At 39.1% G+C, this 72,089-nt stretch overlaps 2 protein-coding genes across 2 annotated transcripts; both read right to left on the reverse strand.

The window, feature by feature from the left end:
* Window positions 1-1,405: 1,405 nt before the first annotated feature.
* On the reverse strand, window positions 1,406-1,933 carry LOC110893526 (uncharacterized mitochondrial protein AtMg00810-like). Its single transcript, XM_022140632.1, has one exon. The coding sequence runs from the start codon at window positions 1,931-1,933 to the stop codon at window positions 1,406-1,408; it is 528 nt and encodes a 175-aa protein (XP_021996324.1).
* A 23,844-nt stretch (window positions 1,934-25,777) lies between these two features.
* LOC110893525 lies at window positions 25,778-27,584 on the reverse strand. The gene is made up of 3 exons (XM_022140631.1): window positions 26,951-27,584; window positions 26,333-26,539; window positions 25,778-26,061 (listed from the first exon to the last, which is right to left on the reverse strand). Exons 1-3 carry the CDS (start codon window positions 27,582-27,584, stop codon window positions 25,778-25,780), a joined length of 1,125 nt encoding a protein of 374 aa, XP_021996323.1.
* Between the last annotated feature and the right edge of the window lie 44,505 nt (window positions 27,585-72,089).

Here is a 72,089-nt window from a genome sequence, read left to right on the forward strand (position 1 = left end):
GGTTTTACCCGGTTCAGAGGCCGTGGGACAGAAACCTGTGGTATTGACGTTTAATTAGGCAGTGGAAATTTTAACAGGATCGTTTAAACTGAAAACACCCATTTATTTCATTTCAAATTTCGGGACAAACCCCGTAATTTACAATAAAGGAATTTCACTGGGAAATTCCCTGTTTACAAAAACATGTTTATTTATTTACTGAGCCACTTTATCCAAGCTGGTAGTGCTACGCGGCACTTTTCCTTGTTCACAGTAAATCACCTGAAACATGTTTAAAAAGATTTTTTATCAGCGGGAAAATACTGGCGAGTCATTCAATTTGCACAAAATGACACATTTGTTACAATTTACAGCATTAAGGGTTTTTATATTTGCCCCTATCTTATAATTAGCTGGTTCAGCTGTCACTCGACTGAATCTACGACTGTGGACATATCACTAATTAGGCTCGCCCACCTAAAGTGATAAATCGTTAGTAGTAATGTGCACAAAACCCCTACATACTGCCAGTAATTAAAGATTAGCAAAGACTTAATCACTGCAAAATATAACTGGAAAACATTTAGGGTTTTGTAAAACAATTTGATAAAAAGAGAATGACTCACATTGTAAGTTTAGTTGGACAGAGTTAACCTAGTTAAATAACAATGCGCACGAAACTAGATCAGTAACTTAATACAACATTTACGATAAACTAACGAAATCAAAACCCTCACGACGAATGACAAAGTATAGCCCGAATTTGGGCAGCACTTAAACATCCATCGGATCGGTTTCAATCGATCGGACATTGTATCGTAGCAGTGATCGAGTTATTACCGTGTTATCGTAGCGGCGTTTCGACACTTTAAGTGAAAATTCAAACAGAACAAAAGCTGTTTTTGTGAAAGTTTTCGAGCAGAAGGGAATGGCCATGCTACGTACAATTTATAGCTGAAAATTGAGTTTGTCGCAATCCGCGTAAACTCAGAAGGAATTCTACGTGGCCCGCGAGGGCCACCCTAGCTACGGCTAGGGCTACCGTGTCACGTGTAGTCCCGCCACGTGGCTGACACGTGGCCTAAAGCTTATCCAGAGAACCTTCAAGCTGTCGCGCCCCGCGTAAGCTTCCCTTAAGGCTTATGCGGCCGTGACAGACCCATAAATTTTGAATTTCTTGATTTTTTTATAAGGATTAGGGATTTAGGGGTCCGGGTTTCCACTTACGAAGTATTTTGGGACATTTTTGCAGGTCCTTACACAGCTGAATTATCAACATAAATAGGAGTAGTTAGGAATTCAAAACCGTAGTCGCGCATTTGCTGTTGGATCCACAGAACTTGGGAGCAACAACTTGAGGCAGCAATGTACTCAGCTTCACAGGTTGAAGTAGCTACACAAGTCTGCTTTTTACACTGCAACGTGACTAGATGATTCCCCAAAAACTGGCATCCCGCTGATGTTGACTTTGCATCAATCTTGCAGCCGCCATGATCAGAATCACTAAATGTATCAAATCGAAGTTATCATCCTTAGGATACCATAGACCGGTCTCTGGACAACCCTTCAGATAACGAAAAATCCTCTTAACAGCCATCATATGAGAAACCTTCAGATTACACTGGTAACGAGCAAGAAGACATGTTGGATACATAATATCGGGCCTTGAAGCGGTAACATACATGAGAGATCTGATCATAGCACGATAGAGAGAAGGTTCCACATGTTCACCGGTACCGTCAGGAGTAATTCCATGATTCTGAGCTAGAGGAGTTCCCGTAGGCTTCGAGTCTTCCATCTGAAATCGTTTTAAGATATCCCCAACGTACTTTGTCTGATGAATGAAGATCCCTTTCTCAGACTGATGAACCTGCAAACCCAAAAAGAAATTCATTTCTCCCATAGCACTCATCTCGAACTTCTCTTGCATCACCCGCTCGAATTCATTGCACATTTCATCGTTTGTAGACCCAAAAATGATGTCATCCACATATACTTGAACCAACAACAAATCCTCGTTTCTTTCCTTAATGAAGAGAGTACAGTCGATCAACCCACGCCGAAAACCATTTTGCAACAGATAGGTAGACAACGTTTCATACCAAGCCCTCGGAGCTTGATGAAGACCATAAAGTGCCTTGTTTAAAAGCTAAACTCAGTCAGGATGAATAGGATCTTCAAAACCAGGTGGTTGCTCAACATATACTTCTTCTTTGACCACACCATGAAGAAATGCACTTTTCACATCCATCTGATAAACAGTGAACTTCTTGTAGGACGCATAAGCCAAGAAAATCCTTATCGCCTCAAGACGTGCCACTGGTGCATAAACTTCATTATAATGAATGCTTTCTACCTGATTAAAGCCCTTGACAACCAATCTCGCTTTATTTCTCATAACGACACCTCGATCATCCTTCTTGCACTTGTAAACCCATCAAGTACCAATCTTCTTATAGTTCGGGGGCCTGTCAACCAATTTCCACATGCCCAATTTCTGAAACTGCTGAAGTTCTTCATGCATTGCTTCAACACATGAATTGTCTTTCATCGCCTCTTTCCACGATTTTGGCTCAACTTGACAAACATAGCAGGCGAAAGACCAATCATTCTGTTCCCCGGATTCTCTAATTGCCGAATACAACCCAGCATTCTGGTTGTTTCGAAGCTGATTACGTGTCTGCACACCACTTTGGACATCTCCTATAATATTCTGCCAAGGATGAGTATCATGAATTCGAGTTTCTGGAACATCGGGAACTTGAGCATTAATACCCAAGTTATTGAAATTCAAATCAACAACTAAATCAATGCCTGGGGACGCGTTAGATGTGGATGCATTCCCTTCAGCAGTGTCTTGAACTTGCACCTGAGAAGTTGCTTCAGAAACACCTTGAACATGAGTTGTTGTTGCTTCATTAGCATCATGAAACTCCTCATCTTCCGACGAAACATTATAATCAGCTGCATCTTTAAATTCCTCATTTTGAACAACATTATTAACCGAACCAGACTCTTGTCGGTTAACAATAGTTGGTCGTATTAATGATGAATCAACTGCTGCATCACCTTCAAGCAACATTTATGCTGCTGCAGACGCCTCATCAAAAGTTGGCAGATTAAAGGAATCAAAGTCCATCGTAATCAAACATCCAAGGAGCACTCGGAGCTCTCACACATTCAATGTACCTTTGAACCCTAACTTCACCCCATTCCTCAATCTTTTTAGTTTCCAGATTCCACACCTTGAAATTTGGAGTAGCATACCCTAGGAAGAAACCTTCGATAGCCCTTAGACCAAACTTTCCATGTGGGTCAATCATAGTGCATGGAGCGCCAAAAGGTTCTAAGTAAGACACATCCGGTTTCCTTATGTGCAACAATTCGAAACATGTTTTCCCATGCCTTTTAACAGTGAGAACTCTGTTCAAAGTATAACAAGCAGTAGCCATAGCCTCCCCCCAAAACTGAACCGGAAGCTCTGACTCCACTAACATAGTTCTTGCCATCTTGATAAGCGTTCTATTCTTCCTCTCAGCGACACCATTTTGTTGAGGAGTGTAACAAGAACTGTACTCATGAAGAATTCCCTTAGAAGCACAAAACTCGTCCATAACCTGATTCTTGAATTCCGTGCCGTTGTCACTTCTGATGCGCTTTACCCTCAAACTGTACAAATTCTCTAGTAAAGTGAGCAGATTTTTGAGGATTCCTGGAGTCTCACTTTTGTGTGCCATCATCGATACCCATGAGAATCTTGAATAGTCATCAGTAACTACCAAACAATAAGCATCTCCAAATGTAGTCGTGTGCTTCATAGGTCCAAAGAGGTCCATATGAAGACGTCAAGAGGCATGTTGACGGTCTTGACTTTCTTGATTGGATGGGACTTCTTCGTTTGCTTTCCTTTCTTGATTGGATGGGACTTCTTCGTTTGCAAATGAAAACTCTTGACTGAAACACCATTCACAAGATTATTTTTCACCAGATGGTTCATCTTCCTCAAGTGAATGTGACCCATACGTCTGTGCCACGATATAGACTCCTTTTTAGTGGCCTTTGAGACAAAACATGTAACTTGTGCAGACGTGGTAATAGCTTGGCTCATATCAAGAATATACAAATCATTAATTCTTGGAGCCGTCAACAGAATCCACTCTTTGGGAATCTTGAAACCGGGTTTCAGCACATAACAACCGGTATCATCAAAATGTACCGTGAACTTCTTGTCACAGATTTGCGAAACACTAAGAAGATTGTGATCAATTTAATGCACATAATTGATCTTGTCGAAACTAACAACACCATTGGAAATCATTCCTTCTCCAGTAATGTATCAGCCTTTATCTCCAGCAAAGGCAACATAACCTCCCCTAATGCTTTTCACATTATACAGGAGCCTTAAGTCGCCTGTCATGTGCCGGGATGCTCCACTATCAACAATCCAAAGACTATTCACAGTTCCTCCTGGAACACCCTACACAACACACTACACAATCAGTTCGAGATGGGGACCCAAGCCTTAGTGGTCTTGGGTCGACCCTTATCATCAAGAAATGTTATTTCTATTTCTTAATGATTTGGAAATGGTGTGCCTCCCCTTGAAACTGTACAGGTTTTAGGTTTCCAAGATTGTTGTCGTTTACGATATTGATTATTATTTACAGATTTAGACACTTTTGGTTTTGACGTGTTTGATGAACTTGGTCCCTTTTCAACAACATCCGGTTTTAACGCTTTCTCGATTACCTTAACATTTTTACGTCGTTGTTTTGCTTCTTGTTCCTTAACAATTTGTTTGTCTTGTTTAGGTGACACAAAACGACGTTGGTAATCCTTTTCAGGAGGGGCTTTTTCAACAAACTTTGGTTTTGGTAGGTTTGTACAATTTTTGATTATATGCCCAAATTCCCCACATTTAAAACATGTTCTCCTTTCAACAAAATTAGGAGATTCTGATCGATGTCCCGATGTTGAACTTGCGGGCCTTGAGGTACTAGCTTCATTATCACATCCATTTGTATGTTGAGTGTAATTGTTATCACTGTTACGTTTCAAAATTTTAACTTGTTGGACAAAAGCAGTATTAGATTTGTTTTCAAAAGTCTCAATTTTGTTAGTACCGCTTAAGGCCACAAATTTAACATCCCTTCTCTTTTTCTTGTTTCGAGCTCCGTTTTTTTCAAACTTAGGTGTTTGAGCTCGTTTTTCCTGTTGTTTACCTTTAGGGGCGATTGGTTGTAACTCAGTTGGTAATTTTTGATTGCCGTATTGTTTTCTAACTTCAGATTTTGGAATAGGATCACACTGAGTGTGACACTTCGGGTTTTCCCGGATAACCTTTCGATGTAACTTACGTGTATATGTGTTTTTGAATGAAAATTTGATCTATTGTGTTACATGTTATGTGTATGTATTATATATAATTACATAGATAAAGTGTGTGAGAGTATGCATGTGTGTGAGGTGAGCCGAAACCATGACCCAACTCGAGACCCCTTGGTCTCGAGTGAACAGTAAGACATATTAGGGGCCGGTTTGGTTTGGACCATGTGAAAGCCCAAGTCGCAACACCCTAAGCCCACTCGAAATCCTATATAAATCAACCCTCCCCTCCCTTAACCATTTTTACAACACTCTCCCTCACTCACTCCTTCTTCCTCACTAAACCCTAAAACCCTAGCAAAACAAGATCACTTTCTCACCCTCTCATCTCTCTCGGATCCAACGGTAGCATCAAGGCTCTCGGATTCTAGCTCGAGATTATCATTTGAAGCTTGGTTCATCAATCCCTTGTGCTCCTACTTCCAACCGGTTAGCATGAATATCTTCATAGTTGTTTTGCTTGTTTGTCTTGCTATAAAATGCTTGTTTGATGATAAAAGTGGTTGCTTGAAATGATTTTGTGTCTTAATGAAAATGATCCGATTTTGTGTTAAATGGTTTTGTTATTCGGTTAATGCTAGATGCTTGTTTGAATGATTTTGACCGAATGATATGCATGATTTGCTTGATCTCACGAGTTTTGGTTAATGATGAAACATGCTAGACTAGGAACCGAGAATAATGATACCGATTATGCTCAATTATGTTAAAACAGATTATGTTAAATATGTGTTCTTTGATCTTAATATTTCCTTATAAAGAACTTATGGTTTTGTGCTTAAAAGATGAATATTATGATGAACAGTTTGAATGCCATGAAATATTTTGAATATGCTTGTTTTAATCTGTTTTGATTGCAAAATAGACAAGGAAACATGTTAGTGGATATAGTACACCATTTACATGAAAATGCAATCCTATTGGTCAGTACATTGCAGGTTCTAGAAGAGTTTGTTGTGCACGTAATCACGGTTGCGAGTCGTAACCTTTGGTTGCGACTCGAGACCACACCAAGCTTTGTCGAGACCTCCCAGTTGCGAGTCGCAATCAACACGAGTCGAATCCGGTTGCGAGTCGTAACCACTGCTGCTAAGTCGGAACCGCTAGTTGCGAGTCGTAACCTCTGGTCGCGACTCGTAACCAAAACGTGATGAACCGAGACCTCGGTTGCGAGTCGTAACCTCGGTTGCGAGTCGCAACCACCCTTGTCTCGACTGGACTACTTTGGTGTTATTGGGCTTTGGCTGTTGGACTTTCTGTTGACTGGACTACGTGTTGTTGCTGCTGATTGTATGCTTAGGACTGGCCCAATAACCCAACTGTTTGTTGTTACGCATGTTATACGTGTTTGCTGTATGTGTTGCCATACGTGTTCGTTATATGTTTATTTGTACCCAACTTGACCCATACTTGGTAACCATGCTAGGACGTGGTGACCAACTTACTTGACCGGGTAAAATAATCTACCGAGCAACCCAAGGTGAGTTCACAACTTAAAAGCATGCGTCCCGGTGGTTTGGGACACGAGACTAAAACAACCCTATCCCCTTGTAAAGGGGATACCATTTACATTCCTTCCCTAGTTACTGGGAACAAACTTACTTTACCTTCCCTTGTATTGGGAAACCTTTTAGTTAATTACTGTTTATACGGAATGCAACCAAACGGCACTAAACGCAACTCTATCACTCAAGTCCCTACTACATAATACCGATTAGTCGCCGGGGCCAGGCGAACGGGTTATTAGTTGATAGCGCTATTTAGGTTTTACCAACCTCACACCGTGCCATGGTATGGGATCGGTCGTGAACTAATGTACTCAGGCATCCGTCAATGATGATAGAACATTGACATCGGGGCATCCTGCGGAAACGCAAACGGTTACCTAGTGTTCGGTATTGGAAAAACAGTTTAGTCGCTAACTTTTGGGGTAGCTCCCCATGGCATGTATAAACGGATAAATTAACTGGTGAAACAAGTTTTTGGTAATTAAAACTGGACAACTAGTGAACTCACTCAGCATTATTGTTGACTCCTTACTGCATGCTTTGCAGGTGGCCAGTGACTGGAGCAGCTGCTTGGGATGTGTAGTGGTCGTCTGCCCGTGTGTTGGGCATTTATCATGCTTACCTTATGAACATTGTTTAAAACTGTTTATTTATGCTTCCGCTACTTATTACTGTTTAAACTTGAAATCTTAAACTCTGAACTTGATATTTGCTAATCTTATGGTTAGTAAGTATTACTTTTAGTTATCAATTTAATTAGTCAGTATAATTGGTGGCTGGATCCTGGTCAGTCACGCCCTCGAAGCGGGTGTTATCCGCAGGTGGATTTTGGGGGTGTGACAGATTGGTATCAGAGCCATTGGTTATAGTGAACTTGGTTTTAAAAAGGGGAAAAATCTTTTTGAGAAAAACCAGACTATAACCCGTGACTCGTGACGACACTACACTCCAAGTGCAAGGCTCGACTTATCTGACCTCATAGCTCGGACCCATATTTGCTTGCTTGATTGTCTTATGCTTCTGCTTTACTATACGTACTAGTTTGCCTGATTAGATAGATACGCCCTCTCTCTTCTATCTTATTCTCGCTATGTTACGACACCACACTCATACTATGTTTTCTGGTTATGAAGACAATGAGTGGACGCGGACGAGGGAACGTCAACATGACTCAGGCTCAGTTCACTAACCTGCTCAACACGGTGGCTGCAGCTTTCGCAGCTCACCCTATAGGTAAGCTCGTTGTTTTAGGATGTTTAGATCCTACCGCCACATCGTCTTTTCGCCTCTAAACCTATTTCGCTTCACTCCTCACAACAGGTCAGCCTGCGCCTGTGCAACCACGTGTTTGTACCTTCAAGACCTTCATGGATTGCAAGCCTCTTCCGTTCAGTGGCACTAAGGGTGCCATAGGTCTCCTGCACTGGATCGAGAAGGTCGAAGCTGTCTTCGCTGTGTGCGAGTGTCCCCCTGCTAATTGGGTGAAGTTTGCTACTGGTACTCTTGAGGGAAGCGCACTTTCATGGTGGAAGGCGCAAATTCAAATGCTTGGTTTGGAGACTGCAAATGCTACTGCATGGGAAGATTTTAAGGATATGATCAAGGAAGAGTACTATCACAGGGATGACATCCACAAACTCGAGGACGAGTACTATGAACTCAAGATGGTTGGGTCAGAGATTGAGACCTACACCAAGCTGTCCAACGACTATGCTGCTCTTTGTCCAAACATGTCCCGACCCATGTATCGAAGGATCGAATTGTACATCAAGGGTTTAGTCCCGGAAATCAGGAGCCATGTAACCTCGGCCAACCTCACTGCCATACAGCCCGTGGTTCGTCTTGCCCACAAACTCACCAACCAGGCTGTGGAAGAGGGCAGGTTGCCCAAAAGGATCAGTGCAGCGGAAGGAACTTCTAGTAATGGTAAACGAAAGTGGGATGGAAATCAGGGCAAGGATGCCAACTCTACTCAGGCCCCAGCTCAGCAAAGGAAAACTGACAACAACAAGGGCACGCAGCAACAAGGTGGCTACCGGGGAAGCTAACCTAAGTGCAACAAGTGTAACAGGCACCACAATGGGGCATGTAACTGTCACACCCCCAAAATCCACACGCGGAGTATCACCGCTTGGGAGCGTGACTGACCAGGATCAAGCCACCAATCATATTGAACATGTAATTAATATTAAGTAAAATAAATGTAAACCATCCATTCAATACGATAGGTGTTAAAAACATAACCAGTTTCAAAGTGTAGCGGAAGCATAGTAAATAAACCAACAATAGTTAATAGTTTTAAATGTCATAACAGTTCATCGTAGAAACCACGATCCTTGCCCACAACGACCCGCTTCTCCAGTGCAAGCTCCAAGTACCTAACGATCTGCAAGGCATGTAACAGAATGATCAACAAACTAGTTGAGCGAGTTCACAGTAAGTAAATGCGTAACAGTAAATAACGGGTGGCTCTACAGGGCCAATAGTAAGTTATACAGGTGGGGGGCTTCCCATGTTATGTGACCACTAGACTATTCGTATCATCCCTGTTCTTCGTCCGAGAACAGTAGCGCGTATAGGGTGTACGTGGGTTTCACGTACGTATCCTTTGTATCGAGGATAGTAATTGACATATGACCACGTAGGTGTTATCCCAACCTACGGAAGAAGTAAGTAATGCGTACACGTAGGTTTTACGTGCGTGCCTGACATCCGAGGCAGTAATGGCATATGACCACGTAGGTGTTATCCAACCTACGGAACCACGTAGGTGTTATCCCAACCTACGGAACCGTCCTGACATCCGAGGACCATGATAGGTGATAGTCTAGGAAAAGCGTTTGTACGTTATAAGTCAATTGAAACCTTTAACCCATTCCCACGACCCGGGAATCCCATGCCTTAGTAGGAGTGTGAACTCACCTTGGTTTGCTCGGTATGCTAGGTTATGCACTCACAAGTAATTAATCAAGTCCTATTGTATGCACGTATAATAAATCAGTTCATGTTCACAATGATACGCATGCAATTTAATGTTCACATATCAGTCAGTTTGCATATCGGCACAACACGTATTAATTTCACATTAAATCATCAGCTAGTGTGCACGAATACAAATGTTAACGTTCATCACCAAGCATGGCATGCCAAATAAATCAAGCACATGTTCCATCATTCAAAGTATGTTCATAATCCCTAATATCTTTCGATCCAGCTGTTATCTTTCGACACATAGTGATCTTTCGACAAACAGTTATCACAGTTATCATTCGGACCGAATGTTATGTTTCGAACCAATGTCATCTTTCGGTCAATGCTATCCTTCGGTCAACACTACTATGGTTCGGTCAAAGCTATCCTTCGGTCAACACTACTATGGTTCGAAGGACATGTATCTTTCGGTCTCAACTATGTTTCGAATAACTAATATCTTTCGACAAATAACAGTTACGTTTACACAAAGTTTCCAAGTTTATCCGATTATCAATTAACACAATTTCAAGTATTCAGTTACTTCAGAATCGATCAAACAGGGAGTTTCATATTAAATCTCATGAACCCTAATTTAACCACATGAACAATAATAACACAATCGAACCGGCCCTAAATCACTATCATGCGATTCTATTAAAACAACATCAAAACCTCAAGTATAGACAACCAATCATACTAACTGAACCGTTCGGATGCATCACATACATAATCGATTAAACAGGTTAACATCATACAAACAATCCGGCCGATTAAGCAAATCTGATTATATGTCCGGCTGGTCCATCAAACATGTTCGGCCGGCTACATCTAATAGGCTCATGTTCGATTCACACATTCATACTCGATAAATCAAAAACACATAATCACAAATCAATATAGACACTAACCGAAAATCTGGATTACGGAATGAAATCCTTCGAACAAAGAATGGGTCTGCTATGCTGTCACACACACACACAAGGGAACTAGGGTTTTCGAAACTAACCCTCGACTTACATGCATTCACGTATTTAAACGTATCACAGGAATGGGCCAAGCCCATTAGAAAGACTGGGCCGAAAGATGTCGAAGGATAGAGTCCTTGGTCGAAGGATATGTTTCGAGATCCTTCGAACCGAAAGTTGATCCTTCGAATCGAATATGTTTCGAGATCCTTCGAACTGTATGTCATGTTTCGAGATCTAGACTAAGTGTTTTAATAATAATTCTAATATTATTTTCTACCACAGCAAGTAATCACATATAGGCAAAACGACAATACGTTTCATTAAAACACAACGCGTACAATTTCAATTCCACAATCCAAACAACTAAACAGTCAAAGTCAACGCGCATTTAATGCGAAAGTGAAAGTCAGAAACTCGAGTTGTCACATTATCCCCAACTTAAAAGAAATTTCGTCCCGAAATTTGGTACGCACTCACTGAGGAAGCTAGGTAAGTTACATCGTTCACTGGTTTTCCTGGGGTGTCACATCATCCCCCCGTTGATTTGGAATTTCGTCCCGAAATTCAGTAGTAGTAGCTTCAGCCTCAGAAGTGGATGCATTGGTTTCGAATAACTGGGGATACTTTTCTTTCATCTGATCTTCGCGTTCCCAGGTATACTCTGGACCACGCTGGGAGTTCCAACGAACTCAAACAAGAGGGATTCTCTTGTGCTTGAGGACCTTAACATCCCGGTCCGTGATTTCAACTGGTTCCTCGACGAACTGCAACCGCTCGTCGATAGTGAGTTCCTTAAAAGGAACTATAAGGGTCTCATCTGATAGGCATTTCTTCAGATTCGACACGTGAAATACATTGTGAACTGCACCGAGTTCAGCTGGTAGGTTTAATCTGTAGGCTACTTTGCCAATCTTTTCTAAGATTTCGAATGGTCCGACGTACCGCGGATTCAGTTTTCCTCGTTTACCAAATCGAACCACACCCTTCCAGGGTGAAACTTTCAATAAAACCCGGTCCCCGACCTCAAATTCCAATGGCTTTCTACGCTTGTCCGCGTAGGCTTTCTGACGGTCGCGTGCTGCCGCCATGCGTTGTCGTATCTGCGCAATCTTTTCTGTGGCGTCCACTACAATCTCTGGACCCGTAATTTGACTATCCCCCACCTCTGCCCAACAGAGAGGTGACCGGCATTTACGTCCGTACAATGCCTCAAATGGAGCGGCTTGAATGCTGGTATGATAGCTGTTATTGTATGAAAACTCCACTAAAGGGAGGTGTTTTTCCCAGCCGTTGCCGAAATCGATAACGCACGCTCGAAGCATGTCTTCTAGAGTTTGGATCGTGCGCTCAGACTGCCCATCCGTCTGAGGATGATATGCTGTGCTCATGTCTAAACGTGAGCTGAAGGATTTGTGCATCGCTTGCCAAAGCTCTGACGTGAATCGTGCATCGCGATCCGAAATAATAGAAGTGGGCACTCCGTGCCTCGAAACAACTTCTTTCAAGTAGATGTCTGCTAGGGTAGAAAACTTATCCGTTCCTTTGATAGCCAAGAAGTGAGCAGACTTTGTGAGTCGATCAACGATCACCCAAATAGTGTCATTCCCACGCTGGGATCTAGGTAAGCCCGTAACGAAATCCATGGAAATTTCTTCCCATTTCCATTGAGGTATCTTGGGCTGTTGAAGTAGGCCTGATGGTTTCTGATATTCAACCTTGACTCTCGCACAGGTTAAGCATTTTCCAACGTACGTAGCGATGTGAGCCTTCATACTAGGCCACCAATAAGTAGTGCTGATGTCGTGGTACATTTTATCCGACCCTGGATGTACCGAATAGCGAGACTTGTGAGCTTCATCCATTACAAGTTCGCGTAAACCGCCATAAAGTGGGACCCAAATACGCCCCGTTACATAGTAGGCGCCGTCTTCCTTTTGTTCCATGCGTTGCCTTGAGCCGCGTAAGGCTTCAGCTTTGACGTTTTCGGGTTTCAGTGCTTCTAACTGAGCAGCTCGTATCTGTGCAGGAAGACTGGACTGAATAGTAAGCTGTAGCGCTCGCACGCGCTTAGGTAGAGTGTCTTTCCGACTGAGGGCATCAGCCACAACATTGGCCTTGCCTGGATGATACTTGATGGCGCATTCATAGTCGTTTAGAAGTTCAACCCATCTTCGTTGACGCATATTCAAATCCTTTTGCTTAAGAATATGCTCGAGACTCCTGTGATCGGTGTATATCGTGCACTTGGTACCGTACAGGTAGTGTCGCCATATCTTAAGCGCGAAAACAACAGCTCCCAGCTCTAGATCGTGCGTCGTGTAGTTTCGTTCATGAACCTTGAGTTGCCGCGAAGCGTAGGCAATAACTTTATCCCGCTGCATCAATACACAACCAAGCCCCTGTATCGATGCGTCACAATAAACCACGAAGTCATCCGTGCCCTCTGGCAATGAGAGAATAGGTGCGCTGCAAAGCCTATCCTTTAAGTACTGAAAAGCGGTCTCTTGCGTATTACCCCATCTGTAAACGACACCTTTCTGTGTTAGCATAGTAAGTGGTTGCGCTATCTTTGAGAAGTCTTTAATAAATCGCCTGTAGTAACCCGCCAAACCCAAGAATTGGCGTATTTCTGTCGGTGTACGTGGTGCTGGCCAGTTTCTGATCGAATCAACCTTGGACGGATCGACATGAATCCCATCCTTGTTCACCACATGGCCTAAGAAGTGGACTTCACGAAGCCAGAAGTCGCATTTTGAAAACTTTGCATACAGTTGCTCCTTTCGAAGAAGTTCCAAGATAAGGCGTAAGTGCTGCTCGTGCTCCTCCTGACTCTTGGAGTAAATCAAAATGTCGTCGATGAAAACGATAACAAACTTATCAAGATAAGGTTTGCACACCCTGTTCATAAGATCCATGAAGACTGCAGGCGCGTTCGTAAGCCCGAATGGCATGACAAGAAACTCGTAATGACCGTAGCGAGTTCTGAAAGCGGTTTTGGAGACGTCCTCATCCCGGACTCTCAGCTGATGATACCCTGACCTTAAATCAATCTTGGAATAGTAACACGACCCTTGCAACTGGTCGAATAGGTCATCTATGCGCGGAAGAGGATAACGGTTCTTCACCGTCACCTTATTGAGTTCGCGGTAGTCGATGCACATCCTGAACGTACCGTCTTTCTTCTTCACAAATAACACTGGAGCTCCCCAAGGCGAAGAGCTTGGACGAATAAAGCCCTTTTCCAAGAGCTCTTGTAGCTGCTTCGACAGTTCTTCCAGTTCGGTTGGAGCTAAACGATACGGTGCGCGGGCTATTGGTGCTGCTCCAGGAGCTAACTCAATCTGAAACTCGACTTGACGATGAGGAGGTAAACCAGGTAAATCTTCAGGAAACACTTGAGGAAAATCACGCACAACTGGTATATCCTCCAGCTTCTTTTCCTTTGCTGATGCGTCAGTGACAAGTGCCAGAATGGCAGTATGTCCCTTTCGTAAACATTTCTGCGCCTTTAAGAAAGAGATGATGCCAACCACAGCACCACTCTTGTCACCTTGTACTTCGAGAGGTTCTTGACTGGAGCGAGGAATACGAATAACTTTTTCTTTGCATAAGATCTCCGCGTGATGTTGGGATAACCAATCCATACCGATGACGACGTCGAAACTACCCAAAACTATGGGTATGAGATCAATCGAGAAAGTCTGACCCGCTAGAACAATACTACAACCCTTGACTACCTGTGCAGCTTCTACACTTTTACCATTGGCTAGTTCTACGACGTGTTTGGTGTCTAGGGGTGTTGGTGTACGTTTTAATAATTTACTCATTTTCAATGACATATAGCTTGTATCAGCACCCGAATCAAATAAGACAGTAACATAAATATCGTCGAGAAGAAACTTACCCATAACCACATTGGGATCATTCACTGCATCTCCTCGACCCAACACAAAAGCACGACCACGAGCTTCATTGCCGTTGTTGTTGTTGTTTCCCCCGTTATTGTTGTTATTGTTCCCGTTGCCCTGATTATTGATGTTGTTCTGGTTCCTGTTTAGCTGAGGGCAGTGTCTCTTGATGTGACCTTCAGCACCACAATTATAACACCCCTTGTTGCCCTGTTGCCGATTCTGCTGTGCCGGTAGCTGCTGCTGATTCTGATTCGCAGGACGAGGGCTTCTACAGTCTTTGGCTTCATGACCCATCTTGAGGCATCTTTGACAACGAACCTTATTACACTGGCCACTGTGATGTTTGTTGCAGGTGTTACACTTTGGAAGGTTTCCTCGATACCCTCCCTGTCTGTGGCTGCCTGAGGAGTGCTGACTGGGACTCTGGTAACTGTCTGTCTTTCGTTGCTGAGCTTGTGACTGTACTGAAGCTGACCCCTTGCTAGAATCCCCATCCCATTTTCTCTTACTTTCACTGGGAGTAGCAAGTGTAGTAGAAGCAGTAGTGGTAGCAGTAGCACTGATACGCTTAGGCAGTTTATTCTGTTCCACTGCCTGATCGGTGATGCGATGAGCGAGACGCTGGATTTCCTGGATGTTGTTGAGGTTAGCCGAGGTAACGTGGCTCTGTATTTCTGGTGCCAAACCTTTGAGATACAACTCAATACGCTTGTATGGAGGGTCCACCATAGTTGGACATAACACAGCCAACTCATTTGATCTCTTGGTGTAAGCTTCGATTTCCGAACCAACCATTTTCAAGTTATACAACTCGTCCTCCAACTTGTGAATGTCTTCTCTAGTGCAGTATTCCCTCTTGATCAGTTCTTTGAAATCATTCCAGGGTGTGGCGTTAGCAGCTGCCAACCCTAAGATCTGCACTTGTGCGTTCCACCAAGTGAGCGCAATCCCTTCAAGTGTGCCAGTGGCGAACTTCACCCTGCGAGCCTCAGGGCATTCACACATTTCGAAAACCGACTCGAGCTTTTCAAACCAGTGGAGGAGTCCAACTGCTCCCTCCGTGCCACTGAACGAGCTAGGACGACAATCCATGAAATTCTTGAAGGTGCACCCAGGTTGTTGCTGAGCGGGTTGACCTATTGTGTACGAATAGGGCAAAGTTAAGTACGAGAATTAATGTAGGATCTAAAGATCCTAGTGTCTATACTGCAGGGTATACTACCTGCTTGAGCGGCTGCAACTGCCGCAGCAATGAGAGCCTCTAGCTGGGCTTGAGTCATGTTAATTCGTGCGGCCATTGATCTTCACATCAAAGGCAACATAAGTGAGAAAGGTTCGCGAATAGTGCGATGACAGAAGAGTGTAAGCACATAAGTATTCTCATGCAATGACAAGTTGTGAGCAAGGTAATGTAAGCATACTACGAGCAATGTTCTATGCAAATTCTAGCATGTAGGCAATAAACATAAACCTTATTACCTAGGAAGTTGAGTCTTGCACGTGGAGCGAAGCGTCGTTGTGGATCGTTGAGAGCACTGTTCTGGTTATAGTCTGGTTTTAATAAAAACGTTTTTCCATATTAAAACCAAGTTCTCTATAACCAATGGCTCTGATACCAATCTGTCACACCCCCAAAATCCACACGCGGAGTATCACCGCTTGGGAGCGTGACTGACCAGGATCAAGCCACCAATCATATTGAACATGTAATTAATATTAAGTAAAATAAATGTAAACCATCCATTCAATACGATAGGTGTTAAAAACATAACCAGTTTCAAAGTGTAGCGGAAGCATAGTAAATAAACCAACAATAGTTAATAGTTTTAAATGTCATAACAGTTCATCGTAGAAACCACGATCCTTGCCCACAACGACCCGCTTCTCCAGTGCAAGCTCCAAGTACCTAACGATCTGCAAGGCATGTAACAGAATGATCAACAAACTAGTTGAGCGAGTTCACAGTAAGTAAATGCGTAACAGTAAATAACGGGTGGCTCTACAGGGCCAATAGTAAGTTATACAGGTGGGGGGCTTCCCATGTTATGTGACCACTAGACTATTCGTATCATCCCTGTTCTTCGTCCGAGAACAGTAGCGCGTATAGGGTGTACGTGGGTTTCACGTACGTATCCTTTGTATCGAGGATAGTAATTGACATATGACCACGTAGGTGTTATCCCAACCTACGGAAGAAGTAAGTAATGCGTACACGTAGGTTTTACGTGCGTGCCTGACATCCGAGGCAGTAATGGCATATGACCACGTAGGTGTTATCCAACCTACGGAACCACGTAGGTGTTATCCCAACCTACGGAACCGTCCTGACATCCGAGGACCATGATAGGTGATAGTCTAGGAAAAGCGTTTGTACGTTATAAGTCAATTGAAACCTTTAACCCATTCCCACGACCCGGGAATCCCATGCCTTAGTAGGAGTGTGAACTCACCTTGGTTTGCTCGGTATGCTAGGTTATGCACTCACAAGTAATTAATCAAGTCCTATTGTATGCACGTATAATAAATCAGTTCATGTTCACAATGATACGCATGCAATTTAATGTTCACATATCAGTCAGTTTGCATATCGGCACAACACGTATTAATTTCACATTAAATCATCAGCTAGTGTGCACGAATACAAATGTTAACGTTCATCACCAAGCATGGCATGCCAAATAAATCAAGCACATGTTCCATCATTCAAAGTATGTTCATAATCCCTAATATCTTTCGATCCAGCTGTTATCTTTCGACACATAGTGATCTTTCGACAAACAGTTATCACAGTTATCATTCGGACCGAATGTTATGTTTCGAACCAATGTCATCTTTCGGTCAATGCTATCCTTCGGTCAACACTACTATGGTTCGGTCAAAGCTATCCTTCGGTCAACACTACTATGGTTCGAAGGACATGTATCTTTCGGTCTCAACTATGTTTCGAATAACTAATATCTTTCGACAAATAACAGTTACGTTTACACAAAGTTTCCAAGTTTATCCGATTATCAATTAACACAATTTCAAGTATTCAGTTACTTCAGAATCGATCAAACAGGGAGTTTCATATTAAATCTCATGAACCCTAATTTAACCACATGAACAATAATAACACAATCGAACCGGCCCTAAATCACTATCATGCGATTCTATTAAAACAACATCAAAACCTCAAGTATAGACAACCAATCATACTAACTGAACCGTTCGGATGCATCACATACATAATCGATTAAACAGGTTAACATCATACAAACAATCCGGCCGATTAAGCAAATCTGATTATATGTCCGGCTGGTCCATCAAACATGTTCGGCCGGCTACATCTAATAGGCTCATGTTCGATTCACACATTCATACTCGATAAATCAAAAACACATAATCACAAATCAATATAGACACTAACCGAAAATCTGGATTACGGAATGAAATCCTTCGAACAAAGAATGGGTCTGCTATGCCGTCACACACACACACAAGGGAACTAGGGTTTTCGAAACTAACCCTCGACTTACATGCATTCACGTATTTAAACGTATCACAGGAATGGGCCAAGCCCATTAGAAAGACTGGGCCGAAAGATGTCGAAGGATAGAGTCCTTGGTCGAAGGATATGTTTCGAGATCCTTCGAACCGAAAGTTGATCCTTCGAATCGAATATGTTTCGAGATCCTTCGAACTGTATGTCATGTTTCGAGATCTAGACTAAGTGTTTTAATAATAATTCTAATATTATTTTCTACCGCAGCAAGTAATCACATATAGGCAAAACGACAATACGTTTCATTAAAACACAACGCGTACAATTTCAATTCCACAATCCAAACAACTAAACAGTCAAAGTCAACGCGCATTTAATGCGAAAGTGAAAGTCAGAAACTCGAGTTGTCACAGTAACAAGGGCCAGTGTCAGCGATGCCACAAGATGAGGCATGAAGCCAAGGATTGTAGGAGTCAGTTCCCAGCAAGGCAGAATCAGCAACAACCCCAACAGCAACAGCAGTAGGGAAACAACCGGGCATGTTTTAAATGTGGGGCAACAGGGCACATGCGAAAGGATTGCCCTGAGCTGAATCAGAATCGCAACAACAATCAGGGAGCTGGGAACAATGAGCAAAACAACAATGCTGGGAATGCAAGGGGAAGAGCTTTCGTGATTGGAGCTGGAGAAGCGAGGAACGACCCCAACGTCGTGGCGGGTAAGTTCCTACTTGATGATCGTTATGTTTCTGTGTTATTTGATTCCGGTGCCGATGCCAGTTATGTATCCCTTCGCATTAGTAAGAAACTTAAGCACTCGCCCGCATTATTAAGTTTTAAGCACATCGTCGAGATAGCTAATGGTAAGAACATCGAGGCCACGCACATGATCCACGACTGCACACTAGAATTGTCTGGCCACACGTTTAGTATCGATCTTTTCCCTGTTAAACTTGGAAGCTTCGACGTCGTCATTGGTATGGACTGGTTATCCAAACATCGCGCTGAGATCCTCTGTCAAGAGAAAGCAGTTCGTATACCTCGCCGTTCTGGCCAACCCCTCATCGTCAAAGGCAACAAAGGTGGAGAAGTCACAGGCATTATCTCGCTTTTAAAAGCCCAGAAGTGTTTACAAAAAGGGCACACCGCTATCCTCGCTCTCGTCACCGACACCCACGATAAGGAAAAGAGGATTGAAGATTTTCCTGTAGTACGAGATTATCCCGAGGTATTTCCTGAGGAACTACCTGGACTCCCTCCCCACCGTCAGGTCGAATTCCAAATCGAGCTAGCTCCCGGAGCAGCACCCATAGCTCGTGCACCGTACCGTTTAGCCCCTGCAGAACTGAAGGAACTCTCTACGCAACTACAGGAACTATTGGATAAAGGATTTATCCGTCCTAGTTCGTCACCCTGGGGAGCCCCAGTACTCTTTGTCAAGAAGAAGGATGGCACATTCCGAATGTGCATCGACTATCGTGAGTTGAACAAGGTTACCATCAAGAATCGTTACCCTCTCCCGCGCATCGACGACCTATTCGATCAGCTGCAAGGATCGAGCTACTATTCTAAGATCGACCTACGGTCAGGTTATCATCAGTTAAGAGTACGTGACGAAGATATCTCCAAGACTGCGTTTAGGACCCGTTATGGCACTATGAATTTCTCGTTATGCCTTTCGGAATGACCAACGCGCCTGCAGTGTTCATGGATCTTATGAACCGCGTATGTAAGCCTTACCTCGACAAATTCGTGATTGTGTTTATCGACGACATCCTGATCTACTCGAAAAGTCAAGAAGAGCATGAACGACACCTACGCCTTATTCTGGAACTCCTTCGCAACGAGCAGTTGTACGCCAAATTCTCTAAATGTGACTTCTGGCTTCGAGAGGTCCATTTCCTCGGCCATGTAGTTAACAAGGACGGAATTCACGTCGACCCCGCTAAGATCGACTCGATAAAGAACTGGCCTACGCCTAAGACTCCCACTGAAGTTCGCCAATTCTTGGGTTTGGCAGGCTACTACCGCAGATTCATTCAGGGATTCTCAAAGATTGCACAACCCCTCACCATACTCACTCAGAAAGGCATCGCCTACAAGTGGAATGAAGCACAGGAATCTGCTTTTCAGAGGCTTAAGGATAACCTCTGTAGCGCTCCTATTCTCTCGTTGCCTGAAGGCACTGATGACTTCGTAGTTTACTGCGATGCATCTATTCATGGGCTCGGTTGCGTGTTAATGCAACGCGAGAAAGTTATTGCCTACGCCTCACGACAACTCAAGACACACGAAAGGAACTACACAACACATGACTTGGAACTGGGGGCAGTGGTTTTTGCTCTTAAGATATGGAGACATTACCTGTACGGTACCAAGTGCACTATTTACACCGATCACAGGAGTCTCGAGCATATCTTTAGGCAAAAGGAATTGAACATGCGACAGCGTCGATGGGTCGAACTCTTGAATGACTACGAATGCGCCATCAAGTATCATCCGGGCAAGGCCAATGTCGTGGCAGACGCCCTCAGTCGAAAGGACACTATACCAAAGCGCGTGCGAGCATTGCAACTTACCATCCAGTCTAACCTCCCTACCCAGATCCGAAATGCTCAAGTTGAAGCATTGAAACCGGAAAACATCAGGGCTGAGTCTCTGCGAGGGTCGAGGCAGCGACTAGAACAGAAGGAAGATGGCGCTTACTATGTAACAGGGCGCATTTGGGTCCCTCTCTATGGAGATTTACGTGAACTTGTGATGGATGAAGCCCACAAATCCCGCTACTCCATACATCCTGGTTCGGATAAGATGTACCACGACTTGAGGACTACGTATTGGTGGCCTGGTATGAAGGCCCACATAGCAGCATATGTCAGCAAATGTTTGACTTGCGCAAGAGTCAAGACAGAATACCAGAAGCCGGCAGGTCTACTCCAACAACCAGAAATCCCGAAATGGAAATGGGAGCAAATTTCCATGGATTTTGTTACAGGGCTACCTAGGTCTCAACGCGGAAATGACACTATTTGGGTAATAGTAGATCGATTGACCAAGTCCGCACACTTTCTGGCTATTAAGGAAACAGACAAGTTTTCTACCTTGGCGGAGATTTACTTAAAGGAAGTAGTTTCGAGGCACGGAGTGCCAACCTCAATTATTTCCGACCGAGACGCTCGTTTTACTTCGGAATTGTGGCAAGCTATGCACAAATCCTTTGGCTCACGTTTGGACATGAGCACTGCTTATCACCCGCAAACGGATGAACAGTCCGAACGCACCATCCAAACCCTAGAAGACATGCTTAGAGCGTGTGTGATCGATTTTGGCAAGAACTGGGAGAAGCATCTACCGCTAGTAGAGTTCTCCTACAACAACAGCTACCACACTAGTATTCAGGCAGCACCTTTTGAGGCATTGTACGGTCGTAAATGCCGGTCACCTCTCTGCTGGGCGGAAATCGGTGATAGTCAAATCACGGGCCCAGAGATGGTGGTAGATACAACGGAAAAGATTGCCCAGATCAGACAACGCATGGCGGCAGCTCGTGACCGTCAGAAGAGTTACGCTGATAAGCGTAGGAAACCATTGGAATTCCAGGTCGGTGACCGGGTTCTACTCAAAGTCTCACCCTGGAAGGGTGTGGTGCGCTTTGGAAAACGGGGCAAGCTTAACCCACGATACATCGGACCATTCGAAATTACCGAGAAAATCGGTAAGGTTGCTTATAGATTGAACCTGCCTGAAGAACTGAGTGCGGTACACAACGTTTTCCACATATCCAATTTGAAGAAGTGTCTGTCAGATGAAACGCTCGTAATTCCTTTCAAGGAACTAACCATTGACGAACAGCTACACTTTACTGAGGAACCGATTGAGATCACGGATCGAGAGATCAAAATCCTCAAACGTAGCCAGATACCTCTTGTACGAGTCCGTTGGAACTCGCGACGTGGCCCAGAGTATACCTGGGAGCGGGAAGACCAGATGAAGCACAAGTATCCCCAGTTGTTCCCAAACGAAAACCCCAGCACTGAAGCTACAACCGAATTTTGGGACGAAATTCCAAACTAACGGGGGGATGATGTGACACCCCGTTGAAACGCTTTCACTTACGCTAGCTTGACAGTGGCTGCCTTAACTTTCGGGACGAAAGTTCCTAAAACTTGGGGATAATGTCACACTTCGGGTTTTCCCGGATAACCTTTCGATGTAACTTACGTGTATATGTGTTTTTGAATGAAAATTTGATCTATTGTGTTACATGTTATGTGTATGTATTATATATAATTACATAGATAAAGTGTGTGAGAGTATGCATGTGTGTGAGGTGAGCCGAAACCATGACCCAACTCGAGACCCCTTGGTCTCGAGTGAACAGTAAGACATATTAGGGGCCGGTTTGGTTTGGACCATGTGAAAGCCCAAGTCGCAACACCCTAAGCCCACTCGAAATCCTATATAAATCAACCCTCCCCTCCCTTAACCATTTTTACAACACTCTCCCTCACTCACTCCTTCTTCCTCACTAAACCCTAAAACCCTAGCAAAACAAGATCACTTTCTCACCCTCTCATCTCTCTCGGATCCAACGGTAGCATCAAGGCTCTCGGATTCTAGCTCGAGATTATCATTTGAAGCTTGGTTCATCAATCCCTTGTGCTCCTACTTCCAACCGGTTAGCATGAATATCTTCATAGTTGTTTTGCTTGTTTGTCTTGCTATAAAATGCTTGTTTGATGATAAAAGTGGTTGCTTGAAATGATTTTGTGTCTTAATGAAAATGATCCGATTTTGTGTTAAATGTTTTTGTTATTCGGTTAATGCTAGATGCTTGTTTGAATGATTTTGACCGAATGATATGCATAATTTGCTTGATCTCACGAGTTTTGGTTAATGATGAAACATGCTAGACTAGGAACCGAGAATAATGATACCGATTATGCTCAATTATGTTAAAACAGATTGTGTTAAATATGTGTTCTTTGATCTTAATATTTCCTTATAAAGAACTTATGGTTTTGTGCTTAAAAGATGAATATTATGATGAACAGTTTGAATGCCATGAAATATTTTGAATATGCTTGTTTTAATCTGTTTTGATTGCAAAATAGACAAGGAAACATGTTAGTGGATATAGTACACCATTTACATGAAAATGCAATCCTATTGGTCAGTACATTGCAGGTTCTAGAAGAGTTTGTTGTGCACGTAATCACGGTTGCGAGTCGTAACCTTTGGTTGCGACTCGAGACCACACCAAGCTTTGTCGAGACCTCCCAGTTGCGAGTCGCAATCAACACGAGTCGAATCCGGTTGCGAGTCGTAACCACTGCTGCTAAGTCGGAACCGCTAGTTGCGAGTCGTAACCTCTGGTCGCGACTCGTAACCAAAACGTGATGAACCGAGACCTCGGTTGCGAGTCGTAACCTCGGTTGCGAGTCGCAACCACCCTTGTCTCGACTGGACTACTTTGGTGTTATTGGGCTTTGGCTGTTGGACTTTCTGTTGACTGGACTACGTGTTGTTGCTGCTGATTGTATGCTTAGGACTGGCCCAATAACCCAACTGTTTGTTGTTACGCATGTTATACGTGTTTGCTGTATGTGTTGCCATACGTGTTCGTTATATGTTTATTTGTACCCAACTTGACCCATACTTGGTAACCATGCTAGGACGTGGTGACCAACTTACTTGACCGGGTAAAATAATCTACCGAGCAACCCAAGGTGAGTTCACAACTTAAAAGCATGCGTCCCGGTGGTTTGGGACACGAGACTAAAACAACCCTATCCTCTTGTAAAGGGGATACCATTTACATTCCTTCCCTAGTTACTGGGAACAAACTTACTTTACCTTCCCTTGTATTGGGAAACCTTTTAGTTAATTACTGTTTATACGGAATGCAACCAAACGGCACTAAACGCAACTCTATCACTCAAGTCCCTACTACATAATACCGATTAGTCGCCGGGGCCAGGCGAACGGGTTATTAGTTGATAGCGCTATTTAGGTTTTACCAACCTCACACCGTGCCATGGTATGGGATCGGTCGTGAACTAATGTACTCAGGCATCCGTCAATGATGATAGAACATTGACATCGGGGCATCCTGCGGAAACGCAAACGGTTACCTAGTGTTCGGTATTGGAAAAACAGTTTAGTCGCTAACTTTTGGGGTAGCTCCCCATGGCATGTATAAACGGATAAATTAACTGGTGAAACAAGTTTTTGGTAATTAAAACTGGACAACTAGTGAACTCACTCAGCATTATTGTTGACTCCTTACTGCATGCTTTGCAGGTGGCCAGTGACTGGAGCAGCTGCTTGGGATGTGTAGTGGTCGTCTGCCCGTGTGTTGGGCATTTATCATGCTTACCTTATGAACATTGTTTAAAACTGTTTATTTATGCTTCCGCTACTTATTACTGTTTAAACTTGAAATCTTAAACTCTGAACTTGATATTTGCTAATCTTATGGTTAGTAAGTATTACTTTTCGTTATCAATTTAATTAGTCAGTATAATTGGTGGCTGGATCCTGGTCAGTCACGCCCTCGAAGCGGGTGTTATCCGCAGGTGGATTTTGGGGGTGTGACCCTGAGTTACTTTAACTCTCGGGATCGCCTTACCCAAAAACTTACTGGTATAATCTTCCAAAACTCTTTCAATCATTGATGGATTCACATTTTTAATTGGGAAATCCTTGTTTGAGTAAATTTTATCATCACCAACCAAAGTATACAACACATTATCGCCCTCAAACGTAGACACAGATTTCTCCACAGACTTGATTGAATCAATCTCTTGTTTTGCAATTGATTGCACAACGGGTGCAACTGGAGTAGGAGGATCACACAAGATATGATTCTCAGCTGGAATTTCTACTCCTTTCTTCTTATCAAGAGATTAATCTCATAACTCGAATCTGATTCATTCGATAAATCATCTGATTCATCATCTGATGAAACATAATCCTCAATTATTGGAGGACTTTGTTCCACAGCACAAGACACATTTTCTGTCTTTTCAGATTCCTTTGATGAATCATCCAGTTTGAACCCTAAACCTGCTGCAAACTCTTCGGGATTAAGAGGTACAGATGGTTCAAACCGTGGCATTTCTTTCTCATCAGGAAACTTGGTATAACTGTGTCTCAACGGAGGTGGACACGATTTATACCCAATGCACTTAGCATCCCCTTTCAGCTTCTGAACCTCGATGATATGATCAAGCACATGTCGGGAGTTAGAATAACTCTCTAACTTGAGCTTGATCGCATCATGCTCGCATTTGGCAATGGCTAACTCTTTTTTTAATTCCTCAATGATATTAATATAATTATTAATGCCCGTTTGCTTGTTCAAAACTGTTTTTGTTAATTCAGACACACTTTTCTTAAGCGTTTCAATAACATATTTGAAATCTTTTTCATTGTGAGTTAAAGCCATGTTTGCCTCCTCGCATTTCGAAAGGTCAACTACCAATCCCTGATTGTGACTAGTAACAACTTCTAGCTTACGTTTCAATTCCACACAATCATTGCATACACTAGGAGTTTCAGTGCGTACCTAACTAGTCGAGGCTGCAACATTTGCCATAAAGGCAGTTTGATAAGAAGAAAATCCATCCTTGGTGAAGAACTCCTCCATTTCCTTTGATGCAACTTCAACTTTCTTTATCAGCACAGATTTCTGGTTTTTCAACTCCTCGGCTTCTTTCAATTCCTCAGCTTCCTTCAGCAGACAATCAACCTTAGCATCGAGATTTTCCTTTACTTCCGTAACTGAACCATAACCACCCGCATTGGAGCTTTCCTTATTCGAGCTATCGTTGTAACCAGAACTATCATCATCTTCAAAGAACTACTCACTGTGAACATGCTTGATATACTTGATGATCTTAGCATAACAAGCAGTTCCTCCATTGCCTTCCGTTCCCTGATTTCCCAGTTGAACTGACCAGTCACATCCTTCATCTGCATGAACTACTAAGGCCTTGTTTGAATTGGAAGGCCCCGAGTGGTTTGAGTTACCCGGATTGTTAATTGCTACAATGCCCCTTTCATTGCTCACTTGACTGGTTTCTAAAAGGATTTTGATTTCCTTGTCTGCTCGGTCGAGTACATTCCCGTTTGAAATGGCCCTTCTCCCCACAATTGAAGCACGTAACTGCATCCTTATCAAAACAGTACTTAGTATCCCTCTTGCTTTCCAAACTTGTTCTACCCGTTCTCCTCATGTAGTCCTTAGCTCTTCTCACTGCACTTGCAAACGCCCACTTAATATCCATCAATTCTATTTCCTCCCTGTCTATTTGCTGATAGTCTTCACCTGTCAAATTAATGTTCCCAATTTGACCAGTGACTAATCCATAATAGGCACTCACCATTGTGTTTAAAAGCTCTATATGTTCCCGAGCACCTTCCACACTTACTTTGGTGAAGTTTGAGGTATCGAAACTGACAGTGTTGGGGTTTGAAGATTGAGTGTTGTTGTTCCCATAAAAGGCTTGTTGAGGAGATGGTTGACAAGGTAGTTGTAGGGTAGATTGTGTGAATGGAGAGGGTTGTTGTTGAGGAGGTGGTTGACAGGGTAGTTGTAAGGTAGATTGTGTGAATGAAGAGGGTTGTTGTTGAGGAGATGGTTGACAAGGTAGTTGTAGACCATAAGGATTTGTATTTGATACAAATGCGGTTTAAAGCTTCGGTTGTAGTTGACCGGTACTAACCCCCATATTAATACCTCCATAGTATATCTCGGGATTTTGTGGAACTGGAAGTTGTTTAGCCTTTCGAATTTCTTCTTCATCCTTGTTCTCGAGCTTTTGGACGAATTCATAAATGCTAACCGTATCCAAAACACCAGTATGTTTCAACAAGTCGATGAACTGACTCCACTTAGGTGGCAAAGCCTCAGCAAAACGCATAACCATTTCTTGTTGTGTAGCCTGAACCTTGTATGAGTGCATCTCACTAATTAAGTGATAATTCCGAGCAGCCATCTGGTAGAGTGTTTCATTTTCCATGAACCGAAATGCTTCGAACCCCTTCTTCAATAAATCATGATGAATCTTTCTCGTTGTAGCATTTCCTTTTCCTCTCGCTTCCAAGACGTCCCACAAGTTCTTTGTACTTGTACAATGTGCAAATTGATGATAGATATCCTTATGAAGTGCTTGCGTAAGGATAGCAAATGCTTTCTTCTCGAGATCGTAAGCCTTCTTATCATTCTTGCTCAATGCCGCCAAAGCTTGTGCATTGGAACCTGCTTCTTCGAGAGCTTCATTGTACGGTGTGATAAAGCATGTCCACAATTCGGTGTTTTGCCCTAGAACATATGTATGAAAACGATTTTTCCATGATGGATAATCATTCATGTGATTCAATTTTGGTGGACGATTGTTGCTTCCCGTTTCACTCTCGCTTAAGAGAAGATTTTGAATGCTACTGTTTTGATTCGCGACACATGCCCATTGATGTTCGATGATTTCCTTTTTCGGGATCAATCCTTTCACCCATTATGAAGGATCTTGTGGTGTACTTGGGTTTTCACTCCAACTCCAAGGATTTGAGCTCATTCTGAAGTTTTTTTTTTTTTTTAATTTAAGTTATTAGATAAACTTATATGTTTTGACAAAATAAAACACCTTTCTGTGAATTCTGCCCACGAAGACTAGTGTGTTGGACTTAAACAAAAACTTGGGCCAAAAGAAGACTTGTGATGGCCTAACTTGGGCCAAACGAAGACTGACTGAGAGTTAATATGTCCACGAACAGTATTGTTTGTCTACGAAGACTTGGTTTATAAAATGAAATTATTATGAAGACAATTATCACTTTGAGACAAAATGCACTACAAAGACTTGGTCAAAGGTGGATGGATAATGCACAGATGTTTCCACGAAGACTATGAAGTTTTTTTTTTGAACAGCAAACACACTTTATATATATATATAAAGAGCCAGCAAGGGACTGGAAAACAAACAGAACCGAAACAAACACAAAACAAATTACACGAAGACTATGAAGTTGAAATGTAGTCCACTAAAAATCTCAAACGTCCCACTAAAAATTTGAAATGTTAAAAGTCAACGAACAGTTGGGTCTTCAAAGAATTAAGGTATTCAAACCAATGAAGACTAGTGACCAATAAAAAAATTTGTGACTGGGCCCAATAAAAAAAGCTTGTTCAGGAAGACTTGGAGATTGTTGGGCCAATAGAATTTTGGGCCACGAAGACTTGTCGACGAAGACTGATAAAGTCACGAAGACTTAAAGTGTTTCTACGAACAGTGACTTCCAACGAAGCCTTATGTGCCACGAACCCTTGTCCACCACGAACTGTTATGAATTTTTTAAGTCTTTTGCACTTTTGCTAAGGTGCCTACGAAGACTTTGAATGACAAGTCCCACGAACACTCAAATCTTCTCGGTAACACTCTTCGTGAACATAGCGGTTGGTGAGATTCCACTTGTTTTCTTACTTTATCTGGTTTTATAAAAGATGAATGCCGAATATCCCAGTATAGTTAAAAACAAACATTCGAAGATCTTATCTTTTCAGCAAATCTTTTTCAAACTTATCTCTACCAAACACAATCCGGTCACTTTTCCGGTTAACTGATTCACCGGAAAATTTGACGAACACAAATTTTGAAAGAAATTTTTAAGAAAAACCAAATCCTAACATGTCTCCATGTGTTTTAACTTGGTTTTTGTAAAAATTTTCTCCAAACAACGACTTTTCACCAAGTTTTAAACACCTTTTTACAGAAAAACTTGAACATTTAGTTTTTCAAAACTCAAAAACAAACTTGCAGGAACTTCACAACTTGCTCAAACACAAGGTTTTGCTTGGTTTTAAAAAAGGAAGAGAGCCAAAGCTCTGATACCACTTGTAGGTCCACTTAGAGAATCAAGATTAAACCTACTTCCTTGTTTGTTAACACACTAACGAGTGCGGAATCCACGTAACTATGCAAACCAAAGCAAAAAGGAACAAGCACAAAGTAACCAAAGATTCACAACTTTGATTAAGTGAAGAGAATCAATAACACATACACACAGTGTTTACAATTTTCACACAGAAACTCTTTAGACTCTCTTGACTCTCCTAAAACAAAAGAGAAACAAATATATGTTTATATAGGCCTAATACCTAGTAACACTACGAAGAGTGTTACTGGGCCACGAACAGTGTCCAACCCACGAAGACTAGAGGTCTTTATGGACATCATCAACGAACCCTTGAAAGCTTCTTGGTGAACCCTCTAAAGTCCACGAACCTTGAGGGTTCGTCATGAACACTCCAAAGAAAGGCTTCGTCACATGGCAATCAAGTCTTCCTCTAAATTCATAAAAGTCTTCGTAGACTTCTTTCGTAAACAAATAAATTCCAAGCAAAGACAAGTGACATCATCATGACATCATCATGGTGATGTCAAGGTTATGACTGTTCACGGCGCTTCGTGCTTCGCGTATCGAACTCTGGGGCGCACGACGGAGGAATGTCGTGACATCGGGCTTGAACCCAACTGAACCGAGTCAAATCGAACCGAGTCAAACCAAACCAAGTCGCATCCACAAAGTGCATCAACACCGTTGTAGTTTTCGTAGGATGGTAATAAATAAATATATATACATATATATATATATAGTGTGAGGTTCATTGGGGAACACTAAAAAAGTGGGAAAACGGTGAGAACGATTCTCAGCCACAATATTTTAGTGGTTTGTGGCTGAGATTGATGAGGTGGCATTTTTGTAAATAATAGGGGTCTTGGAACTACCAGGAGGGGTAAAGTAGGAAGATCCAAACAAAGGTTCACATGATAATCACATGCCATTTCCCCCATCATATTTAAACGACAATAACTTTTTTATACGTGATTATTTTTCGAAAAAAATTACACCATAAAAATCAGCGTCTTTTTATCGTTCCAATGAGTATACTATTGATATACTTTTCGAAAAAAAAATTAACTGGGTTTTATGGCGTTTTCTGAACTGGGTGTTTTATGGCGTTTTAGACTAGGTATTTTCATGGCGTTTTTCTGAACTAGATGTTTTTATGGCGTTTTAACTAGTTATTTTGTTTACACTTGTTCACACTATAAGGGGCTGTTTGGTTGTTGCTGAATGGAACCATTCAGAGGTTCACCTCTGATTCGGTCAGATGATAAGGTGTTTGGTTCACTAATCGCTCACCTCTGAATGGAATCATTCAGTCTGAATGGTTCAGATAAATATGAAGTCTGAATGGAACTTTGGACAAGCATACCCTCTTGTGCCCTGACCAAACCACGACATCCACAGCAGCTCCATCAAACATATGTGCTCCATCCAAACCTCCAAACACTCGCCGCCCTACCCCTCAATCGGAGCTCCACAGCCGGCGTCCTCTTCCTCATCCGCGACCTCTGCAGCGCCGCCATCTTCCTTCACACCTCCCCACGGTTCCCTCTCCACCATCGCTCTTCTCTCTCTCCTCGACACAGTCACCGGAGAACTCACAACCGTAAGAAGCTTCCGGCGGCCTCCACCACAGGACTGGAAGAAGCTCCAGCGGCGGCAGATCGTTGGCCGGTGGAGATGATGATGATGATGATGGCGGTGGCGGTGTTAAAGTTTGGTGGTGGAGATGATGATGATGATGGCGGTGGCGGTGTTGCAGGTAGGCAGAGAAAGGGGAAGAGGGGGGGGGTGATGACTAATACTGATGAATGATGATGATGATATTGGGTTTTATAGAAAAAATCTATAACCGGTTTATTTTGTGGGGAGGGGTAAAAATGTCATTTTACACTGTCATTCAGATATGGAACCAAACAGCACTTTACTGGTTCAGCACTTACCCATTCAGACCCTCTTACCCATTCAGACCTCTTATTCATTCAGCACTTATTGATTCAGATATTGGCAAACAGCCCCTAAGTTACACTTTGGACACTGAAAATATAGTTTTTTTTGTTGTGGCGTTTTAACTAGGAGCTGGCTTGAAACTAATTAAATACTTGTGTTCACACTTGTTTACATTTGTTCACACTATAAGTTAAACTTTGGACCCTGAAAATATAGCTTTTTTTTGTTATGGCGTTTTAACTAAGAGCTGGCTTGAAACTAATTAAATAATTGTGTTCACACTTGTTCACACTATAAGTTACACTTTGGACTCTAAATTTTAGCTTTTTTTGTTATGGTGTTTTAACTAGAAGCTGGCTAAAAAAACTAATTAAATACTTGTGTTCACACTTGTTTACATTTGTTCACACTATAAGTTACACTTTGGACCTTGAAAATATAGCTTTTTTTTGTTATGGCGTTTCTGCTAAAAAAAACTAATTAAATACTTGTGTTCACACTTGTTTACACTTGTTCACACTATAAGTTACATTTTGGACCCTGAAAATATATATTTTTTTTTTGTTATGGCGTTTTAACTAGGAGCTGGCTCAAAAACATGGGGTTTTTGAGCTGTTGTAATTTATAGCTAAAAAATAGCTTTTTTTATGCCGTTCAAAAAAATGGTTTTTTTTTGAGCTGTTGTAAATTATAGCTCAAAAAATAGCTGTTGAGTGTTTTATGGCGTTCAAAAAAATGGTTTTTTTGAGCTGTTATAAATTATAGCTTAAAAAAATAGCTTTTGAGTGTTTGGCGTTTTTCTGAATTGGGTGTTTTTATTGTGTTTTATTTTGAACACCTAGTTCATGTGAATGAGTTTTTTTTGACAATATTACCACTTAGTGTAATTTAACATCAATGCCACATGTCATCACCAAAATCGTTCTCACCGTTCTTACACTTTTCACCTTTCTCTTTACCCTATATATATATATATATATATATATATATATATATATATATATATAGGGGAAGGTTCATTTGATAAGAAATTTAACATGAGAAGAAAAAGAAGAAAGAACATATTAGTAAATAGTATTTCATTTATAACTCATATCATTAATTGTTTCTCTCTTTAATTAATTAGTCAACTAATCATTAATTATTCTACATACAATCTACAAAACCTATACATATTAAAATTTTTCTACATATACCCTACACATTATAGAATTTTATCCTACACATCCGAAATTTATCCTACACACCTCGAAATATATCCTACACAACTCGTAATTTATCCTACATAACTAGTAATTTATTCTACGCTTTAAATTAAGTTGTTTTTTTTTTACTTTGGAAAAAGTATATATTTTGAAAAGGAGTTACAAATTTAATTTAGTTAGTTATTAAAGGTGAAGAATACAAATTAATGATTTATGTAAGTTTACCAATATACCCTTATATTAAAATTAAATGCAAATATTAAATGAAGTAAAATAAAGCATTCTTATTGGTTGAAACTTCTTCTTTTTTATTCTTACAAAAAAATCTTCTCATTTGAACCCTCCACTATATATATATATATAGAGTAGGGTTCCTACGGAAAGTGTGTTTTTCCTAGAAAGTCTAGGAAGCGATCTTGTCCATCCGATTGGTGTTTTTAAGGGTTGAGATTAAATCAATGGCAATCTTGTAATAATTAACTATATTTAATAGATTGTTTTAAATGAGTAGGGGCAATTTCGTCCTTATGTGTGTTTTAAACCAATCAATAATAACCGCCAGAGATATCACATCTCCTTAATTCACGCCAATTTCCCTCTCTCTCTTTCTCTCTCTAAGCCCAAATTCGGAAACCCCCAAAATCATACCAAAAATACCTAAAATCATGGATGAAGATAAGAGATTTTCCTTGTTCCATATACGTATGATCAAGCTTTCATTGTACTGCGTGTTTTACAAAGCGATTACGGGTGATTCTTGTTTGTAATTGACGGTATTTTGTTGGTTGCAGGGAAGAGATTCAGAAAGCAGGAAACTTTGGAAAGGATAGATAGCAGCGGACCAGTTACCGGAAGCCGATCTGAAGCTGGGGAGAAATCTACTGATGTAAAACACATTTGTATGAATCTGCTTGCTGTTAAAACACAGCTGTATGAATCTGAATTGCTGTTAAAACACAGCTGTATGAATCTGCTTGCTGTTAAAACACAGCTGTATGAATCTGAATGATAAAACACATTTGTATGAATCTGCTTGCTGTTAAAACACAGCTGTACGAATCTGAATGCTAAAACACATTTGTATGAATCTGCTTGCTGTTAAAACACAGCTGTATGAATCTGAATGCTAAAACACAACTGTATGAATCTGCTTGCTGTTAAAACACAACTGTATGAATCTGCTTGCTGTTAAAACACAACTGTATGAATCTGAATGCTAAAACACAACTGTATGCATCTGCTTGCTGTTAAAACACAATTGTTTGAATCTGAATGCTAAAACACAACTGTATGAATCTGCTTGCTGTTAAAACACAGCTGTATGAATCTAAACGCTAAAACACAACTGTATGAATCTTCTTGCTGTTAAAACACAACTGTATGAATCTGAATAATAAAACACAGCTATATGAATGTGCTTGCTGTTAAAACACATCACCAAGAACAAACTGTTAAAACACAGTATCAAGAACATGCTGATAGATTCCAGCAAGAAAACGAAGGAATTATTGATATTACGTGAGATCAGAATCTAAAATAAAAAATTCCGAAATTTATGGATAGTTAGTTATTGAAGATAATTTCCTAAAATAAAAATAGATTGTGAAAGTACATAAATGCCCTTTTAGATAAAATCCTTCAATGCCACATGTCGCGTTCTTATTGCTTCCTAGACTTTCTAGGAAAAACACACTTTCCACCCAACTCCTACTCTATATATATATATATATATATATATATATGTATGTATTCGAAAACTTGACGTGTGAAATAAATATTCAAATTCACGATATTTGAAATAAATATAGCTATTGTATGCTATCTTAAATCAGAAAGTCGGTGGCAAAAGCCACCGACGACCACTAAGTTATATAATTTACATTTCTATAAAAAACTCAAATGTACTCCTATAATATTTGGTTGTGTGCTTTGGTTGATTGTTGAAAAAACCTATGTTCGATCCATGTTCTTTGCAAATAATTTCCTTTCTTTTTTTCTGTTTATTTTTTTGCCACCCGACCACCACTAAGTAATATAGTTTACATTTATAATAGTTGATTGTGTGCTTTGGTTGAGCATTGGAAGGATCTATGTTCGATCCATGTTGTTTACAAATAATTTTCTTTTTTTTTTCTTTTTGAATTTCATTATAAATTTTTAGGTTAAATTACTTTGTTTAAACTACATTACGTATCGTTCCTTTACTTTAAAAAAACTATTTTAACGTACATTTTGGTATAAATTTGACATGTCTACGTTACGACGTAAACATTTTTAATAAAAATTGAGTGAGGTTAAATGTAATACCTTCCCGTTAAAAAAAATCATTTTACGTGCGTATTTTTACGTTCCTGACGGTATAAATTCGAGTTTTTTTTCCTAGCATTCCATTAGAAACTAATTTTCATTAAAATGAAGTTGTATTGGAAATGGCGGTACGATTGCGAACCGAGTTGGTATCAACCGAACAACACGTTACCGGTATTGGTGTTATCAGATCTGATATCGGTATTCGTTTTTATAGTTTTCAATCAACATAAAACTCCGCCACAACACGCAAACGCACAAAAGAGCTTGCAAAACTGAATAAAAAATTCTGAAATGAAAAGTTAAAGTCAAGCCCAGTTACGGCCCATTTAACATGAAGCCCTATTCAAGACCTTGGTTTATATCAAATTCAACTAAATCTTACGTTTGGTTTGCATTTGTTAATGGGCTATACGAAATCTTCAGTCACTCTTTCTACTTTTTAACATTTATGTATGTCAAAATAATGTTTCATTCATATAGCACTCGAAAATAAATAAATAAAAAAAACATAAATTTAAAAACTAAAAATAGAGTATCATTTCTTAAGGTTTGATTAATTTACGTAGTTAGTAGTTAGAGTAGTGTCACATACTCTATTGTATAGAAAACACAATTCAAGGACATTGTAGTCATTAAACAAAGGAATAATCATGTTTCTTTGATTGACAAATATATATATATATATATATATATATATATATATATATATATATATATATATATATATATATATATATATATATATATATATATATATATATATATATATATATATATATCTAATACTAATAAAAGAATACTTATAATGCCACATGGCATTTTCTTCTCTAACATTCTTCTAATTAATGCCGCAAGGCATTTTCATCTTTAATCCATTTATAATATATAACAATTAATATATAATTCTAATTGATGATAATTCATTAATAATATATAATAATTAATATCTATTTCTAATTTATGATTAAAAAATATACATAAATGATCTATAATATTTAGAACTATGATTTTAGTACTTCTTAAAATAAAATAGTTTAAATTACAAAAGAAAAAAATAAAAATTGTTATTCATATATGAGATTATCTATAAAATCAATATATGAGTTTTTCTAACATATAAATAAAAGCTAAAAAAGAGTAACTAACTAGAGGACTATCTCGCAACAAGACTAAAATTTTGTTGAACTCGGTTTTAAAATGGTAGATAGAGAGAAGTTAACGTTTTGAAGTTTTAAAGATGAGATAATATTAAGATTTGTAGTTATATTGATTTATGATGTGTTTTCAATTTAATAGAGCTAAGTAATATATTAATTTCATTTTATACCCATTTGTGACATAGTCAATTAACCTTTAATAATGAAAAGATTTATTCATCATATATAAACATTTAATTTATATCATAACTTTACAAATACTATTTATTAATTAAATTCGCATAACAATTATTAGTAAGAAAAACAAATCTAATTTATGTCATACCAAAAAAATTGGCTTTTTACCAATAAAGAGAAAAAGAAAAACTTAAATAATGAATTTTGTAAACAGAATTGAGCTCTTAGAGATTTATTTTAAATAAAAGTTATATTTAAAAGATACACAATTATAAAAATTATTATTATTTATACATTGTTATATGTAACGTAATACATATTTTCATTAATATATAAATTTGTTTATTAAATGTTTTTAAGTATTCAACTTTTGTAATACACGACTATTATGGTATTTTCAGTATTACTAATTAAGATGGGTCGGTTTTTGTGATAAAATCAAGTTAGTTGTATGAACTATTACATGGTAATGGAAATTCGTATATATAAAGTTTCATTGCTAATTAACATAGGACGTTAGTAATATAAAGTTTTTTAAAGATTATATAACTATATCATTTATATTGTACAAACTCGTGTAATACGCTATATATATATATATATATATATATATATATATATATATATATATATATATATATATATATATATATATATATATATATATATATATATAGGGTAGGGCTAGATAGAAAACTCTATCTATATAAAAAACCCTAGAAAACCCAACCTCCCGACATTTTTTTTTTAAAAAAAATAACACATGTAATATACATGTTTTTAAGAGTTTTGGGCCAAAAAAAATCAAAAAAAGCGCCGAAGGGATAATTTAAAAAAAAAATTTTCAGCAACTTTCAGCATTTTTGTCTAACACATGTTAGGCACTGAATTTTGTTTATTTTTTTTAAAAAAATCCCTTCGGCGCTTTTTTGTTTTTTTTTGGCCCAAAACACTCTAAAACATGTATATTACATGTGTAATTTTTTTCAAAAAAAAAATGTCGGGAGGTTGGGTAAAAATGGGGGGGAGATTTGGGTTTCCAGAGTTTTCTAAGAATTTGAGGGTTTTCTGTCTAGCATTACCCTATATATATATAGTGAGGAGTTCAAATGAGAAGAATTAAAAATTAAGAATAAAAAGAATAAAGGATACAAAGGTAATTTGAACAATTCATTTAATGAGTCAATTATTTATTTTTACTATTCAAATTAATGAACTCTAATTATTTAATGAGCCTATCTTATATAATAGTTGTGTAACTTACACAATAAAAACGATCATGCACATGATCTTACATTTTCAACGTTTCCCACACCAATAAAACAATATTTAGGTGTAGGATACATAATGTGTAGGACTCAAACACTTTTAAATAATTTTGCGACTCATAATAAAAAATGTGTAGGACACAAAATTTTAAAATAATTTTGTCACTTCTAATAAAATTTGTGTAGGAGCCAATACATTAATGATGGTGAATGAGGAATTTATGGTTGCATCAATAAGACTTGAGTAACTCTTTAAAATATTTATTAATATTCTACATCAAAATGTCTATACTACCCTTAGTAATTAAGGCATTAATTAAAAGTGGACAAAAATGATATTTTGGTTCACAACCATTGATCAAAAAAATATAAGGTCTAGATTAATTCATTTTTTATTCTTTTAAAAAGATTCTTCTCAAATGAACCTCACCCTATATATATATATATATATATATATAAAAACTAAATGTTTATATAAGTTCAAGCATCACAGACATGACTTCCAGGTTGGGATATTAGTCCTCTATAAGTCTATATTCTTTGGTTTAGAGCATTCACATCCCATCGATAATCTTAATCTCTATAATTACGTTAAAAATCAATACTGGAAAATTGCTCAAGCGGACTAGGTACCTTAGTCTGCATCTCTGCACATTCATTCAGTTTATAATAATAATAATAATAATAATAATAATAATAATAATAATAATAATAATAATAATAATAATAATAATAATAACAATAATAATAACAATAATAATAATAATAATAATAATAATAATAATAATAATAATAATAATAATAATAATAATAATAATAATAATAATAATAAGAGTTAATTGTCAAAATCGTCCCTGAGGTTTGGGCACGTTTGCTATTTTCGTCTAAAATGACACTTTTGTACCAAATTGCCCCCAACGTTTGTAACTTTTTGCCATTTTCATCCAAACCACCAACTTAGTTTATTTTTTCTGTTAAGTTGAGGATATTTGGATGAAACTGGCAAATATAAAACCACAGGGACGATTTTGGCAATTTACTCAAACTCTTTTAAATTTCTTTTATTTAATTAATTTTGTTACATATATAATAAAAAAGAATATACATGCAATTTTTATATGAAAAAAATAATAGCTTTGTCACATAATTTTTATAAATTTACATCCAACCACTAATTAAGTTAATTTTTCTATTAAGGCGAAGGGTGTTTATAAACTAAGACATAAATTAATTTCTAATTTTTTTATATAGATCAGTTTTATAAAAATAAAATCTACTTAAACCTCTAAATTTTATAAAACTAAAATGCTGGTGACCTTATTAAAAAAGATCAAATAAAAAAATCTTATCATATGTACCAAGTTTGTAATTCATCTTCTACTCTTTTAAATTCGCTCCTAAGGAAAAACAGAAGGTAGTCCCCCCCCCCATCAAACAACGTATTGTTACCAAACCTTAAAATTACCCACCAAATTGTAATTATAATGCTATGAACCAAAAGTTTCTTTACTCAAGCCACTCACAATAAGTATTAGTTAGTTACTCTCATAATCTTAATTAAATAAATATTTTATTTCTACCAACATATTTCCTAGGTGCTCAACACATTTAAAAAATATGTAACGTTTTACAATTTTTTTCTATCTCTATAACTGATAAATACTAAAAGTTGTAATCGATTGTTATGTGTTGCACACCAATGACATTTTCTCTTTATAAAACTGATTTATATAAAGAAACTGTAAATTAATTTCTGTCTTAATTTATAAAATTTAAAATATCCTTCACCTTAACAGAAAAATAAACTGAGTTAGTGATTTGGATGAAAATTTTTTAAAATTATGTGACAAAGCTATTATTTTTTTCTAAAAACTCCATGTATATTCTTTTTTATTATATATGTAACAAAAATAATTAAATAAAAGAAATTAAAAAGGGTTTGAGTAAATTGACAAAATCGTCCCTGTGGTTTTATATTTGCCAGTTTCATCCAAATATCCTCAACTTAACAGAAAAAATAAACTAAGTTAGTGGTTTGGATGAAAATGACAAAAAGTTACAAACGTTGGGGGCAATTTGGTACAAAAGTTCATTTTAGACGAAAATGGCAAACGTGCGCAATCCCTAAGGACGATTTTGGCAATTAACTCTAATAATAATAATAATAATAATAATAATAATAATAATAATAATAATAATAATAATAATAATAATAATAATAATAATAATAATAATAATAATAATAATAGTAATAGTGGTGATGCCGTGATGGTGATGATAAAAAATGATTGTGTTGTTAGTTACAGTTGTTTGAAGTGTTACATAATAATGCATTACTATTTTCAAAACCGGTGTATTGTTAACAAAAAAAGGAATTCGTTCATAAAATTGAGATTCTTTCTTGTAGTTCCGCTTCTCGCTCGAAAAATGAGGAAGACTTGTCGGAAATAGTTGGCTTGGTCTGATCAGGAAAGACATTTGAGTTTTGGGCATAAAGAAAAGATGCTTCTAAACGTGGCTAGGAGGAAACATATATGCATTACTTAAGCATAACTGGACACTAACTCCTCAGAACTTGGTAAATTCAACTCCATTGACAGATACTTATAAGGTTTTTTTTTTCTTTTTCGTTTACACCCATTATCTCAAGTTTTGGATCAAACTAATCCATATCCATTGACACAAATAGTTCATGGGAGAAAATTAAGTTATTTAGGCTCGGGGGGTTGATTACGCGAACTGCTACTTTTCCAATACGAGATATTCATCATAGTCACTATGGAGGTATTTGCCCAATTGACACATCTGAAGGAATAAATATTGGACTTACTCGATCCTTAGCAATTCATGCGAGGATTGGTCATTGGGGGTCTGTAGAAAGTTCGTTTTATCAAATTTCTGAGAGATCAAAAGGGGCACATATGCTTTATTTATCACCGGGTAGAGATGAATACTATATGGTAGCGACAGGAAATTCTTTGGTCTTGAATTAGGGTATTCAGGAAGAACATGTTGTTTCAGCTCCGTATCGTCAAGAATTCCCGACTATTGCATGGGAACAGGTTCAGCTTTGAAGTATTTTTGCCTTCCAATATTTTTCTATTGGAGCTTCCCTCATTCCTTTTATCGAGCATAATGATGCGAATTGGGTTTTAATGAGTTCTAATATGCAACGCCAACCATTCCCTCTTTCTCAGTCCGAGAAGTGCATTGTTGGAACCGGATTGGAAGGCCAAGCGGCTCTAGATTCAGGGGCTCTGCTATAGCCGAACACAAAGGAAAGCTTTTTTATACCGATACTGACAAGATCCTTTTATTAGGTAATGGGGATACTCTAAGGATTCCGTTAGTTATGTATCAATGTTTACTTTCCCTCTCATTTTCAATTAAATAATATTTTTTCTATACCTTTATCATTACCCTTCTCTCTCCTCTACTCAAAATCACATTCTAAAAATATGAAAAAATTTATAAGGGTGAACAGTGTTTTTTTTTATATTTTTAGATGAACAGTAATATTTTCTCTCTCTTCCACTCACAACCTCTGATAACCACTATCTACAATATGGATAATCCTCTCAGAGAATTAATTTGATGGACGAGATGTGAAAGCTAATATCTTTCACCTTATGCTTCACTTCATCACACTTAGTAGTTAGCATGTTATTATCACAAAGTTAGCATTAAAATTCTCTTTTGTCTGAATTTGAATTCAGAACCTGCAAGAGAAACAAAACTTCACACATCTCCTTTAACCACTAGTTTTGAGTAAATCAAAAAAGCGCCGACCAAAAATTCTTTTTAAAAATAAACAAGTTTTTTTTTGTAGCATATGTTACAGTCGGGTTGCGCAAAACTTATTTATTTTTTTAAAAACATCCACTCGGCGCTTTTTTTGCTCAAACTCTTAAAACATGGAGTTAAATGCCTGGTTGGTCCCTATGGTTTGCAAATATTGCAGACTCGGTCACAGTGGTTTAATAATTACACACTTGGTCCTAGTGTTTGTAATTTTTGCACTCATGTGGTCTTTATCACTAACCTAAGTTAAGTTATCCAGTTAAGTTTGTATTAAATTACCAAAGTACCCTTACTTATTAATAAAAACAATAAATAAAAAATAATTTAATTAAAACAAATATCTCTGTGGGTCCCACCCCCGCTTCTTCCCTAAATCACCATCATCATTACCACCCTCTATCTCTCTCTATACCCAGATCTCTCTCTCTTCTCAAACAAGCATCACCACCACTAAGTAATATAGTTTACATTTATGATAGTTGATTGTGTGCTTTGGTTGAGCATTGAAAGGATCTATGTTCGATCCATGTTGTTTACAAATAATTTTCTTTTTTTTTTGAATTTCATTATAAATTTTTAGGTTAAATTACTTTGTTTAAACTATATTATGTATCGTTCCTTTACTTTAAAGAAACTATTTTAACGTACATTTTGGTATAAATTTGACTTGTCTACGTTTCGACGTAAACATTTTCAATAAAAATTGAGTGAGGTTAAATATAATACCTTCCCGTTAAAAAAAAAATCATTTTACGTGCGTATTTTTACGTTCCTGTCGGTATAAATTCGAGTTATTCTACATTTCGACGTAATTTTTTTTGGAAAACAAGTCACATAAAATATAATATGCTTTTATACTTATTTTGTGATTATTAATTGCTTTGTAAATTTTGTTCTGAATTGAGTGAAATTTAATTGTGGTTTTTTTTTCCTTTTTTAAAAGCTCTAATTAATATCTTTTTTGTTACACGTATATGTTTTTCCTCTATACCCGCTATGTTTTCTATGTATGAGTCGAGTCACCTATAATACGTTATAATTGTACGGTATAAATTCGATTTAGTTTACTGTACTTTTCGTTTTTATTCAATCGCAATGCTTATATATGTTACATTAAGTTTAATCAGATACATGAAAACACACGTTTTTGTGTGGTTAACGCAACACATAACATTTGGATTAATCCATTCGTTGTTTACGATATTCGAAATGTGCAATGTACCCGCGCTGCAACGCGCGCGGGCAATATTACTAGTTGTTTTAAAAATGCTATAGATTTATATATTTTATATTATTAAGGAGTAAACTGCCATTTTGGTACCTGAGGTTTAGACACTTTTACCATTTTAATCCAAAACTCAAACCTTTTGAATCTGGGTCCCTGTGGTTTTAGTTTTATTGCCATTTTCATCCAAAAGTAAAATCAGCTCAGATTTCTCAAATAAAATCCTAGTTTTTTTGTCCTTTTTTCAGTTTAATGAAGGGAAAAATGGTCGTTATAAGTTTTATTATAACAAATTATTAATTAAAATAACACATATCATCATCTTTCTCAAATGCAAACCCTAACCTTCATCACCCCCTCATCCTCTTCATCACCACCACCGCAGAGATTCGGTGACAGTTTCTCTGAAATCTGTTTCGGATTCTAAAAATTCGCAGACATGCCTTGATCCTGACGCTAGTCAAGTATGATCCGAATTTACTCTGTTTCGTTTTCAGTTTTCAATTTGATCATTATATGCTTGTATGTTGTTATTCATCGTTGTTGACGTTTTTATTTAATTTTAGGTGATTTGAGCTCTAATTATGTTTAGACCTACTAAAGTAGATACACGTTGTTAATAGGAGTGTATATATATATATATATATATAAAAGATATGCTCTGTTATATTCTATTATTAAGGTTCTAGAAAGTTGTACGGATTCAATTTTACTTGAAATTTACTAGAATAGAGGATCAGTGGTAGTGGAGGAAATTATGAGTAATATGATTGATTCGGAAAAAGGTGATCATGATTTAACACCTTAGGCAAACTGTACAGCTAGGACTTCGGCGGTGGTGATGAAGAGGAGGAGGTGATGAAGATTAGGGTTTGCATTTGGGGAAGATGATGATATACGTTTTTGGCCCCTGTGGTTATATCAATTTTACTATATTGGCCCAAAATAAGAATTTTTAACATATCTGCCCCCATGGTCCCTATAACTAACCGTTTTGGCCCCTAAATCTAACCAAACCCTAACTCAGGTTAATTATTAGGCACATGATGGGCACATGATGGGTAATATGGTAATTTCCCCTCACCCACATATTAAAAACAAATTAAATGAAGATCTGTGTTTATCTTTTGTTTAGGCATTAACCTTCTCCACTTTTTACCCATCAATCTTCTCCACTTTTTACCCAGATCTCATCATCTTCAATCATCATCATCATCATCCCCTCATCCTCTACTTTTTGCACTGCAAATCCAGATGAAGAACCATCATCATCATCCCCTCATCCGCAACCCACCTCATCCGCAGCCCATGATCTTCGATTTCCCCCCAATATTCAATAGTCCTTATATCTGGGATTGAACTCATATCATCTGATCTTCCGATTGCTTGTGCTTGTTGACTGTACTGCTCTGTTTCTTCCGATTGCTTGTGCTTGTTGACTGTACTGCTCTGTTTCTTCTGTTATATGAGTGAATCGACTGATTTAGTTTAGTTTCCTAATATGCTCGATTAGAAATCACAAGTCAGTCATCTATGATTTGGTTTAGTTGCCTAATATGCTCTGATTGCTTGTGCTTGTTGACTGTACTGCTTCTGATGCTCGTTCTTGTTGACCGTACTGCTCTGTTTCTTCTGTTATATGAGCGAATCGACTGATTTGGTTTAGTTTCCTAATATGCTCGATTAGAAATCACAAGTCAGTCATTTATGATTTGGTTTAGTTGCCTAATATGCTCCGATTGCTTGTGCTTGTTGACTGTACTGCTTCTGATGCTCGTGCTTGTTGACTATACTGCTCTGTTTCTTCTGTTTATCTTTTGAATTTTATGAAGGGTTTTGATCTGTGTTTGAAGTTTATGTGGGGATGATGATGATGGTTGAAGATGATGATGTTCGTTAAAGATCTGGGTTAGATTTAATTGAAGATATGGGGATGATGATGATGGTTGAAGATGATGAGATCTGGGTTAGATTTAAATGAAGATCTGGGGATGATGATGGTTGAAGATGATGATCTTGAAAAATCTGGGTTGAAGATGATGATGTTCTTGAAAAATCTGGGTTGGATGATGATGGGAGGTGAAATTACCATATTACCCATCATGTGCCCATCATGTGCCTAATAATTAACCTAAGTTAGGGTTTGGTTAGATTTAGGGGCCAAAACAGTTAGTTATAGGGACCATGGGGGCAGATATGTTAAAAATTCTTATTTTGGGCCAATATAGTAAAACTGATATAACCACAGGGGCCAAAAACGTAATTTACTCTTTGTTATAATAAAACTGATAATGACCATTTTGCCCTTCATTAAACTGAGGAAAAAGACAAAAAACCAGGATTTTATTTGAGAAATCTGAGTTGATTTTACTTTTGGATGAAAATGTCAACAAAACTAAACTGAAATCATAGGTTCCCAGATTCAAAAGGTTTGTGTTTTGGACTAAAGTGACAAAAGTGATCAAACTTTAGGGACCAAAATGGCAGTTTACTCTATTATTAAGTCATTAAACATAATTAGACACCTATAAAACATAATTAGAAGGTTGGTTCATGTTGGTTGAGATAAGGGGTTACTCTATTATTAAGTCATTAAACATAATTAGACCCATTATAAATTCGTTTGTATGTACCTTAAGACACCCAAAAATACAAAAAAAGTAGGAATAGACAAGATAATTGAGTTGGTTTTAGGTAACCATGTGAATAGTAGGCCCTAAAACTACACATTGTTAAATGGCATGGGACCTTATATACCTACTACTACTCTAAAGTATAATTGTCAAAATAAAACTATACAATCATACCCTTCTGGATGTAAAAGGTAAGAAGAAACATAAGAAAAAAAAATCCTATGAAGGGATACATGACACAATATTGCAAACAACAATGAGCGAAATGGTGGCGTAGGATCGACGTGATTACAAGTTTTTTGATTTACGATTTTGATTGTACTAGCAGTGTAGCTTAAAATGGTCGATATTAAGATATTAATTAATATTTTAATTTTTATTAAAGGAAACTTATATATTTTTATAATTAATTTTCATTTAAAATTGTTAGTGTTAAAAATTAAACTAAAAAAATGGTTTTAGTTTATTATAAATGACGGTCAGTGTTTATTTTCAATAAATTGGTGTGATTGGTGACCATACTCTCTCTTTTATCTTGTCTGGATTTCTAAAATTGTTTCACAAGCTAAAGGTATAAATGACACGGACTCGTATAGAATTTCTTCGCCTTGGCCCTTGCCACCTTCTTGTTTTCTAGTGAACTTAAGATTTCCTTAGCTTTTTAGCATTGATTCACCGATTAGAAATGTCATTAGTATCACCATTATCAGTAGTGCTTTAGCTTATTCATCATTTTTGCTTGCTGGACGTCCTTATCACTCCAAAAATTATTTAGTTACGGTACTTGATAAGCAAGAACATTCCGTGCATTCTCACTCACCGCAATGATGGTTATGGTGACCAATGGAATATGAGCCCCACGTTTAAACGACTTATAAAGATCATGAACCATGGCATTTAGAAAATTGATCACCCTGGTCTTCCATTTTTGTACAACTCCTAATCACTACTAAACTACACTAAATTATTACCTTACTTAAAATTGAACCCAAGACCTCCCACTAAGAGGCACAAACATCTACCAAGTGAGCTAGTCCCACATTCACAAAAATCATAACAACGAAATGAAGGAAGCGGGACTCGAAGATATGTCAGATTAAATATATTATAAGTATTTAACCATGAAGCCATTATAATCATTTATATTATATAAGATCAAAAAAATAAAATTATATCTTATTATTATCAAACACTTTTCGATTTCAAGGTTTATAGTCGTCGACTCTCGAAGTCGGACGAGGTATTGCAATATGAATTCAAAGCCATGAATTTGATACAAAACCTATGTACTCGCCAGCTTTTTATGCTGACTGTCCTTTCACATATGTTTCAGTAGCCATTGTTTGATGATCGATTGCTTACTTCACATAGGATGGAAGCGGGCCTTAGTGACTTTAAAACATGAAAAACAATTTACTTGTATTTTGTTCTCTATTTATCCCAAGACAATGTAAAAAAATATCTAAATAATTCAAAACTTTAAATACCATGTGTTGTGAAACAATTCTTGTAACGTGACTCCCCGATGTTTCCGCTGCGTTTTGTTGTTTTACGCGATCGGGGTGTTACAGAGATTGGTATCAGAGCCATGGTTATAGGGAATTAGGTTATTAGTAATACTCTTGACCTAGTCTATAGCCTTCCTAGGACCCTAACACAAGTTATCTTGCGTTTAGATTCTTAATACAATACCATCACCTATCCTTAGGTGATTAACAAAAACAAAACATAATTCATTCTCTAGAGTCAAAACTTTTCAAAAACTACACAAAAAAAAATCATCTATCCTTAGATGATTTGTTTTAGGCTTTTAAGCCTTTGGTGTTTTCAAAATTTCGTCAAGGTTTGGACTTTAATAATGTGAACATGTGCAATCCGGAAGGGTGGATGCATGTACCCTGAGTTTTCTGTCTAAGACTAGAGTGTTCGTACAAATCCGCATCACCGGACCAGTCACTCTTACCTGGCAACTCTTGGGGTGAGTGTCCACTTATAGGCTAATGCATGTCTCCGTGATACATTATAAAGACCCATTTACTTTGATTAGTCACTGTGTCATTTGTTTGTTTTAGGTAACGAACAAATGATCATAATCCTTATGCTCCATCGATATTTTTAACATTCAGTTTTGATTCTCACTTGTTTTCTCTCATATTTCTCTGCTCTTTTAGAATGCCTCCTCGACGTAATGCAAATCAAGACGCCGATATGGCGGCTATGGTCGCTCAATAAATTATCACCGTGCTCCCAAACCTAGTAACCCAGTTAAACCAAGCGAACAACAAAAACAATAACAACAACAATGCACCCGCTCTGTGCAACTATAAACAATTTAACTCGGCTAAACCACTCATGTTTACTGGGTCTGAAGGAGCTACTGGGCTCCTGCAGTGGTTTGAGAGTCTCGAAAGCACATTTCATCATGTTCAATGCCCGAACGGGTGAAAGGTTGAGTTTGCATCGAGTGTATTCCTGAAAAGAGCACTCACATGGTGGAACGGTGTGATGAGAGATAGGGGTGCTGATGTGGCAATGGCATAAACGTGGGAAGAGCTTCGAGCTCTTATGATGAAGGAATTTTACCCATGTCACGAGCAAAGGGCACTTGAGAACGAATTCCACGATCTGAAACATGATAGTGGAGAACATCGTGCCTACACCGACTGGTACGAGGAGTTGAGCTTTTTGTGTCCTATCATGGTTACGCCTTTGGATAAGGCGATTGAGAAGTACATAGATGGCCTTCCTGACCCAGTTCAGGACATTATTACTGGTAGTAACCCTACCACTGTCAGACATGCTATCGAATTAGCTGCTACCCTAACTAAATCCCAAGTAAGAAAGGGGAATCTGTTTCACAAAGGCGACAAGAAACAAGCAGCTAAGACCACTCAAGAGGAAAGAAAGGAAAACAAAGCCGAACCTTCCAATGAATCTAGGAAGCGTAAGGCTTCACAAAACTTCGCGATTGTTGCTCAACCCAACTAGAACACTCACAACCAACCAGCTCAACCTCCTGCGAGGAAACCTTATGACGGTACAACACCGTTGTGCAACAGGTGCAATGCTCACCACCAAGCAAACTCACAGTGTCGTCAATGCACTTCCTGTGGACGACTTGGTCATTTAGCAAATGCTTGTTGATCTGCTCCGAACCAAGCTGTTCCGAACCCCGTCCAACCTCAAGCAAATTCTGCTCAAGCTCGCTTTCCACCAGGTTCTTGCTACAACTGTGGCGAGATGGGTCATTTTAGAAACAATTGCCCAAAGCTCGTCAATGCAAATCTAGCCTGTGGATAAGCATTTAGCATAAATGCTAGTGAGGCATGCGCTAATGACAATGCGGCTTTGAATAATTAAACTTTTACGTTTTCCTTTTGTTATCCAAGAATCTTGAAATAATTCAGTTGGTTTATAAATAATCTTGTTATTCCAATTTTATTTACAAAACCAATGTGATTACGTGTATGTGTGGCATACCCCTACAATACCGACACCAAGGATATGGTTCCTTGCAAATCAAACTACTCTCGTAGTTTCTTCCATTATGTGATCGCTCTCGATCTCCACAAAAATCCTAAGTACTCGTTTCTTCTAGGACACAAGGTACAAGTTATAACCCATAACGGATACTCGAAGTACCACTTTAAATCCTTGCTTGGATACCTAAGGGTACTTTTCATAAGTCCCTAATTGGTCTTATGCAATATATCTATGTAGAAGTTGATGACCAAGTTTATGATCAAGTTGATGATTATGTGTTTATGTGATTACTAGTGATTTATGTTAGGATCTGAGGCTGTCATGATTGTGTTTGTTCAATAATAATGAACAAATGGATGGATATAAAATGAGATTAAATGCAGTGGAAATAGAAACAAACTTTGCAACACAATCAAGGAGAAACAGTTTTTAGTAAACACATGCTTTTCATTAGTCGTAAGATTACAAACAAATGATTACATACATGCTTACATACTAAACTCCCCCTCAGCCTGAGCTCAATGGTTGATCGTACAAGATGAATGGATTGGAGGAGAAAAACTCGCTCAAATAGAACAGTACAAACTGTTCTATTTATAGTACAGATCAAACAACTGAGAATCAAAGCTGACGTCACCTAGATAGCGACATCTAACAAACTAACAAACTCAAAACATTGATATGATAAGTACTGTTACATATAAATACTGTTATCATAAATACTGATGTTGAATCTGTTGTTTATGCTGAACTACTTTTGTTGTTGGGCAGTGGTTTACCAAAGGTTGATCAGGCCTTTGGTTCATCAGTGCTTGTCTTCAACAGGGCTTTAGTCTTCATCAGATCTTTGGTCTTTATCAGTGCTTTGCTGCCAACAGTGGATAGTCTTATCAGTCGTTGTGTTCATCAGACTTTATAAGCAACAGTTGTTAGGCAGATCAGTGCTAAGCTTTATAAGTCTGTTATAACCACTGTCATTGGAGGAAACTTAGATGGGCAGTGCTTATTATGGATCAACTGTTGGGATCCAATTTTTGCTTTCCATATCATCCGTTCTTCAGGCTTGATTGCATGACCCAACAATCTCCCCCTAGAACAGATGATGCCAAAACTCTTCCTTATTCTTGATCTTTATTCTCTCATCAGATTTTCCCTGATTTGCCCTTTGAATTGTAATTCAAAGTTCAGAGAATCTTCATCATCCTCATCCCTAAACAATTGAAGCTCAAGGAGATCTTGTAGATCAGCTACACTCAGGCCTAGTGCATCCTCCCTTGATATGTGCTTAACTTCTCCACTGGACTTGAGCAAGGTCAATACGAGGGTCTTTTGATTAGACTTCCACTTTTGTATCTTTGAGTTTAGTGGGTTTCTTGGGAGAGCTTTTATTTTTTATGAGTTTGGTGATGGAGGCCTGCTCATGACTCTTTTGGCAATGTCTTGAAGCTTTGCCGAGTCAGGATTTTCTGCAATCATTTGCTGAAGAACCACTTTCATAATGTCAGCTTCTTGTGCCTTTTCTTCTTCTTCCATCTATTTTTGCCTTTTTCTTTGATTTAAGGCAATGATGGAGGTATCAGATGATGTGAACAAAGTTTTCAAACAGAGGGCCTGCTGCTGTGGCTCATCAGCTTTCTTGTCTCTGTATGCTGGTTTCTTTGGAATAGTGGGATCTATTTCTCTTTTCTTTTCAAGCTTTGCATATACCATATCAGTGTACTGCCTTAACCATTTTGATATGGCTTTTGCTATACCATATTTGGCTGCAACCAAATCTTGCTTCTTTCTTTTGTATTCCAAGGTAAGATCTGCAATTTTCTTTTTATACTTACTCCAGTCTGGTGCAGATCCTTTCATACATGGATCATTTCTAATTCTTTCAATTCTGCTTGCTTTAGCTTTAAGTGCAATGAGTGGCCAGTCTTTGAACTGTTCAACCTTGGTAGGATAGAACTTGTATCTCATGATCAGCTCCAAGAGGTCTTGTCTCATCTCCTTTTATAGGTTAGGTTCAGGTGGTAAATTAGACATCTCTTTACTTAAGTCTCTTGCATAATCTTCTAATTTCTTCACTTTGCTTAGTAAAAGTTGCATTCGACTTGAGATGCTATTATCACTTTCTCCCTGACCTTCATACTTAGCTTGTAATTCAGCTTGCTTTGCTTTGAGTTTTAAATACTCATCCAAGTTTTAGGAGGTCTGAAACCACAGAGAGATGGAAATTTTCTTTTGGCAGGGTCATCTACTGTGTAGAATTGCCTCATTTCATTTTTTACAGCAGGCAGTTCCAGTGGGTAGTTTGCTGCTAAAGGAACAACCCTTGCAGGATCATGTCCTTCAAGTATTGTTGGATCCTTGATTGGGTTGGCTAATTTTGGTGGAATGAATGGTTGAGGTTTGATTTGATTGTAGGGTGCAGATGAAATAGGATCAGGTGCTGGTATGTTATCATCATGCACCTGAAACTTCCTTTTTCTTGTATATACCTTTTAGGAGAAGGTGCTTTTGTTTGAGGTTTTGGAACAGAAAGGGTTATTGCTTGGGAAGGAGTGTTTGAAGTAATGGATAGCTGACTAACAGCTGTTAAAACAACTGGTGTCTCAACCACTGTTGTTATTATAACTGTTAAGGTGTCAACTGTTGTCTTCTGCTTTTTGGTAGGTGGTTTTTGTGGTGGAGGTGAAGTTTTTGGTGTAGCAATAGATTGAGTGGTGGTTGGTAAAGTGATAAGAGCATTGGTTGAAAAAACATCTGTAGAAACCACTGATGTATCAACAGCTGATGATATAACAGGTGTCTCAACATCTGTTGGCTTTGTGGTTTGAGGTGAGGAACTTTTGGGGATTTCAGAAGTATGTTTAGTGGTTTTGGAAGGTGTGATTTTGGGTTGGCTGACCTTTCTGGTAGTTTTTCTTCTGTTTGAAGTACCCTGCTCTTCTTTTGCCATCAAAACTTTCTTATCCTCTGCAAATCTTTTAGAACCCGTTCGTTCCATTCTCTCTTTTCTATTGGCCTTTTGTTCAGCAAATAAGTTGAGAGTCACATCAACCTTCTTTGTACCATCTGGCCTAGGAATCTCTATAACAGGTTTAGCCTTTGGATCAGGCTCTAGATGTAAACCATCCTTTCCTTTCTTTCATTTCTCCCCTTTTTTGGCATCATCAGGGTTTTCTACATAGACAATTGTAGGAGGAGAAGTACCAGTGGTTTGAAGTAAATGAGCTTTGATGGCTTTAATGTCAGCTTGAGTATCCTTATACCTTGCTTCTATCACATTTCTGAACATTTGTAGCTGAATTTCATGTTGCTGATTAGCATATTTCCTTTGTTGATGAAGCACAGGTTGGAAAAGTTGCCATAGCTCATTGGTGGTTGGAGCAAATGATGAAGCAGTAGATGGAGCCTTTGAAGATTGTAACAACTGGTGCAACATATTTTTGATATCTGCCACAGATGTTTCAATTTTGTCAACTCTCTCCATCAATTCTTGATATTTTAAACCATCACCCAAGTGAATGGGATCATCTGATTTCCCACTAGCAGTGGTTGTATCAGCAGTTGGATCAGGAGAAGTCTCTAATGGTTCATCCACTGATGCCCCTTTTTCTTGGTACTGGGGACTTCCCTTTGCATTAGCTACCTTATTTAACACACCAGTAGGTAAATGAAACACACCAGTGGATAATTTGACAACATCAACAGTGGTTGCCTTCAAGGGAGGCTTACTGATGAAACTACTGTCTAGGTGTAAATCAGTGGATTCAACACCTGTAGTAGTTGCTCCACTTGAACTACTGACAGGAATTTCATGAAACTCCTGCAGTGTAACCTCCTCAACTGTTTGTGGGATAACCAATTGAGGTATTTCAGACACAGCCAATGTAGAGGTTGAACTCTTAGTAATGTGTTGGTGAGAGGGGCTGTTTTGTATCTGAAGCTCAATGGCATCAAACAGAGGTTTTATGGATGGTGGAATTTGAGATGAGGGGATGGGAGTTGAAATCGAATTTGCCCCGGGAGCAGGGTTGTGGAAGATGGATTTAAGTGAATCCAGAGCTTCATAATTTGGTGTCCCTGTGTTTACAACCTGATCCTTTTGTGAGGATGCAGGAGGAGTTTCAAGCTTAAGTTGAGATCTTTCTACCATTAGCTGTGAGGAAGTAGCAGTAGTGGTTATTGGTGACTTTTGTGTTGTCACAGGAGTTACTTCTGGGATCTCATCTTCCAGAAGGTCCTTTTTAGATGGGTTGGTGGGCTTTTTGGTAATTTTTGGTAGGGATTGCATAGCAGTGGTTGTGCTGCTGTGGTCACCATGAGCAGTGGGCTCAACAGCAGAAACCTGAGGAGCAGATGTGAACTCATCCAAAGGTTGCTCAGGTTCCTCTGTTTGTGTTTTTAAATCTTTTGACTCTGACAGCCTTGTAAAAGTTTCAGAAGAAAGGCTATTTATTTGACAAGAAGCACCTTGGATAAGCACTTGTGCATTATCCTTTGGGATTTTTCTTTTGTAAGTAATAGCTCAAAAATCTTGGAAACAGCAAAAATGGTTTTTTTCTTCTCTTTTATATTATTCACATTTTTAACTAAATCATTGAAAATCTCCTGGGAGTAATTAAAATCAACTTCTGCCATGATAGCATATCCCAAGTATTGAATTTTCAATGGAATTTCATTGAAATCAGTAGTTTTGTTTGAAACACACATGAGCAGGGTATGAAATAAAAATTTCATGGGAGGTGGGAAATTTCCCTTTTGCAAAGTAGCTTTAGTCATTTGTCCTGAACTTCGGTTTTGGCACTTTTCCAGAATTCACGTAGGGTTTCTTGATCGATGGGTGCATTGCAAGTCAACAAAGTTTTGTACTTTGATGATGAAAGAGCATCAATGACGGAGTGGAAATCTATGTTTTGACTTGTTTTCTCCAGTGTGCACAGATAGTTATGAGGGTTTTTGAGAGCAAGAGCCATGGTGATTCGAAGGAAATTGCGAGATGAGGAAGGAGATGAATGATTCGAAGGGATTTGATGAAAACTGCTTTTGAAAGAACTTTTGAATTCGATACGGTAGTGAAACCTCTGATTGGGGTTTTAATCAGGGTTTTATAAAAGTGAAAAAGTGAATGCTGACGTGGCAGCGGTTACAAAGATCTGACGGCTAAGAACTGTCCACGTGACAACCTCTAATGAATAATGGATGACAGTTGTTTAGGAAACCACTGATGAGCAATATCAGTGGTTTACAGTGGTGAAAATGAAAACAGTGGCTGATTTTAACTATCAGTGGATAGCCATCAGTGATTTAAAACACTGATGTATTAGCAACAATGATTAACAAAGAAAATGGATAAACAGAGGTTGTCTTTCAGCAGTGGATAAATTTGAATAAATCAGATGTTTGAACCAAAACAGTGGTTGTGACAGACTTTTAAGGATTAATGAAAACTTTCATTTTTAACTATTTTTAAGGATGGATTTTTGATTTTCTGGAAACATTTTAATGCTTTATTCATAGAAAAATAGGATTTTGCCTGTTATTCCATGTTAACCATGCCAATCCTAGTGATCAAGCTTTCAAAGGTGGATGTGTCTAATGCCTTTGTTAGCACATCTGCCAGCTGATCTTTAGTATGAACATGATGCAGAGAAATCAAACATTTTTCATAGCAATCACTCACAAAATGATGTCTGATATCAATGTGTTTGGTGGTTTAATGAGATAACGAAAATTTTTATGATATATTTCAGCTACTTGACTGTCCTGCATAAAAGAAATCTTTTGAGCAATTATACCAAAATTCAATAACATATTTTGAAGTTACAAATAGTTGGACTATTCAGCTTGCAGCAGCATCATAATATTCTTCAATCAGTGGTTGTGGAAACATCTGCTTGTTTGTGCTTAGTCAAATATACTAGGCTTATTGCCTAGGAATTGACATCCTCCAAATGTAAGCTTCCACACTCTTGGTGTTGTTATTTTCTGGATAACGTAAATCTTGACACCTATGCTCCTAACACATGCTGTGTTCTTTGAGGACCCACTTTTTGCCTGTTGGATTCTTGTCCTTTGGCAGTGGTATAAGTTTTTCAAACTTGTTGTCACTGAACTGTTGAAGCTCCTCTTACATGACAGCTACCTAATTTTCTGTCTTTTAGTGCTCCATGGTACATGATTTGTTGATGGAATGGTAGAATGCCAATAAAAAGACAAATGTTTTAGGATTGACTTTTGTAAGAAACTCTTTTCATTGATGTTGCCAAGTGTTTAGTAAAGTGGTTGAGTTTTAAGGAAGATTGATGTTTAAAAGGTGAGGCTGCAGATGTGAGTCATCTGATCTAATATCTGTTGGTGACTTTGATGATCCAACGTTTGTTTGAAATGAAGGTGAAAGGATTTGAAAAATGGGTTTGGCACACTGATGATTTTTATCCATTTTTGATGGATTTTTATCAACAGTGGTTAAGGGTGAGGTAGTGGTAGAGGTTTAGAAAGTTATTTTGGTCAAGCACTGTTGGTGTATCAGTGGTTGAGCTTTAACAGCTGTTTTGAACATCTGCTGCTCTGATGATGTAAGTAATTTTGACTTGTGATATCACAATATCATATCCAACATCTGTTGATGGTGATTGTGAGTTACCTGCAGAATTAATTTCTTGACAGATACATTTTAGATGCAGGTTTAACAAATTAGCAGGGTTTACAGGGATTTTAGATTCAAGATTTTACCACACATCTACTCCATGTTTTAAACATTCTATAGATTTTGACAGTGGTTGAGTATCCCAGATGATAATCACAGTTTACTTTGACTACACATTTTTGGTTTTAATCTTTTGAAAATTTAGAGTAAAACATGAACATCCAAATATTTGAGGTTTGTTAACAATCAACATTTATAACTGATTTAGACTTGAGTTTATGAATGAAATGACCCAAACTATAACACTAGCTCCTTTTGATTCATTATCAAGGAATATATCACCCTAGGCAAAAATAAAAGGGTTCTACATCCTGACAGGTGTTGAACCTTCATTATCTAAAAATAAGTAAAAGTTCAAAATATATTATTCAACAAAAAGAAACAATATATCCTGTTTTATTTAAATAAACCTTTACAAAAGAAATAAGTAAAGGTTTTCTGATAACATCATCAATTGGATCTGGTGCATTTTCAAAGTCAATGTAACTTTTAATTAGGTCAGAATCACTTCATTCTCAAATTTAGGAAAATAGTCAGTGATTTGAACCAAAATTTCATAACCACTGTTTGATACCAATACCTAGTCAGATGATTGTAACTATGAGGTAGCCTGTTCACAATGGTTTTGAAAGTTCTATGTGAACCTTATTACAATGTGAAAAAATTTCTAAAAACTTGGCCTAATCCTCTCTATTGATAATTTTCTGGTGATACCTTTGTTATCTGAACTTCCCTGATACAGTGATTGTACATAGTTGCTGGATGACATATGTTTGACCAAAGATGTATGTTTATTTTTGGTTTTCCTTTTTGTAGGACTAACCTGTGGACTCTTAAGTGTTTTTAGATTTATACTCTTTTCTTTTTTATTTCAAAAGTTTTGAGATAAACACACTTTTGAGTTTTTGTAATTTTTCTTCTTTCCCTTTTTACCCTTTTCATAGATAAGTATTGAAACTTTTATTGGAAGGTTTTTAGGGAAGGAATACTCAACCCAAAATCATTTTTAGCAATGTTTTGAGAGATTTGGTCATTTTTGCACATGCTTATGCCAAATTTCACATTACTCATGATCTGGTTTCTAAACACCAAACATATAACCTTTGTAGGATTTCACCCTTTTTCTCACAAGTGATTTGGGTTAATTTCAAACTCCTTTTTTTTAACACAGGTATATTACAACCATAGTTTGGAGTTGATCCATGGTTATGTTTGATGCAAGGTTTAGAGACTACTGATTTGCATTTTAATTTTAAACAATTTTGTTTTTAATTTGTTAGGGTTTTTCAAAATTGTTGTTCACAAGGGCATAAATGCCATTTTCTGAACATAGGTCTTTAATGACTTGAGATGAGACCTTAGCAACAGTCAATCATGGAACCAACATAATTTTCAACATAAACGCTGAGGTATCATAAATCTGTGAATGACTATACCCAATACGAAATTATTAAATATTTTTAAATTTAACAATCACTGGTGGTTTATATAATATTATCAGTGTTACGTGAATCCTATGTGATAGATAACATCTTGGTTGTTTTACAAAAGTTTTTGAATAATCAATTTTGAACGTGATTACCCTTTACTTTTGTTTTTCAACAAATACGATCAACCTTAGTATCAATGAATTTTGAGCTGAACTGTTATGTCAAATTGATTGTTAGATCGAATTTGACTGTCCTTGCTCTGATATCAATTATTAGGATCTGAGTCTGTCATGATTGTGTTTGTTTGATAATAATGAACAAATGGATGGATATAAAATGAGATTAAATGCAGCGGAAATAGAAACAAACTTTGCAACACAATCAAGGAGAAAAAGTTTTTAGTAAACACACGCTTTTCATTAGTCATAAGATTACAAACAAACGATTACATACATGCTTACATACTAAACTCCCCCTCAGCCTGAGCTCAATGGTTGATCGTACAAGATGAATGGATTGGAGGAGAAAAACTCGCTCAAATAGAATAGTACAAACTGTTCTATTTATAGTACAGATCAAACCACTGAGAATCAAAGCTCACGTCACCTAGACAGCGACATCTAACAAACTAACAAACTCAAAACACTGATATGATAAGTACTGTTACATATAAACACTGTTATCATAAATACTGATGTTGAATCCACTGTTTATGCTGAACCGCTATTGTTACTGGGCAGTGGTTTACCAAAGGTTGATCAGGCCTTTGGTTCATCAGTGCTTGTCTTCAACAGGGCTTTTGTCTTCATCAGATCTTTGGTCTTTATCAGTGCTTTGATGCCAACAGTGGATAGTCTTCATCAGTCTTTGTGTTCATCAGACTTAATAAGCAACGGTTGTTAGGCAGATCAGTGCTAAACTTTATAAGTCTGTTATAACCACTGTCATTGGAGGAAACTTAGATGGGCAGTGCTTATTATGGATCAACTGTTGGGATCCAGTTTTGGCTTTCCATATCATCTGTTCTTCAGGCTTGATTGCATGACCCAACAATTTAGATAACGAAACGAGTGTAATACCAAAAGAACATGGTGGATACGCCGCTGGTACTTCCTACATATAAGTGTTCTTATTGTATTAACCTTGTAGCGTTATCCAAGTCACTTTAGGATTTCTGTCTTTAGTTGATTTAAGTGTTCACTATTCAAATCCTTGTAGAATCTTCCATATTTTAATATGTTAGATTCTTAGAAGGATATCCGAAGTACTATCTTAAATCCTTAATGAGCTTTTCTATGCAAATAGTTAAGACCCTTGGATTCCAAAGTACTATTCCGAAACATTTATTCCAAAGTTAAAAAGACCCTTTGGTGGTCTAGTTAAAGAGGTCATTCGTTGATCTAGTTTAAGAGATCAGTCTTTGATCTAGTTAAAGAGATCGTTTGTTGATCTAGTTAAAGAGATCTTTTGGTGATCTAGTTAAAAAGACCCTTTTGGTGGTCTAGTTAAAGAGATCATTTGTTGTTCTAGTTAAAGAGACCCTTTGGTGGTCTAGTTAAAGAGATCATTCATTGGTCTAGTTAAAGAGATCATTCGTTGGTCTAGTTAAAGAGATCATTTGTTGATCTAGTTAAAGAGACCCTTTGGTGGTCTAGTTAAAGAGATCATTCGTTGATCTAGTTAAAGAGATCATTTGTTGATCTAGTTAAAGAGATCCTTTGGTGATACAGTCAAAGAGACCCTTTGGTGGTCTAGATAAGTTATCACATGTTTATTCGTTTGAATTTTTCCCCTACACATCACAAAATGAACTATGCGGACTATGCAAAGAATTGAGTAATTATGGATGCATACATAATTATAAAATTCGGTGCATAGAAACCATAGCAAGTTTTTTCATGTGTAAGAACCTATAGTGATAAAAATAACGAAACGGGAACAATGTAATAAGGGCATGGTGGATACGCCGCTGTTACTTCCTATATATGAGTGTTCCTTATTACATTGCAAGCGTGGCGTTATTTAAGTTACTAGAAGTTCTAGACCTTGACCAATGTTGTTTTATCTTACACTTCCCGACTCCAACTTCGAACACACACATCAGTTTCCTATACTAGTCTTCATAGGAAACCTCTATGAACATTCTTCCATCCATTATTCGAAACTCCAATTCCTTTCCAAGTTCACACCCTCTTCCAATTTCGCTAGAACAAGGATAACACTTTGACATTTACATGGCTCTCTTGAGGCTCGATACAATCGAAAATGTCATCCACTTGTCTGTTGAAATGAAGTTTAAATCATCAGATCTGAACTCATTCCTAGAAACAATAGACGAATATGATTGATAAAGTTCGTTGGAAATCCAAACATGGCCCAGAGTGTTACTTAAGGAACGGAGGATCAATTGAAAGCAAAACATCCACATTTATTCTCACAAGTTTCCTCTAATTAAATTTCGGGACGAAATTTCCTAAAGTAGGGGAGACTGTGACATTTGTGCCTTTTTCAATCATTGTACAACTCTGAACAATTTCATAATCAATGAAACCTTGTGTTTTATTTATGGGATCGTATAATTATCTATGACATTTGAACATTTTTAATCCGTGTACAATTTCAAACTCTTAAACCTTTTCTTGAAGTAAAATCGTAAACAGTTACTGAAATATAATCAGTTTAACGTGACGTACACTCAGAACAAGAACATAAGCTACACATACCCTAAATACCCTTTATACAACTTAGAAATAAGTTTTAAGGGGTTTGGTATGGCAAAAACATGCTTATTCGAGCTCAGGGCTATTCGCGACAAACTTTGAAAGTCTGCCGATTCTCGTATTTTTTTAATACGTACAACTGAACGAACTGACATCCATGACATTTTTGGGCAAAATCCAAGTTACATTTGCCTTAACACCTTTATAGAGCCTAAATATTAGGTTAACAGGTGTTAAAAGTGACAAAACGCGACGAAACAAGTCCATGGGCCAAATCTACCAAAATGAAACTTGGCCCCAAAATGAAGAAACTAGGCACCGTCAGCGTTGCCCTGGGAGACCGTCGGCGATGCCCCTCCAGTCTACCAGTTTACAAGCTCTTGGACAGCACATTGTTTTGTTGCCTTGGAGCCCAAGAACCCGCAATTTCTTGGTTTCTACCTGCATTTGACATGTGTTAAACCCATCTGAAGATCATGCCACCTCCTTGGACACTTGGAATGATCTCAGTCACATCAAAACACTATAAATACCAAGCTAAATCTTCACATTTCTTTGCTTATTCATCACTTCTTTCTCTTATTACTCAAAATTGGAGTTTGCTACTCTTTAAAGGCCTCCTACTGAGTTTCTTATCTTCCTAGAACACAAGTAAGGTGTTCTTCCTTAGTCTATTTGTTTATTTTAGCTTGTTTTGAGCTAAAAGTCAAATAGTTTCACTTTCAGTTGTCACACCCTGACTTTTGCGGAAGCGTGATTATGTGTGACTTGCTTAATATCATTGCATTCAACCATAACAAACAAACTATATGATAAAACCAAAGATGTTCATCCATAGATTAAGTTTAAAACATCACAACAACATTGTCTTAAAATCCAAACACAGACTTCAAATCCAATTTACAGACCATTCAAATTGTTTTAGAGTTCCATAAGGACTCGACCAAGGACACTAATAAAAACTAGGGTTTGAACTATGTATCTTATCCAGGATAAGATACACAATCCAGACCCTTAAACATCGGATGACATCTTTTATTCCAAACAACCCTTGAAAACTTCCAACGCCCGCCAGATCCATACTAAGTTTCCTGAAATACATGTAGTTTGAAAACATCAACAAAAGTTGAGCGAGTTCATGTGTTTGTATGTGTGTACGAATAAACCTTTGTAATCATTGTAGGTATGTATGTTTTGTAAACCCGGTATGAAATCAAACAAGGAAACGGATCCATTAATGGTTTGCAAGGCCATTAATATGTGCGACGTGATGCAAGAAGGCTCAATCCTAGCAGATTTTGTACCAGGCTTCCAGCTATAAGACATAGTCACCTCATGGGCCAAATCCCGGTCCACATGGGTGGGGCTCGCTACACCCAAATAGATCTATCACTCATGTCCGTCAGTCCTACTGCGAGGATTAATGGTCTTAAGCGTTGTACCCACCACTCACATGATCAAACAATACATTCCTTAGCTAACCATACCATATATAAACGTTTGTAAACAATTTATAACATGTACTTCACCCCCGAAGTTATAAAACCAAAAACAGTTAAAAGTAAAGGGGGACATGATGTAACGCCTAGTGTCCCTAAACTTTAGGCTCTTGGCAGGATTAGTCCCTGAACTTCTAGCAATTGACAGTTTTAGTCCCTGTAGTTATGTGATGTTGATACTTTGACACTTTTGGCTATGAATCTTATTGAAACTTGATACTTGATGCTTGAATCCTGATTCTTGATACTTAAACTATGAGACTTGACACTTAAATCTTGATGCTTGACTCTTGATGCTTAATCTAGACACTTGATCCTTAATACTATGAAATCTAGATTCTTTATATTGATTCTTGATACTTGATACTTGGAAATCAAGACTCTTGATTCTTGATACTTGATACTTGAGAAGCTATGATTCTTGACTCTTGATACCTATTTGGTGCTTGACTCTTTAGACTCGTGAAACTTGATTCTTGGTTGAACGAGAGACTAGAGTTTTGTCACTTGCGGAATCTATGAAAATGGAAACTTTTGTGTTTATGATGTAATCTAGTAGTGTGACTCTTTTACCAAACTGTACGCAACACGACGCTTAATCTAACTCGTGAAACGAATCAAAGACGGGAACGCGGAAAGAATGGGATTGACCAAGTGGCAATCGATCGGATGACCATCCGATCGGATAACCACCCGATCGGATGACCATCCGATCGGATGGCCACTCGATCGACTTCCCATCCGATCTGAGTGCACCGCCTTAGTCTTTAATCTCACACTATAAATAGGCCTGTTACATCACCATTCTCAGTGATGTGACAGCCCTGCTCGAACCAGACGCACGCACACCACATTTCTTCATTTTCTCGATGATTTCGGTACGTTTCAAGCTAGATTCTTGTACTTTCTCGATCTACACTTCATTCCCTACATGATTCACCTTTGAAATCACACCTTTAACCGTGAAATCTCTCGGATCTGAGTTCTCGAGGATGATGTCATCATGGAAGTTGTACAAACTGACCTTATGATGTCATTCCTGGCAAGATCTAGCTCGAATCTAAGGAATTTCATGTGTTTTGCATCAAATCTAAGCTAGATCTAAGATTTTTATAATAAAACTTAAGTTCTCTTTATCTTTTCTTCAATCTTCCATTTTAAACGGTGAAATCCGGGCATAAACAGACTGTAGATTTGATGGGTAGTCTAGAGTAGGTTTGGAAACGGATTGTTGCCGGAGAAGATGACCATGGAACGGATTCCCACATAAACTGTCCTAAACAGACGACTGTCCAGGCAGGGGTGATTCCCATTCGATCAGGACGACTGTAAGATGACGAGTTTTACCATTGTCTCAATACGTCCCATGTCGTCATCCTTAGTCTGGAAACATGGAAATTTTACAAAATTACAATGGGACAAGGATCACTCGATCGAGTGACAATCCTATCGGATGACCATCCGATCGAACAACCACCCGATCGGGTAACAGTTGTCTAGCAAACTTAAATACATGAGACTTTGAAACTTTCAACACTTAGAAACTTTTTCAGAAACTTGGAACTTTGGGAATCCCGATCGAGTGGCAACCCGATCGGATAGCCATCCGATCAAGGTAACCAAAGCACTTAATCAATTTGAAACTTGAACACTTGGAGTGGCTACCCGATCGGACAACCATCCAACCGGACAGCCACCCGTTCCACCTGCACTAAGTCACCCGATCGAGTGGCAATCCGATCAGATAGCCATTCGATCGGACAGCCATCCGATCCAGTGACTGTTCCAACACTTTGTGCAATCTCGTTATTCTACCCGACTCTTATCTGTTGTAATCTGATCAGGCTAATTCTAAAAGAGCTCCCTTTGATCCAATAACAGTTTATACTGTTAAGCAATCACTATGAGTATACTCGATCCCTTTTTGTTTTAGACTTTTGGGATGTAACATGTATTCTATAAACTATGAATCTTGAAACTTTTTGAATCTAAACTCTATCCTACGTGTATGTGAAACTTGTGATTCTTGATTCTTGATTTTTTGTGCTATGTGACGTTTAATCTAGACTGTGTAGTTTCGCCTTAACAATTGTAGCGCTATAGGAGGTGCACCTCTCCCATTATTCTCAGGGGGTATTGTTAGGAGGATTCTAGTTTACCTTGAGTCTTGCGTAAACACTAAAGCATCGGGATACTTGGGCTATCACTGCGTGGACTGCGACACTAGCACGACTGAAACTATTTTATACTTACATTGTGGATATGAGTTATTTTACTCTATTTATGCTAGTATTCACACTTGTATACTCGCAGGTACATTTTTGTACCGACTCTATTTTAATACATGTTGCAGGCTGACAGGAAGCTAGGAATCATGAAACAAGCTAGGATTCATGAAACAAGCTAGGATGAAGCTAGATATGTCACGTAGCTAATTCTAGAAACCTGAGACAATGATGATGATTTGTAATTTTGATGTTACTTATTGTGGTTGATGCTTTTAGACATTATACTATGAAATTTTGATTAATATCTATTGAAACAACTAGTGCTATGGATTCTCATGAGCAATCTGAACGCTTAGTGCTCGCACCCTGATGTTTCCGCCATCGGTTTGGGTGTGACAGATTGGTATCATAGCCATAACTATAGGGAATTAGGATAAGTAGGAATACTTGCCCTAGTCTATAGTTCTAGGAATTTTGACTCTTATTTGTTGTTTAAGATTTATGCATTCTACCGTATCTGCTTCCTAGCAGCATATATTCCTGTTAAACTTACATGCCTTTCTTAAGGCTAACACAATATACACATGATACTTTGAAAACACTATTCACCAGTGTTCGTATTTTTGCACGAGGTTTGCCCTCAAGACAGGAGTGATATCCGAACATTGATGGCAAAGCCCCAAATTATTCTAGAAGGTCTTGTCTACGGATAAGTACCAACGCTATTAGGGTACGGCGTTGTAAAGATAGAGGTGAAACTCAGACCTTGATAACTAGTCCCACTCCTCGATGATTTTATGTCTCGCCAAAGTCTCGACTTTCCAATCAATTAGGAACATGGAATAACCAAAAGGACGAATATCGTAGGCCTACCATCGATGATGTATTTGTCTAAGTAAGTCAAGACACGTTACCTCAATTCGAAAGGGGTCCAAATCACTTTGGTTAGTCATCGTTCCTCTACCCGGAACAATCCTATGTTTTATGAGCCTATCTTTTATGTGATCTCGATTTTATGTATGTGGTTTTTAACTCGATTCTTCGTTTGTTTTTGGTATGCTTTTACATCACTCACATGTGTGTCTGCAATCTAAAACGTTAACTCTAATTTCAGATCGAACTAAATTTATAAAGCTTTATACAATGTGTAATCTATGTGGGAATCTTGATTGACTAAGATACTATGTGAAATCTACCTGATGGGTATATGTTGTTGTGGGTGTGGAGCACTAAATGGCATGGAAATACGAGTCAGAAGTGGCATGTCTGAAGAATGGTGGATACGCTGCTAGTACTTCCTATATATAATTGCTTCCGGCATGTTACCAACTCTCATACCAAGTGCCATGTGAGACTTAGTGTTTGCAGACCGGTGTAGAGGATATTGAAATCTAATCTATGAGAAGTCAATGTAACAAATGCAATCTATGGGTACTCTAGTGAAATCTATGTTAATCTATTGAGTTAATCTATGTTAGTCTATTGAGTTAATCTATGAACATCTATTTGAGCAATCTATAAAGATCTATTGAGTAACCTATGTAAGACTATTTGGGTAATCTATGTGAACCTATTTAGGGAATCTATATGCATATGATGGTGATAATGATGAGTGAATAGTTATGTATGGTAAATTGCGACACGTAACATGACACTAAGTACGAGGCAAGGCGATGTGCCCGAAGCGTGGTGGATCCTATATGTGACACTTCGGATTTTCCCGGACAACCTTTCGATGTAACATGTGTGTACGTAAACTATTAAGTGAAAAATTATAAATTGCTTGTTATTACGTGTCGGGTGCATATGTGTACGTATATATATATATATATATATATATATAGGTGTGTTATACATATAGGAGCCGAAACCCGACTCGAGACCATGCTCGGTCTCGAGTGAACAGTAGCAGTTGGGCCAGTTAGGGCCTTGTGACCGAGAACCCAACCCGGAACCCCCCTAGCCCCAACTCGAGATCCTATATAAACCAACCCTCCCCTCCCTTAACCATTTTTACAACACTCTCCTACTCTCCTCTCATCTCCTCTCACTAAACCCTAAAACCCTAAGATCATCAACCACCTCCTTCTCCCTCTCCCTCTCTCGGATCAAGTAGACAAACGACAAGGAGGATCGGCCGGATCAATCTTCACCCGAACACCCCCTTTCTTACACCTCAAGTTAGCCGGTTAGTGCTTTTTGGCTTGGATGTGATCCTCTTTATTTTGTGCTTAACTATGTTTGTTGAATGATTGTTTTGCCATGTTTTGCGTGAATAAATATATGTGAAATGGATAACCGGTTAGCATGCTTTTGTTTTGAAATGTTTGATAGTATATGGTTCATGGTTAAGAAATTAAAGGAGTAGTGTAGAACATGCTTTGATAAGTTAAGAACCAAAACCGAATGATTGTTGCTAATTGTGATGTTTTGGCCAAATATTATTACATGTTTGATTATGATTGTCATCCGATTGTTAATAAAGGCTCGGTTAAGGATTTTATGCATAATTTAGAATGATCGTTCATTGTGGTTATGAATGTGTTTGAATGTGGTTGATAAATGAAGAACACTTTGAAGGTTGCTTAAATATTTCAAATATGCTTTGTTTGATCTGTTTTGTGCACATTTTAGACAAGAAAACATGTTTAGTGGGTATAGTACACTGATTTCATGAAATTGCAATATCATTGGTTAGTACAGTTTGCAGGTTCTAGAAGGTCTTCTTGTGCACGTAATCACGGTTGCGAGTCGCAACCTTTGGTTGCTACTCGAGACCACACCAAGTCTTGTCAAGATCTCCCGGTTGCGAGTCGCAATCAACGCGTGTTGGATCCGGTTGCGAGTCGTAACCATTGCTGCTAAGACGGAACCGCCGGTTGCGAGTCGGAACCTCTGGTTGCGAGTCGTAACCAAAACGTGATGAACCGAGACCTCGGTTGCGAGTCGTAACCTCGGTTGCGAGTCGCAACCACCCTTGTCTCGACTGGGCTATTTTGGTGTTATTGGGCTTTGACTGTTGGGCTTCCTGTTAACTGGGCTACGTGTTGTTGCTGCCGATTGTATGTTTAAGGCTGATAACCCAACCGTTGTGTATTGCATGTTATACGTGTTTGCTATGTGTATTGCCATACGTGTTCGCTATGTGTTTACTTGTACCCGACTTGACCCATATTTGGTAACCATGTTAGGACGTGGTGACCAACATACTTGACCGGGTAAAAATATCTACCGAGCAACCCAAGGTGAGTTCACAACTTAAAAGCATGCGTCCCGGTGGTTTGGGACACGAGACTAAACAACCCTATCCCCTTGTAAAGGGGATACCACTTACTTTTCCTTCCCTAGTTACTGGGAACAAACTTACTTTTCCTTCCCTTGTATTGGGAAACCTTTTAGTTAATTACTGTTTATACGGAATGCAACCAACGGCACTAAACGCAACTCTATCACTCAAGTCCCTACTACATAATACCGATTAGTCGCCGGGGCCAGGCGAACGGGTTATTAGTTGATAGCGCTATTTAGGTTTTACCAACCTCACACCGTGCCATGGTATGGGATCGGTCGTGAACTAATGTACTCAGGCATCCGTCAATGATGATAGAACATTGACATCGGGGCATCCTGCGGAAACGCAACGGTTACCTAGTGTTCGGTATTGGAAAAACAGTTTAGTCGCTAACTTTTGGGGTAGCTCCCCATGGCATGTATAAACGGATAAATTAACTGGTGAAACGAGTTTTTGGTAATTAAAACTGGACAACTAGTGAACTCACTCAGCATTATTGTTGACCCCCTTACTGCATGCTTTGCAGGTGGCCAGTGACTGGAGCAGCTGCTTGGGATGTGTAGTGGTCGTCTGCCCGTGTGTTGGGCATTTATCATGACTTACCTTATGAACGTTGTTTAAAACTATTTATTTATGCTTCCGCTACTTATTACTGTTTGAACTTGAAACCTTAAACTCTGAACTTTCTTATTTGCTAATCTTATGGTTAGTAAGTATTACTTTTGTTATCAATTTAATTATTCAGTATAATTGGTGGCTGGATCCTGGTCAGTCACGCCCTCGAAGCGGGTGTTATCCGCTGGTGGATTTTGGGGGTGTGACAGATTGGTATCAGAGCCATTGGTTATAGTGAACTTGGTTTTAAAAAGGGGAAAATCTTTTTGAGAAAAACCAGACTATAACCCGTGACTCGTGACGACACTACACTCCAAGTACAAGGCTCGACTTATCTGACCTCATAGCTCGGACCCATATTTACTCGCTTAATTGTCTTATGCTTTCTGCTTTACGATACGTACTAGTCTGCCTGATTAGATAGATGCGTCTCCTCTCTTCTATCTTATTCTCGCTATGTTACGACACCACACTCATACTATGTTTTCTGGTTATGAAGACAATGAGTGGACGCGGACGAGGAAACGTCAACATGACTCAGGCTCAGTTCACTAACCTGCTCAACACTGTGGCTGCAGCTTTCGCAGCTCACCCTATAGGTAAGCTCGTTGTTTTAGGATGTTTAGATCCTACCGCCACATCGTCTTTTCGCCTCTAAACCTATTTCGCTTCACTCCTCACAACAGGTCAGCCTGCGCCTGTGCAACCACGTGTTTGTACCTTCAAGACCTTCATGGATTGCAAGCCTCTTCCATTCAGTGGCACTGAGGGTGCCATAGGTCTCCTGCACTGGATCGAGAAGGTCGAAGCTGTCTTCGCTGTCTGCGAATGTCCCCCTGCTAATTGGGTAAAGTTTGCTACTGGTACTCTTGAGGGAAGCGCACTTTCTTGGTGGAAGGCGCAAATTCAAATGCTTGGTTTGGAGACTGCTAACGCTACTACATGGGAAGATTTTAAGGATATGATCAAGGAAGAGTACTGTCACAGGGATGACATCCACAAACTCGAGGACGAGTACTATGAACTCAAAATGGTTGGGTCAGAGATTGAGACCTACACCAAGCTGTCCAACGACTATGCTGCTCTTTGTCCAAACATGTCCCGACCCATGTACCGACGAATCGAATTGTACATCAAGGGTTTAGTCCCGGAAATCAGGAGCCACGTAACCTCGGCCAACCTCCCTACCATACAGCCTGTGGTTCGTCTTGCCCACAAACTAACCAACCAGGCTGTGGAGGAGGGCAGGTTGCCCAAAAGGATCAGTGCTGCGGAAGGAACCTCTAGTGATGGTAAGCGAAAGTGGGATGGAAATCAGGGCAAGGATGCTAACTCTACTCAGGCCCCAGCTCAGCAAAGGAAAACTGACAACAACAAAGGCACTCAGCAACAGGGTGGCTACCGGGGAAGCTACCCTAAGTGCAACAAGTGTAACAGGCACCACAATGGGGCATGTAACAAGGGCCAGTGTCAGCGATGCCACAAGATGGGGCACGACGCCAAGGATTGTAGGAGTCAGTTCCCAGCAAGGCAGAATCAGCAACAACCCCAACAGCAACAGCAGCAGGGAAACAACCGGGCATGTTTTAAATGTGGGGCAACAGGGCACATGCGAAAGGATTGCCCTGAACTGAATCAGAATCGCAACAATAATCAGGGAGCTGGGAACAATGAGCAAAACAACAATGCTGGGAATGCAAGGGGAAGAGCTTTCGTGATTGGAGCTGGAGAAGCAAGGAACGACCCCAACGTAGTGGCGGGTAAGTTCCTACTTGATGATCGTTATGTTTCTGTGTTATTTGATTCCGGTGCCGATGCCAGTTATGTATCCCTTCGCATTAGTAAGAAACTTAAGCACTCGCCTGCATTATTAAGTTCTAAGCACGTCGTCGAGATAGCTAATGGTAGGAACATCGAGGCCACGCACATGATCCACGACTGCACCCTAGAATTGTCTGGCCACACGTTTAGTATCGATCTTTTCCCTGTCAAACTTGGAAGCTTCGATGTCGTCATTGGTATGGATTGGTTATCCAAACATCGCGCTGAGATCCTCTGTCAAGAGAAAGCAGTTCGTATACCTCGTCGTTCTGGCCAACCCCTCATCGTCAAAGGCAACAAAGGTGGAGAAGTTACAGGCGTTATCTCGCTTTTAAAAGCCTAGAAGTGTTTGCAAAAAGGGCACACCGCTATCCTAGCACTTGTCACCGATACTCACGAAAAGGAAAAGAGGATTGAAGATTTTCCTGTAGTACGAGACTATCCCGAGGTATTTCCTGAGGAACTACCTGGACTCCCTCCCCACCGTCAGGTCGAATTCCAAATCGAGCTAGCTCCCGGAGCAGCACCCATAGCTCGTGCACCGTACCGTTTAGCCCCTGCAGAACTGAAGGAACTCTCTACGCAACTACAGGAACTATTGGATAAAGGATTTATCCGTCCTAGTTCATCACCCTGGGGAGCACCAGTACTCTTTGTCAAGAAGAAGGATGGCACATTCCGAATGTGCATTGACTATCGTGAGCTGAACAAGGTTACCATCAAGAATCGTTACCCTCTCCCGCGCATCGACGACCTGTTCGATCAGCTGCAAGGATCGAGCTACTATTCTAAGATTGACCTGCGATCAGGCTATCATCAGCTGAGAGTTCGTAATGAAGACATCTCCAAGACTGCATTCAGGACTCGTTATGGTCATTACGAGTTCCTCGTTATGCCTTTCGGAATGACCAACGCGCCTGCAGTGTTCATGGATCTTATGAACCGCGTATGTAAGCCTTACCTCGACAAATTCGTGATTGTGTTTATCGACGACATCCTGATCTACTCGAAAAGTCAAGAAGAGCATGAACAACACCTACGCCTTATTCTGGAACTCCTTCGCAACGAGCAGCTGTACGCCAAATTCTCTAAATGTGACTTCTGGCTTCGAGAAGTCCATTTCCTCGGCCATGTAGTTAACAAGAACGGAATTCATGTCGACCCAGCCAAGATCGAATCGATAAAGAACTGGCCTACGCCTAAGACTCCCACTGAAGTTCGCCAATTCTTGGGTTTGGCAGGCTACTACCGCAGATTCATTCAGGGATTCTCAAAGATTGTGCAACCCCTCACTATACTCACTCAGAAAGGCGTCACCTACAAGTGGAATGAAGCACAGGAATCTGCTTTTCAGAGGCTTAAGGATAACCTCTGTAGCGCCCCTATTCTCTCGTTGCCTGAAGGCACTGACGACTTCGTAGTTTACTGCGATGCATCTATTCATGGGCTCGGTTGCGTGTTGATGCAACGCGAGAAAGTTATTGCTTACGCCTCACGACAACTCAAGACACACGAAAGGAACTACACGACGCATGACTTGGAACTGGGAGCAGTGATCTTTGCTCTTAAGATATGGAGGCATTACCTGTACGGTACCAAGTGCACTATTTACACCGATCACAGGAGTCTCGAGCATATCTTTAGGCAAAAGGAATTGAACATGCGACAACGTCGATGGGTCGAACTCTTGAATGACTACGAATGCGCCATCAAATACCATCCGGGCAAGGCCAACGTCGTGGCAGACGCCCTCAGCCGAAAGGACACTATACCAAAGCGCGTGCGAGCATTGCAACTTACCATCCAGTCTAACCTCCCTACACAAATCCGACATGCACAAGTCGAAGCATTGAAACCGGAAAACATCAGGGCTGAGTCTCTGCGAGGATCGAGACAGCGACTAGAACAGAAAGAAGATGGCGCTTACTATGTAACAGGGCGCATTTGGGTTCCACTCTATGGAGATTTACGTGAACTCGTGATGGATGAAGCCCACAAGTCCCGCTACTCAGTACATCCTGGTTCGGACAAGATGTACCACGACTTGAAGACTACGTATTGGTGGCCTGGTATGAAGGCCCACATAGCAGCATACGTCAGCAAAGGTTTGACTTGCGCGAGAGTCAAGACAGAATACCAGAAGCCAGCAGGTCTACTCCAACAACCAGAAATCCCGAAATGGAAATGGGAGCAAATTTCCATGGATTTTGTTACAGGGCTACCTAGGTCTCAACGCGGAAATGATACTATTTGGGTAATAGTAGATCGATTGACCAAGTCCGCGCACTTTCTGGCTATTAAGGAAACAGACAAGTTTTCTACCTTGGCGGAAATTTACTTAAAGGAAGTAGTTTCGAGGCACGGGGTGCCAACCTCAATTATTTCCGACCGAGACGCTCGTTTTACTTCGGAATTGTGGCAAGCTATGCACAAATCCTTTGGCTCACGCTTGGACATGAGCACCGCATATCACCCGCAAACGGATGGACAGTCTGAACGCACCATCCAAACCCTAGAAGACATGCTTAGAGCGTGTGTGATCGATTTCGGCAAGAACTGGGAGAAGCATCTACCGCTAGTAGAGTTCTCCTACAACAACAGCTACCACACTAGTATCCAGGCAGCACCTTTTGAGGCATTGTACGGTCGTAAATGCCGGTCACCTCTCTGCTGGGCGGAAATCGGCGATAGTCAAATCACGGGCCCAGAGATGGTGGTAGATACAACGGAAAAGATTGCCCAGATCAGACAACGCATGGCGGCAGCTCGTGACCGTCAGAAGAGTTACGCTGATAAGCGCAGGAAACCATTGGAATTCCAGGTCGGTGACCGGGTTCTACTTAAAGTCTCACCCTGGAAGGGTGTGGTTCGCTTTGGTAAACGGGGCAAGCTTAATCCGCGATATATCGGACCATTCGAAATTACCGAGAAAATTGGTAAGGTTGCTTATAGATTGAACCTGCCTGAGGAACTGAGTGCGGTACACAACGTATTTCACGTATCTAACCTGAAGAAGTGTTTGTCGGATGAAACACTTGTGATTCCTTTCAAGGAACTAACTATTGATGAACAGCTACACTTTACTGAGGAACCGATTGAAATCACTGATCGAGAGATCAAAAATCCTCAAACGTAGCCAAATACCTCTTGTACGAGTCCGTTGGAACTCGCGACGTGGCCCAGAATATACCTGGGAGTGGGAAGACCAGATGAAGCACAAGTATCCCCAGTTGTTCCCAAACGAAAACCCCAGCACTGAAGCTACAGCCGAATTTCGGGACGAAATTCCAAACTAACGGGGGGATGATGTGACACCCTGTCGAAACGCTTTCACTTACGCTAGCTTGACAGTGGCTGCTTTAACTTTCGGGACGAAAGTTCCTAAAACTTGGGGATAATGTGACACTTCGGATTTTCCCGGACAACTTTTCGATGTAACATGTGTGTACGTAAACTA

This window comes from Helianthus annuus, chromosome 12, assembly GCF_002127325.2.
Source record: "Helianthus annuus cultivar XRQ/B chromosome 12, HanXRQr2.0-SUNRISE, whole genome shotgun sequence".
NCBI classification, from domain to species: domain Eukaryota; kingdom Viridiplantae; phylum Streptophyta; class Magnoliopsida; order Asterales; family Asteraceae; genus Helianthus; species Helianthus annuus.

Bases quoted from the DNA above. Each gene is read 5' to 3' on its own strand.
- LOC110893526 (XM_022140632.1), bottom strand. From the start codon at position 1,933: ATGTGCAATGAATTCGAGCGGGTGATGCAAGAGAAGTTCGAGATGAGT.
- LOC110893525 (XM_022140631.1), bottom strand. From the start codon at position 27,584: ATGAATGATTATCCATCATGGAAAAATCGTTTTCATACATATGTTCTA. The intron at 26,540-26,950 runs GTATTAATATGG...TTAATTTGACAG, and splicing joins TCCCGAGATATACTATGGAG to GTGAAGACTATCAGCAAATA. The intron at 26,062-26,332 runs GTACTCGACCGA...AGTTCTTTGAAG, and splicing joins GGGCCATTTCAAACGGGAAT to ATGATGATAGTTCTGGTTAC.